The sequence below is a fragment of the Lontra canadensis genome, unplaced genomic scaffold (genome assembly GCF_010015895.1).
Source record: "Lontra canadensis isolate GAN:19392208 unplaced genomic scaffold, GSC_riverotter_1.0 scaffold9, whole genome shotgun sequence".
Classification (NCBI taxonomy): domain Eukaryota; kingdom Metazoa; phylum Chordata; class Mammalia; order Carnivora; family Mustelidae; genus Lontra; species Lontra canadensis.
The window spans coordinates 27,977,273-28,038,220 of record NW_022631003.1 but is presented as its reverse complement, the minus strand read 5'-3'; the positions used below and the strand labels follow the sequence as shown (position 1 = coordinate 28,038,220).

Sequence of the window (60,948 nt, the reverse complement as noted above, 5' to 3'; positions counted from 1 at the left end):
CCATCCAAGGGAAGACAAGGTGGTGTGAACCATAAAACCTACCATTCTAAGTTAAAATTTTTAACAAAAAAGTGGTATGTCCATTTCAAGTTCTACAGTAAGATTCAGAATAAAAAGTCTTCTTCCTCCCTCCTACAACCCCCCCTCCCTAGAGCCAATAATCAAATTTGTTACAAACTACCAGAAAAAAATGATCCAAATAATCATATACACATACATTTGGAAATGTTTCTATAAACAATATTGCACACTCTGCTCTATTCTGTATCTTCCCTTCTGACTTAACCGGTTCCCTGCTGGCAGGCATCTATGCTGCTTCTCCAGATTTTACTATTATACTATACTGATAAAACTAAGGGAATCTCTCAATAAGTGAAACGTAGAGACAAAAGATTAAAGAACTGATCCAAGGAGGTCTAGCTTCTGAACAGTAGGAGTTCCAGATATAGAACTGCAGGGGGCAGATATCAAAGAAATAATTCAAGAAGAGATTGTCCTTCAGCATTAGTTACAATAGCCATGACATGGAAGCAACCCAAGATAGATGAGTGTACAAAGATGTGGTGCATATATACAGGGGACTATTATTCAGCCATAGAAAAGGAATTCAATCTTACAATTTTCAAAAGCATGGATGAACCTAGAAGGCATTATGCTAAATGGAGTTAAGTCACAGAAAGACAAATGCCATATCATTGCACTTATATGTGGAACCAAAAGCAGAAATGTACCCATCTATAGAGAGAACTAATAGTGGTGGCCTGAAGGGAAGGGGTGGAAGGATGAAAGTAGTGAAAGAGTGGGAGGTACAGGCTTCCAGTTGTGGAGTAAGTCATGAGAAAGGTACAACATGGGGAGTATAGTCAATGCTATTTTGACAGCACTATATGGTGACAGATGGCAGCTACACCTGTGGTGAGCACAGCAAAATGGAAAAGTGATTTGCTCTCAACAAATAAAATGGATGAAACGGACATACCTGATGTGCCTGAACATCTGAACGTCATGTTATCTTTGCAGCCCCAGAGCCAGGTACAAACTAGATAAGCCACATATTTAAGAATAAATTAATCATTTATTTGAAGGAATGAAGCCCTTGAAATTAAATGAATAGGGAAAAGTAATGCTTGCAAAATCTTAGAATTAGAGAGCCTCAGGCATCCTGGTATTGATAATGGGTATAGCAGTATTTTATACTCTGGCATTCACCGTCTTGCTCCAATAACAAGTGCGTTGTATTTATCAGTTGCCAACAGCTGCCAAAAGGCTAAAGTCATTAAAGGGGTGATTAAGAATACCCCTGAGATAAATTAGCAAGTCAAGGACCAAGTGTGACAAATCTAAATTTTTCATCAAAATAAAATGTGTGGGGACGCCTGGGTGGCTCAGTTGGTTAAGCAGCTGCCTTCGGCTCAGGTCATGATCCCAGCGTCCTGGGATCGAGTCCCACATCGGGCTCCTTGCTCGGCGGGGAGCCTGCTTCTCCCTCTGCCTCTGTCTGCCTGTGCTCGCTCGCTCTCCCTCTGTCGCTGAAAAATAAATAAAATCTTTAAAAAAAATAAAAAATAAAAAAAAAAAATAAAATGTGTGGCAGGGAAGCAGAGTGGAATTCATATGGAGAAACTTTAATGTCTCTATGCCAACAATTACTCCACCTTATACAATACATAAACTATCATCCTAGTTATCACGAGAATCACAATAGAATATCAGCCATTAAAGATAATTAAAATTTGCAAACAGGAAAGATCATAGGGTAAAAACAGTGATGTGAAAGCAGTGTGAAAATATAGCTCTTATGGAGTTGAGAAAGTTAAAACCATGAGGTGGTTGACAAATCATTGCTACAGGAGTGAGCAAATCTCTCAAAAACATGTCCTGCTTTAAGTATCTGCATTTATGCACTAAATCATTATACAGGCAAAAACTGAGGCTCACAATTGTTGGGGGAGAGACTAAAAAATTGAAAGTGAAAGAAGAAAACTTCAGGGGGAATTTGGTATATAAAGCATTTTTATAAATTAGTTTTTTAAAGTAAGCATTTTGATTGCAGTATTCTGAATATAGGGAAGGGTTGGAGAAGGGCTCTGTTTACTGCAACCAACTTGCTAAGGCAGAAAGTTGTTTTGATCTTGTTTTTAAAGTTATTAACACCTCTTACCCTGTGGTTTTAAATACTCTCAGGGAGTCAGCGTTAAATTATCATAGTTAATATTTCTTGAGCTAGGCATGGGCTCATCAGTTAAACTCTTAAGCCACATTTAACTCTCATGGTGTTAAATGTTAGAATAGTTTTTTCCAGTTTAGTAAGTTATGTAAGTTCTTATTTATGAGATACATAAGCAAACTGTGAAGTGTGACAATGTGTGTCTAGAACGAATACTAAACTCTGGCAGTGCCTACTACACTAATACTACATAAGACAGTATAAACATGCACAGAATTCTGGAAATTTTTGGAATAAAAAAAGTTATATCACCTAACACTTATTAAATGCTTATGTGCCAGACATGTGTTAAGTTTTTCAGGTATATTCTTAGTTGAACTTCACGTTTGCCCTATGAAGTTGCAGAAAAGGTCTATTACAAAAAAAGAGAGAGAGTGAGAGAGAAAGAAAAAATAGAGACGTTAAAGGTAAAATAACTTGCCCAAGATCAATAACCAAGTAGCAAAATCAGGACTCAAACACCACATTACCTGACCAGAGATTTAAGCTTTCTGACAACTGAACGTTCTGCCTCCTCAAATTGAGACTCCACAGAAAGTTAAAGTCTTACTGATGGCAGACCAGTAGTATACCTGTGTATCTCCTATTGTATCTTGTATTATTATACATTTAGTAGGTACTTAAAGATAGCTAACAAGTAACATGTCCAGCTTCAAGGAGAAATATGTTATGTAGCAGCCAATGGGAAACAGGAAATCTTTTGATGAATGACATGTATAACATCAAAGTAAAAAGAACTATTATAGTCTTATTTTAAAATAGAATGAACCCATGAATAAATACCCATTCAAAAGTTATCAGTGATGAATAAAAATGAAATATTTTCCTCTCAAGCTAAATGTTTAATCAAATAAGAACACTGAAGGTGCATGTAACTTTTTTATTGAGGCACAACAAGGCATTATAACTTGCCTGAACTTGAGGCAGTCAGTTTAGTAAGCTGAACGTTAATACAGTTAAGGATTAAGTGCAAACAATATACATTCACAGCTTGACTAGCGAGGCTACATCACAATTTATAAAGTGCCAGATTAGTGCTAATTGTCATTCAGCTTGAAATTTTTCACCTTGGGGAGGAAAACAAAAAAAGTAAGGACCTCCTCCTTCCTCTAAAATGAAACCATCTTCCTAAACCAATCAGTCACAAGGGCAAAGACTACTTCTCCTTTAACCCCACTAATTAGAACACCATCCTTTTACTGTCAATTCTGCACTGACTTTCAATCTTGATAAAGAAGATAGCCTGAAAATGTAGAGTATTTCCAACTACTTCCATAAATTGCTCCCCTGTGCAAACGTAACCATATCTGGTCTCCCTGGAAGAGCTGCAGAATTGCATGATTGCTAGCAGTTTCATGGTCTGGAGCACCATCATTGGCATAGGCAGATACCAAGACCTCTTCATTCTTCATGAGGTTGACATACAGTGGCACATTCACTGCCAGCTTTAGCATGTGAAAAATGAAAACATAAGTGCCATTCACCGGGCAATTAAATCTACCAAGCTGAAGATCAAAAGTTTCTCCCAAGTTGTTCAGAAGAAGATCAAACACAATAGGTTGGTCTAGAGTTCCAGGGGCGAGATTAGAGGTTCTGGCTGCTGAGAAGGCAACTCGCATCTGCTGAGGCAGGGGATAGACGTGTACTGGCAGTATGGTGGCTGCTGGATTTGTCACGGGCACATCCACAGGGGTCATGCTACGGGAGTCTCCTTGTCCAGAGTCACCACTGTTAAAGGTTTCGTTGTCTCTTTCTGGGCTGCTCACCTGAGAAGAATCACTCCACCCTGCTGTTTTATTAGCAACAGTGAGTTTCTCATAATGAAGCAGTTAGCTTTGAACACAATATTTAACATTAGTCGGCTACTGAAACACAGATAAAGATACATTTTATATAGTAAATTCTAAAACAAAAGCAACAAAGTATAGCTACAGTATACTTCTCTAGATTTTTCTAGCAATACGCCTGTATACTATTCTAAAGCCAAAACGGACATAAGATGATCTTATCTAGTAGCCTCATTTTTTTCAAGTCTTTTTTTTTTAAGAAAATGAGCCTCCTGAAAATGTTAGCTACCTTACTAGTTAAAATTAGCAAAGTCTAAAACCCAAGTTTGAGCATTCTTTTTACCTTTTTATGTAATTCTCACTCCATTCTTCTTTCCTCAAACCCACTCCCAAATATCTAATGTATGAGGACTCAAGGAAACTGAGATTACATAAAAGAACCAACTTTTAGAACAGCTGGCCAAAGATATTTTGTTATGGTACTAAGACCCACAATGAATGTTTGTTCCACATTTCCAAGTTAATGTGATATCGTGAAATTTTAATGCTTTAAGTGCCATACAAAAACACAGCTCAGATATAAGGCCAAGGCAGTGTGAGTATCAACTACTTTCTTAAAAGGGTAAGATTCTGCTTTCTTGTGATAATCTTCAGTAGTTCTTAATTTTCTCAGTTATACTGAATCTTTTAATAGTACCGTTACATTTTAAGAAATATTATAATATCCTGCTGTTGAAATTTCAAGTCATGGTATCTTTTTTTTTTTTTTCTTAAGATTTTATTTATTTGACAGAGAGCACACGCACACAAGCTGGGGGGAGTGGGAGGCAGAGGGAGAAGCAGACTCCTCACTGCATAGGGAGCCTGATGCGGGACTCAATCCCAGGACCCCAGAATTTGACCTGAGCCGAAGGCAGATGCTTAACTGAGCCATTCAGGTGCCCAAGTCATGATGTCTTAAATTTTGTTTATTCCTATCCTTCAATGTAGTGACATTAGAGTATCTAGAAGTTCCCATTATTACAAGAGCCATTATCCTGAATCATCCCATGAAACTATCTGAAGTATGCATAGTGAATATGTACCAAAGGCTGAAATATACTACGGTGTCAGGCAAACTGAAAGGAGCACACACACAACTTTTAATTAAAGGGACAACTGATTGCCACAGCCATTCCAGTAGTCTAGAATCTCCCAAAGGTCTTTAGTACTGCACTTACACAAAATGAAAACTTTAAAAGATAAATGGTGAAACAATGCACTTTCAGGAGAAATTCACAGAAGACAAAGATCTAGAGGTATGTTTCGGGTAACCCAGTTAATTATCCTTACCTCTTGAATTTGTCCGAGGACCGCCAGATGTCCCTCCTCGCTTGTAACACTGCTGGAAATTATCCTGAAATGAACACATAATATTTAACCTTGGCACCAAAAATGCAAGATGATAATTAGTTACTTCCCAGTGTTACTGGCTGGTAAAACTATAAGATCAAAAGTCCCCTTAGCCTTTTATCTGGCCTTCCCCAGCAACCACAGTGGCTCAGATGTTTTTAAACACCAAGAAAAACAAACAAAAGCAAGGGCCACAATGGCAATACTTGCTTCATCTGTTAATTCACCTGACCAACCAGGTATGCTAATATTTGCAAAAATGATAAGGCATCTAGGAAACACTACGTAAAAGATACAATGCTAAGTAATGAGGGAAATTCCAAAATATGGCATGGTCTTCTATCCCTTATCTCAAGATAAAAGGAAATAACAAGGCAAGGACAGACTATTTCAATCTTGCCCTATTTATAAATCAAACTGTGAAGACAATTATGAACTATGTTAGGGTTTTTGTTCAGTTTCAATACAGGAGTCAATAAGAATTATATTGCATGAATGTATTATTGCCTGAAAAATAATTTAATATCCTCACACACAAAAAAAAATGTTCAGGAGGCAACATTTCAAACAGCCTCCCAAATATGGTAAAAGTCAGCCTCCATACAATTCATGAAAAGAATATTTAATGGTATGATTAGATTAATACATGCAATAAAAAAATCAAACAAGAAGGTACACAATAAATAGTTAAGTCTCCTACTCCAAACTCCTCATCTTCCCCATAGCAACCACTATTACTGTCTTGTGTTTCCTCAGGAAGAAATTTATGTATAGATTTATTTATTTTTAATGTAAAGCTCTACACCTAACATGGGGCTTGAACTCACGATTCTGCGACAAAAAGTCATGCACACTCTACTGAGCCAGCCAGGTGCTCCAGGAAAGAATTCTACAATATTGGTGTTAAGAACAGCTCCAATGGGATTCCTGGGTGGCTCAGTCAGTTAAGCGTCTGCCTTCAGCTCAGGTCATGGTCCCAGAGTTCTAGGCTTGAGTCCCACACCAGGCTCCTTGCTCAGCAGGGAGACTGCTGCTCTGTTGCTCCCCCATTTGTGTGCACATGTGCTCTCTGACAAATAAATAAAATCTTAAAAAAAAAAAAAAAATCCTTTCGTCTCATTTGAAATAAAAAAAAAAAAAGAAAGAAAAGCTCCATTACTGAAGTCTGTATTAATCAACACATTCCCTTCACATACATGTTATTAGAACTAATATTTGCATGCTTGATATACATCTGGCACTGTGGTGCTAAGCATTTATATGTATTAATTCACTTAATCCTCACAACAGCTTAGAGTAAGATGAGTAACTCACAGATGAGTCTTCCTCTAACAGGTGAAAACTAGAGAGCTCAGAAAGTTTATGCACCATACCCAAGGTCACACAACGAAGGAAGGAATGAAATCAGGGATCATACCTAAGTCATTTAGGTGAGTTTTTGTGTTCTTTGAAGTGTGTTCTTAACCCCCTTTCAATACTGCCTCCGTATAAACATCTACTTACCTATAACTATAAGCTCTTCAAATACTTTATATATTACAACAGAACTCAGTTTGGTACCAAATACATACTTAAAGGTTTGTAAAACTTCAAAACTGAAAATCCTGCAATACAGTCATATCACTATATGACCAATAACAGGGAGAGCCCAAGATCTCCCTTTATTATCAGTCTTTTATTATAGTTGTAAAGAAGATCTGCTGAGTTATTCCAATAAAAATAAACCAAAAAAATTAAACATATCAAAAAGGCCTTTCCTACACCTGGTACCTAGAAAAGTTAAATTGAAAGCAATACAATGAAGTAAAGCTCACAGGATCTGGAGTTAGGAAACTTGGATTCTCATCTCCTTTCTACCACCAGCTTATTGAGTGACCTTAGACAAGTTACTTGTTTCTGAACCCCAGTCTCTCTTGTAAGGTGGAGGAGTAAATGAGTTAATACAAACAACGTGATAAAGTCCTTAAGACCTTCCAAGGGCGCCTGGGTGGCTCAGTGGGTTAAGCCTCTGCCTTCGGCTCAGGTCATGATCTCAGGGTCCTGGGATCGAGTCCCGCATCGGGCTCTCTGCTCAGCAGGGAGCCTGCTTCCCTCTCTCTCTCTGCCTGCCTCTCTGTCTACTTGTGATCTTTCTCTGTCAAATAAATAAATAAATAAAATCTTTAAAAAAAAAAAGACCTTCCAAATTCTGTGTAACAGGCAATTGTCATTCATCCTCTATGGGCTACTGGAAAAGCTTCCAACTCAACTACTCTCCACAGTCCTGACAAGTAGTTCTAAAACAAAGAATGCCTTATACAAAATAATCACCCGCTAAACATCAACAGCTGTACAACAATTCAACTACAACAACTATTCTTACCCTTTGGGAATAAGGTGTTCCAGGATATTCTCTAGCTTGGAACTGTAGCTGGCTATAATTTCCATTGGTAATTGAAGGTGGTCCTCTATAAGTATCAAAACCTAATAAATAAACAACTTAAATAAAATTATGGGCAAAATTATAATGAAGTTTAAAATAGTCTAATTCTATACTGCTTTAGAAGTTAAACTTATCCTATAATACCATAGATTTATTCCTTAAGCAAACTCTGACATTGCTTCCACAATAAAACATATTTATAAAATATCGCTGACTTTAAATAAGCCAACTGCAGAAATTTACTACTGCTTGAATACACGTGAGGTTCAGAAAGTGGGGTAGCTAAGGCCTGTTTAGAGCACTTCTGCTAGTACCAAGCAGTGACAGAACACGTGGAACCACCTCTAAGACTTAGGAGATTATCACTATTATAGTTCAAAGTTTATGTTTGAATCTACAGTATCCTCTGTTAGACAAACAACTAGATAGTGGGCATTGCCTAGTTATGACATATTTTGAACACTCAAGTCAATTAACAAAAGAAAGTACTTAAATATGAAAACCAAAATTCATCACTGGAAAAACAAGATGCTCAACTTTTCACTTCAGTAAGTCACAAGGTCAATCTGCTTTTCATACAAAAAGTTCCTCTGTTGTACAGACAACAGGTATATTAGAAATACTGCATTTTGCAGCAATAGGGAATTCTCTACCACAATATGGAGGGCAACTAAAAAAGGAATAAGATAAAGTAAAAATAGTTAAATACATAAACAAAATAATTCAGTATAATGAAATTTTGTTCAGAGCATACCTTTATAACCACCAGGGGACCGATACGAATTGGTTAGTAATCTCCCACCACGAGTACATCCTCTAACAGATCCCCGGCTATTGACAAATGGTTGAGAGGGTCTGGGAAATACATTCGTCTGTGCTGGGTAAAAGGCAAGGCTACCATTGCTTACTTGAATAGTTCCATCAGGATAACTTGCTGCTTAAAGAAACAGTTTTAGAGTCCGAGAGTTAAATGGTAACAAAGATTTAATATTCTTTATACGTAAAAGTCATTGTATATCAAAACCTTCAATACAATTTTCTCCTTTAAAAAACTACAGTTACTATATATATGTATGTTTACAGAGATCCTGGAAGCTATACATATATATACACTTAGGTAACAGAGTATTATTCAGCCTTACAAGGGAAGGAAATTCTGACACGTGCTACAACATGGATGAACTTGAAGACACTATGCTGAGTCAAACAGGCCACTCACAAAAGGACTAATACTGTATAACTGCACTTACTCTAGGTTAAGCACCTAGACCAATTCATAGAGTAGAATGGAGGTTTCCAGCAGGCTACAGGGAGAGGCACTGGAGAGTTTGGTGTTAAATGGGTAGAGTTTCAGTTGGGGAAGATGACAAAGCCTAGAGAAATGTTGGTGTACAACACCAGCTGTACAACAATCTGGCTGTCACAGCGCTATACACTTAAAGGGTTAAAACGGTAAATTTTGTTATGTATATTCTATCACAATTCAAGAGAAAAAAGGCTAAATATTCCAGACCAAGGAGTAAAAGACAATGAATTTTAATTAATACTGTGACTGAGAAAGCATGTGACAAGTATGCCTATGTAAATCATCTGCCCTATGTTTTCACCAAAGTACAGATGAGAAAAGAACAAGATCATGGGTGTCTAGGTCCAAGGATTTACATTTAGTACCTCTTGCTAGATTAACCAAGTACCCAGAATGCCCAATTCATTTGCTCAGGCTTAAGTTTAGAAAACTCAAAAGGGGTCTGAAATACCAACACTAAAAATCTACAGGTGTTTATTAAATTAGGAAATAACTACAAAGTTGCCTATCCTTTCATGTATTAGACTAGCATGAAATAGCAAAACAGGTTTTCATCTCCAAGCAAACAGTGCAATAAGTACACTAAATTGTATCTTCACCTTGATCAATGCTTTATTTAAGAGGGGCAAAGGGAGGAAAGACCAAACAGCGGTCTGCACTAAAAGATTTAACAGGACGGTTTCAAAACCTTCCTAAGAGCAGCTATATAGTGCCCTATGTACCTCTCCATCACTGTCCATGACAATCAAAGCAATCAGATTTAAAAATGCAAGCATACTTCAAGGTTAAGTCAACCAACTAGGTGCTACCTCTACAAAAGTAAAAATTAAGAGGTGAACTTAACTAAATAGAAGAAAAAGCATTTAAGTGTTTCCCAACACTTGAACATGTGAAGAAATAATGCTTAACTAGTCAAGAAAGAACCCCTCAACTATCACTACTGCCCTGCCTTCCATTCAATTAGCTGTCATCTAAGTCTTCAAAATATCCTATGCAAAGATCTTACCAGTCTCTTGAGAAAGGACAGTTTGTTCTACATGTATAGCTGGCAGTTGGCACTGGGGTGGTGTTTGTGTACTTGCTGTAGTAAAACTTTGATTGTAGCCAGATGAATAAGGGGATTCTTTTATTTCTTGTTCTTTCCGTGGAGGCAGAGGTGCATTAACATTAAATACCTTAAAAGATAAGGGTATGCCGAGTCATTTGCGAAGTTTCATTGAAAATTATTAAGGTTGACAGCTAACAAAACTGCAACCTTCAAAAACTTCTATTTGATGAGCAAAGGACTTGAACTGACATTTCTCCAAAGAGAAATGGTCCATAAGCACATGAAAAGATGCTTAACATCATTAGTCATTAGGGAAATACAAATCAAAACCACAATGAGATATCATGTCATACCCATTAAAATGGGTGTTACCAAAAACAAAACAAACAGAAAATGTAAAATGTAAATGTAACAGAAATGTAAAATGATGAAACCAACTGAAAAAAGAGAATCATGATTCCTCAAAAAGTTAAGCATAGCAATACTGTGTGATCCAGAGATCACACTTCTGACATATACGCAAAAGAATTAAAAGCAGAGACTGAAGTTTTGTATGCTAAGATTAAAACATCTATAGTTTGGTTCTAATCTATAAAGTTTAGATATTTATTACACATAAGCACAAAATATTATTCATAACAGGCAAAAGGTGGAAACAATCCAAGTGTCCATCAATGGCTAAATGGATAATCAAAATGCAGTACAGGGGTGCTTGGGTGGCTCAGTCGCTTAAGCATCCAACTCTTTATCTCAGCTCAGGTCTTGATCTCAGGGTTGTAAGTTCAAGCCTCATACTGGGCTCTAGTGTGTGGAGCCTACTTTAAAAAAAAAAAAAAAAAAAAAAAAAGGAAGAATAACAATAAAAAAAAAATGAAATTCTGATCCATGATACAACACGGAAAACCTTGAGAACATTATGTTAAGTGAAACAAGTTAGACACAAAAAGGACAAATACTGTGATTCCATCTATATGAGTACTTAGAATAGGTGAAAGTCATAGAGGCAAAAAGTAGAAGAGGTTACCAGGAGCTAGAGAGAGGTGGGAATGAAGAGTTACAACTTAATGAGTACAGTTTCTGTTTTGGATGATGGAAACATTTTGGAAATAGTGGAAGTGGCTGTATAACCCTGTGGCTGTACTGAATGTCACTGTATTATACAGTTAAAAATGGTAAAACACTGAATTTTATGTCATGCATATTTTACTATGGCAAAGAAAACACTTCTATTTGGTTTCTAATAAATATAAACTCAAGTACAAAAATTAATCTTCCTTGGGGCACCTGGGTGGCTCAGTGGGTTAAAGCCTCTGTCTTCAGCTCCAGTCATGATCCCAGGGTCCTGGGATCGAGCCCCGCATCTGGCTCTCTACTCAGCGGGGAGCATGCTTCCCTTCCTCTCTCTCTGCCTGCCTCTCTGCCTACTTGTGATCTTTGTCTGTCAAATAAACTAAAAAAAAAAAAAAAATCCAAAAATTAATCTTCCAAATAAAAAATTAATCTTCCACTGCTAGAGTATCTTATAATGCATACTGAGAATGAAAGCTATACAGGGCAAGATTATTTTCTCAAAAATTAAAAATGAATGAAAAAAATCTCCCATCTACTAAATTTCTACTATATGGCAGGCAATGACCTGTCCAGACTCTGGCCATTGTCTATAAAATAGCACTTCCATTACTCTCTAGTCCCCTTACCCTGCTCCATGTTTTCCTATAACACACAGCACTTGATAGTATTATATGTATGAATATTTTTCTCTCAAGCTCTCTACTATGAAATATAAGGTTCTTGAGCACAAAGATCTGTCTCGTTTTCATTGCTAAAACCCAATCCCAGTGATTAAGAACCGTGTCTGATTTCATTACTACCTGTTTGTTGAATGAATGAACAAATAAAGGAACAAATGAGAACCAATTCATACTGGATAGGATTCAAACATGTACAGAAGACACACTGGCATAAGCAAAAAAGGTACTGCGACAAGAACATACAAGGCAAGTACATGAAACTTGCCTGGAAGGTCATACCAGACTTCGAAAGTTACTAAGTGTCAAGCAAAGGACTTTTCAATTGCATTCTGTAATACATCACTGTTTGCTTTTAATTAGGAACAAGGAAAAAGTTAGTAAAACAAATGTGACAATACTGTACAGGGTGGACTGACAGGGTAAGAGGGAAAACAAAAACTGAGAGATCCAAGGGCCAAGGAGGAAGTGATAAGATCAGTGAATTCAGGTGTCTGAATTTATCAATCTATCTCCCTGAATTGTACCTGCTTTCCATAGCCACTCCACTGGCTCCACCCCTCCACCACTCAAAAGTACCCTAAGTGGGGCATTAAAGTATCATCAGATACTTATTGGCTAAGATTTTTTTTCCCCTAAAGAGCTGTTTTATACTATTCTGTTTCACAGAATAAACATATAAACACAGTTGTATTATTACCTTTAAAAAAGGTTTAAACAATTTGTAGAGGAATATGTAATTCTGAATACCAAATTGGAACAATTCTCTAAAAACCAGCAGAAGACCAAGATGAAATCAAAATAAGTTTCAGGAATGACAGAACACCCAAGGATGTGTTCTATATTTCAGGTTTGATGCTATGGAACACCACTAGTGTGATATTAGTAATGGTTAGTATTATTAAGCTGTTCACAGAAAATTATGTTTCTCGGGGCGCCTGGGTGGCGCAGTCAGTTAAAGCATCCAACTCTTGGTCTCCTCTCATGTCTGATCTCAGGCTCATGAGATCAAACCCTGTGTCAGACTCCATGCTCAGTCTGCTTAGGTTTCTCCCTCTTCCCTCCACTTGTGTTCTCTCTCAAATGAATCTTAAAGAAAGAAAGAAAGGGGGGGGGGGGAATTATGTTTCTCAGCCACACAATTCATTTAATTAATATGGATCTTCAGCTTTGCCTGCGACTCATTTTCTGAGAGGGAAAAATATTCTGAAAAAATACCCATTAAAAATTCTCAAAGCTTTGGATTTAATACTCTTCCACTACAAATAATATTTGCATTGGACAAAAGTAAATTATCAACCCAAGTAAGAGTAATATAAAGGCCAAGTTCTTCACATACTGAGTACCCAGTAATGGATGTAAGAGAAACAATGCCTTTTTTAACAGGAATAATGAACTGCAGTCAACATTCACGTTTCATACTCACTGTCTGCATGGCTTGAAAGGGCGCTGTGTTAATGGTTACTGAACTACTACTTGCTGGAGGTGACTGGAAGCCCTGTTCAGAGCCCTTTGACATGGGAGGATTTGGAGAAGCTATTGAAGACGGTTGCTTGCTTGGGGGCACTGCTGCCTAGGGAGAAGAAATGCAGCATCAGCCAATTACCTGCCACATAACAAGCAGTTAACTTACACTAAACCCCAGACTGGCATAAGTCAGCAAATTCTATAGGATGACATTTGGACACAGGAATGCAGAAGAATAGCTTTGCTTACAATTTCAAATCCCAACTGCTGAGGATGCACACTAGCATTTGCTTTCCACAGCTTGCTGACTAGGTGAATGAGTCTTACTATTAATCAGTCTAACAAATGAGGTGCTCAACTTTTTATGACTACTTAGTCCTTTCCAAACCCTGAAATGGTATTTTCCAGCTAAGAATTGAATATTATTTCAAATCTATAGAAGAATTAAGAAAAATCTTAGGTTAGTTGCTTAGTCAGTGTTAATTTTTCTTGATTTTCAAGTCTTGTTCCTGGATCTCTAAGTCAGCTGCCTAAAAAAGAAAACCAAACCTGATCTAACTTAAATAATCCTTGCCTATAGTAATAAGCAAGTCCTTGATATAACAGATTACAAATCCAAAGGCTTAAAAAGATTACCAAAAACCAATCCCAATCAGATTATGAAGCAGAGAGCTGTGACTCACTTGGTCACACTCTCCTCTTAACATGAGGAACCAAGTAATTTTAATTTAGACCAAGTCTGCACCATAAAACTTAATGTGTATCTGTATTTTCTTATATTCTATAATGAGCACATTCTCTTGTGTAATGGTTAACCAAAAATAGTAAAACCTAAGAGTTGCTAAATTAATCCAAAAAATCATGGTCTTGCTGTATCTACTTCAAGGTTTTGTTCAAACTTAGCAAAAACTATCACTTTAGAATTGAAAGCACAAACTTGATGTAGGTGTTAGGAGTGCTGACCACCCCCCTACCACAGTCAAATCTGCATAGAACTTTTGACTCCCCAAAAACTTAACTATTAATAGCCTACAGTGACAGGCAGCCTTACCAGTAACATAAAAAGTCTATTAATACTTATTTTGTAAGTTGTATGTATTATATACTGTGTTCTTACAATAAGGTAACCTAGAGAAAAATATCAAGAAAATCATAAGGCCCATCAATTGATGAATGGGTAAAGAAAATGTGTTATGTAGTTATGTGTGCGTACACACACACACAATGAAATACTATTCAGCCATAAAAAAGGAATGAAATCTTGCTATTTTTAACAACATGGATGTAGCTAGAGAGTGTAATGCCAAGCAAAATAAGTTGACCAGAGAAGACAAATGCCATGTGATTTCACTCACATGTGGAATTTAAGAAACAAAACAAATGGGAAAGGGTGGAGGGAAAAAAGAGCAATAAACCGTAAACAGACTCTTAATCGTAGAGAACAAACTGATGGTTACCAGAGGGGAGGGAGTGGGGAGATGGGGTGAGTGAGTGATGGGTATTTAGGAGGGTACTTACTATCATAAGTACCAGGTGATTTAAGGAAGTGCTGAATCACTAAATTGTACACTGCATGTTAACTAACTGGAATTAAAAACTTTAAAAAAAGAAAATCATAAGGAAAATACATTTCCAATACTATACTGTATTCATAAAAAAAAACAAAAAACCACACACCATGTTATAAGTGGACTTGCGCAGTCCAAACCCATGTTGTTAAAGGGTCAACTGTACTGTCAAAATGCTCTTAAGAAAATTACCCAAAAAGAGAATATAACTCTTTCCAACTGAGGCAGTGCTAACACTAACGCTAGAAACTTACTGAGTTACAATAGATTTTTCCACTAAGGATTCCTTCGATATAAATACAGTGAGAAACTTGAACTTATCCTACCTAGAACTTTTCACCTTTTTTGACATCAGCAATTCAGACATATTTTTTTAATCTGATAAGGCAATCACTATTAAGTCTATTTATATGGCAAAGTCACAACAAAGTTACCTGTATAAGCTCCAAAACCACAACATCTACAGAAAGCAATACATGAGTAAAGTATAAATGTTAAATCATTCAACTGACTGTGCTTCAATGCATAAGGTAAGCTGGTTCTGCTATTCTTTATGACAGAAAAAGAAATTAAATAATTGGTCTCTTATTACCTCAGGAGTCTCTGAGGTCATAAATTCTGTTTCAGATCCCGAAGAAGCCTGATCGGTAGCAACCAAGCAAGCATTTGAGCTACAAGTAACTGAAGAAGCAGCAGCCTAGACACAGGAAAATATAGTAAGACATTATAAAACACATGTTTTGTTCACTTCTTACTTCTTGGGCCTTAGGCTTCCTGTTACTCTTACCAAGCACTCACTAGTGCCAAATACTATACCAAACACTTTATACATACTAACATACTGAATCCTAACGATAACCCTGTGAGGTTGAAACAACTATCCCTATTTTATTGACAAAAAGGAAGAGGCAAAGAAAGGTTAGGTAATTTACCCAAGATCACACAAAAATTAACTATTAGAGCTAAGAGTTAAACCCAAGAAGTTAGCTAAATTGCCTTTCCAGGGCTGGTCACCAAAGCTACACAACTAATCCCATCCTCACTGGTCAAGATTCTTGGCCCTGGAAACCTGGGCCAGATTTTCCATCTGGCACTCAACAGCAGTTCACCAGAAACAGCTCAGCGTACATGCAACACTCCAGGCACAGCTCTGCCAGGGATCTTACTAACTAGGTTTCACTCAGTGCTCCCAATGTCTTAAAGAGATAGGTAGAAGTACAAATAGAAAGGATACATAAATCACAGTGGCATCAAAATTCTAACAAAAAATTAAAGCTAATAATATTTATGAAACAAAAATTAAAGCTAATATTTATAAAACAAAAATTGAGAGCACAGCAGAACTAAGGTTTTGACAACTATCACCAATAAAAACCTGAAGTGAGGGGCGCCTGGGTGGCTCAGTGGGTTAAAGCCTCTGCCTTTGGCTAGGTCATGATCCCAGGGTCCTGGGATCGAGCCCCATATCAGGCTCTCTGCTCAGCAGGGAGCCTACTTCCTCTTCTCTCTCTGCCTGCCTCTCTGCCTACTTATGATCTCTGTCAAATAAATAAATAAAAATCTTAAAAAAAAAAACTGAAGTGGCTAGAAAAGAATTCTGTGGCACAAAGATATTAGAACATAACACAGAGAGATCTATAAAAATCTAGCAATTGCATAGTCTGAAGTATCAATGAATCTACTCCTTTTATCTAAATGCTCTGAGATGTGACTCTCCGAAGCCCAAGTAACATAATGGGTACACTGGAAACTAATGAATGACTATTAAATATCTGGAGTTATGTATCAGTGACCTTCTAGAGGTGGTCACCAGAAAAGCCACTTCCTGGGAAGGAAATGGAGACCAACTTTAAAAAGGTCTTAAGAAAAATCATTTTTAAATCCTTTGGAACACTTTATATACCTAAATAGGAATAATTTAGATCTGACCAAAATATCAGAATTATTATGAGGCTATAGTGTTTCTAAAATTAGGTCTTTCTTCTGGCCCTCTCATTAAAGTAACAAGAATTGGGCCTGGCTGTTGTGGGGACATAACTCTCTCTTGCCCGAGAGAGTTGTTAAGGCAACTCAAGGCACTTGATACTTAAGCTGTTCAATTTTAGTTAAAAGATTCACTTAACAACAAAATAGAGACACATTCTTCACATCAGTATTATTCAGAAGTTATGGTAGTTCTTGCTTACAAATTATTGTTAAGCAGACCAGCTGAAGGTAGTTTTAGGTATTAGTGAGTAAACGTGAGCTGGAGACCAGTGGTTCCCAAAAAAATGGATGTGCAGATTCACCTAGGAAGCCTATTACCAATACAGATGACTAGATAACACCCCTGGAAATTCTGATCTGACAGGTCTAAGGTGATATCCAGAAACAGAAGTGATCAAGGGCTTCTGATGCAGCCACCCAGAGACCTGCCCCTGAGAACTGCTGAACAAGACCAGTGGCTTTTCAAAAAAATTTAACTTGTCAAATGAAAGCTTCGTGTAGAACCTAACAGCTAAAACAAGATAAAATGGAACATTTAAAGCAATCAGTGGGGTGAGGGACCCAACTCAACAAATGCATTTTGAAAGCTGAGCCACACCTTATCAAACTAAATATAAACCACTGTAAACAAATGGTATTTACTCAGAAGTTTTTGGACAGGAAGGCAACAACTGTTGAGCCATCTGGTCAAAATATTTAACCTGTCAGAGCTGTTACCGTTAATAAAATTGCCATAAGGTTTTCAGACGGATCATGAGAGTTTGTTTGGTTTTCTTTCTTTCTTTTTTTTTTTTTAAGTAATAAGCAGAAAAGCAGCAAACCTCAAACTTACTAATGATGGAAATGCAATGTGGCATCAGGGATCTCAAAGATCTGGTCCCTCAGGTTAACTCATATGTATGGAGGGAGGTGGGAGATTAGCTAACCATGGGTTAATCAAAATGAGTAACTTTCTTTAGACCCTTTACAAGCTGCTATACCAAGTGACTTAGGGAGCTCAACGGCAAAGAAAGATTCCCAAACAAAGAACCTCTGTATTCTTCAGACTTGCTTTTTCCCTACTAGAATCAGCTAGCCTTTTCTTTTCTAACAGATATCTTCTTCCCCATGGTTGTTAGGTAACCTTTCGAGGACTAGTTGTACTTAATCTAAAAAACTAGATGACCCTAGAACATTATTTTTAATAATTTAGTAAAGTATATTAGAAATCAGTAAGTCTAGGGGCGCCTGGGTGGCTCAGTGGGTTAAAGCCTCTGCCTTCAGCTCAGGTCATGATCCCAGGATGCTGGGATCGAGCCCCGCATCAGGCTCTCTGCTCAGCAGGGAGCCTGCTTCCCCTTCCCTCTCTGCCTGCCTCTCTGCCTACTTGTGATCTCTGTCGAATACATAAATAAAAAATCTAAAAAAAGAAAAAAGAAATCAGCAAGTCTAATCATTCTTACCCAACCAAGAGTTTCTTCCCTGAATAGCCAAAAAAAGATTACTTTAGAGAAGTTACCTGTAACGGCTCTTGAAGAAAATCACTTTGACTGGATAGATTTTGTTCTGTAGATGCTGCGAAGAGTGAAATCAACAGTAAACAACTGAGAAGAAAAGTTTATGCAATCAACTGAGTGGAAACTAAAGTTATCACTTTACCAAAAAAGCACTGATGGAAGAACCAGATCCCAAATTCACCATGAATCTTCTATTAGAGCTTTAAAAAGTCAGAGGATCAGTGATAAACAGAATACTAGTCCCTTCTATAATATATAATGATGCTTTAAGGTTAGAGGGGCAAAAGCGGCATTCCAAGTCTCCCAAAAGAACTATTACTCTAAAAAATAACTAGTAATAGTAATCTGGAAGATAAAATCTGAGCTATCATGAATAGTAATCAATTACTTACAGTCAAGCTCCAAGTTTCAAAATAAGTCTTAGCTGAGTCATAGGTCTTTCCAGAATTTTTTCTCTTTGATCATGTATATTAATATAATTTTTAATTATACCGTTTTGGTTTAGTTTCTTCTTGTTAATGTCCATCACTATTGTTAATTACTCTCTACTCTCCTTACTTCACCCATGAATTACTATACCAATCTTCTAGTTGGTATCTTCTCCTCACTACAAACTGTACTATGGCTTTAATTACCTCATTCCTCCCCTGAGATAAATGAGTGTAGAGCAAGAAGTCTAAAGTTTGTACAACAGATCAGATTCAATTCTAAGCTGCATCATTAGTTATTGTGTTAATCAGTGTACCAAATGTGAGGTAATTTCACTCATAATAAGGACTGAAAAGTTTCCACACTAGATTTACGGAGTGGAAAGGACTCCAGTCACTTCAAAAAAACATATATTGCAAAAACAACCATTGCACATCTCCATTCAAACATCTGGAGACTTTCCCTAAAATGCAAACAGAGGGACACCTGGGTTCCAGAGTCCTGGAATCAAGTCCCGCATCAGGCTCCTTGATCAGCAGGGAGCCTGCTTCCCCCTCTGCCTCCCTCTCCCCCCTGTTCATGTTCTCTCTCTCTTACAAATAAATACATCTTTAAAAAAAAAAAAAAAGTATTCTAAAAAGTAAATAAATAAAATGAAATGTAAACAGATCAGATGAGTATACTAATGTCTTAATGGTAATTTACCCTTACATAACTGATGACATATAGATACACTTAGAATAAATTAGCAAACAGACATAGTCTAACACTTATAAAATTATTTGTAAAAGAAAACAACTATTAAACCTATGCATGTTTATTCTGAGTATTAAGGATGAGTACATACCTACGGGGCTACCTGGAGTAGTTGAAGGCGGCTGTGACGATGGAATTGCACTTGAAGGTTTGTCAAAATCCAGAATAGATTCCTAAAGACAAGATTTTAAAGCATAACTAGAAACAATTATTCATTTAAAAGCTTATACCAAGGGGCGCCTGGGTGGCTCAGTGGGTTAAAGCCTCTGCCCTCAGCTCGGGTCATGATCCCAGGGTCTTGGGATCAAGCCCCGAATCGGGCTCTCTACTTAGCTGGGAGCCTGCTTCCTCCTCTCTTTCTCTCTCTGCCTGCTTGTGACCTCTGTCTGCCAAATAAATTTAAAAAAAAAAAAAAAAAAAAAAGCTAATACCATTAAATTATTCATGATGTCATCCATAGCTATTAGCTATAAAGAATCTAGCTAGTAACTATCACAAAATGGTAATAACTTAGTCTTCATTAAGAGGAAAAAGAGAGTTAAAATCTAAAGTAACTGTCAAACCTTAAAATTATGTCAAGTAATTCTAAGGCTTACCTTGTGGGGGGCGGGGGGGGGGGGGGGTAAACCCTCACTATCAAATAAATAAATAAAATCTTTAAAAAAAAAAAAACAAAAAAACCAAACAAAAAAAACCCCCACTTGACTTGAGTTCTTAAACATAAGCATTAATCCTATAACCTCACTTTTATTATGTCCAACCAATGAGGGTTTAATTATCTTATCTCAACCTCTAAACTAGCTCATGTGGTTATTAAACCTTTCCTAATGAGAAACCATTCTCTTCTCCCATCTGCCTATCTTGGTTCTCCTAGAAAGGTTTCCAACATTTTGAATACTTAAGCTACACTTGTAGTAATCACTTTAGTTTTTTCCTTTATCTTCACATAACCTAAGTAAGTAAGGAATTCTCTCATTTTACAAGTAGAGGGTTACAGGCTAAATACTTTGCCACAGATTTTACAACTAGTAAATAGCGGAACTGAGATTAAACACAGGTCTACCTCCAGAATTCAGGATCTTTTTACTACACAAAAATATCTTATTTGTCTACTTCTTCCCTCAGTAATTACCATACTATCCTGAAATTCTGTAAGACTCAGTACAACACAATTTAGCACCTAACTACTGCCATAGCACTACCATCTTCTACAACTGGAATAACAACTTCTTGAAGGCGATAAATGTCTTAGGATTTTCTACACACAACAGCACCTTCCAGATACCAAGCAGAGTAGGTCCTCACAGTCTGAGTGGAAATTACCAATGATCTACAGCAGAAATTATTTAAGCACTTATACTTTTTAAATGTTTAATTCATTACTCACAACAAATTTAGGAATAAGAACTCGTTTTTCAAAAGACACTGAAACAGTGAAGTAGCCTTCCTGAACTGTTTAAGCTAGGAAGCAGCAGAGCCAGGATTCACCCATATTCTGAACACCAAAATCTATGCTTTTAACAATTTCATTGTAATGCTTGAGATCAGAAACTAGTAGCCCCAGGAATATCATTCAAGATTCATTTAAGAATGACTCATACTTGCATAAAGTTACAAGTTCCTTGAATCTGGGTCATCAGATCCTGCAGTTTTTCTTTCCTCAATACTGGATCCTTTGGAAGGGTCGAGGAAGAACCTACAGGCTGATGCATAGGCTTAGGCACCTACAAAATAAATCCATAATGTGTAAGAGTGAAATTCACATCCAACATACTAATTCAGTAAACTCAGCTAGCTATTGCTGCATCTTAATGAAATCAAGACACATAGCAAAATCCATTTATCGGATTTATCTTAGATGAAGAATTTCCACATAAATGCATTTTCTAAATAATTTAACCCAACTTTAAACACTTTTTCCTCTTCAGAACACCTTTAATGGCAATATTTCTAAAACACCCTTTTTTTAAAGGGAAGACCGAAAATAACAGAACTTCCTTGCCAAAATTTTTTCATTGTAGATAATCAGCTTATGTCCTTTTAAGATGCCACTAAGAAGACATATAACTGATTCTTTCCCAGAGGAAAAAATTACTACCTTGTTAAATATACACCCCATTGTTAAACATCTGATTTCAGAAACATTAAGGTGTAAAAATATATACATATACATCCTAAAATTGAGGAAATACGCTATTACATTTTGTTACCAAGTAAATATACTTTGGGGGGCTACTTATGTTTATAAAAAGGCTAGTCTTTACACTAAATCACTTACAATGCTGTATACCCTGAATTAGACCTAATGCTTATATAGTTAACTTCTTACAGCTGCCAGTGTGCCTCCCCCTACCAGACCAGCTCTTCACCTTCTAATTCACCAGGAAGTCACACAGCTAAGCCTGTCCAAATCGTCATAAGAGTTAAGAGACCCTAAGTGAAGAGATCCTCTTAGGAGGAAAGTACAAGCTTTAGTGATTCATTTCACATTATCTATCTAGTCTCTTAACTTGGAACTCTATTTTTCCCTTGACTGTACTTATTCATGTTCTAGACAGCTGAGATTGCAAGACAGAGAGACAGTATACTGTACAGAAAAGTGTCCTCTCAGTCACTGAAAGGCCCTGCAACTTCAATATAATGCCATCTGTACCATTAAAAGCAAATTAAATGAGTTTCGGCCTTTCCAGCAAAGCACTGATTTTAAACATTATTCAACAAATAGCATAATATTCAGGTATGGTAAAGGCTCAGCACTGTAATACCTAATGGAATTTTAAATTAGGGTTTTTATTTTAATTTTTTTAAAGATTTTATTTATTTATTTGACAGAGAGAGAGAGAGAGATCACAAGTAGGCGGAGAGGCAGGCAGAGAGAGGGGGAAAACGGGCTCCCCGCTGAGCACAGAGCCCAATGCAGGGCTCAATTCCAGGACCCTGAAATCATGACCTGAGCCAAAGGCAGAGGCTTAATCCTCTGAGCCACCCAGGCGCCCCTATATTAGGTTTTTTATAACAGCTTTACTAAAATACTAAATTGGTTACTAAAATAAGTTTCTCAAAATAGTTATCATATCACAATTACTGTTGTGTGATATCTAGTTAATGAAACAAGACTATCAATCTTCTACAGGGTCAGAAACAAATTAAAATTGATACTAGCATTTGAAGAAAAGGAAGAAAGGCAAGCAAAAGGAGACAACACTAAAATTCTCTTGCCATAAGGTAGGGACAATTTATTTATAAAATTCAATGCTTTGATTTCTCCACATAAATGTTTTTCCTACTGTTAGAGGACCAAAGATTTATCAGAAAGCCTCTGGGTAAAACGACATGGAAGTGCAGGGAACATTATGAGAAAGAGACCAGAGACACAAAACACTGGGAAGATGAGAAGTTCATATTTCTTAGCAAGAAAGCTTGAAACAACTTTACATTTCAATAGGAGTAAAGACCTTGTAACTTAATAAACTAAATAGCAGTGCATCCAAGGATTATTCATTATAAGTCTTACCTTCCTGAAATGGGTTATTTATCATTAATAGAATAAGGTCTTATATTTGAACTAAATCTCATACTCCAAAATCTAGTTACAGAATACTAAAATCTATAGTTTCCATCTCCAGAAAATTCTCATTTCAAAACAGAAACAAAACTAATTCAGATCCTACCCCACCTTCTGGAATATCTGCAACCACAAAACCACCAAAGAATACAGACTAATCTGAATGATTACAAATGAGTGAAAGAGAAACAAGAAAATACAGAAAAGTTTAACTTCTGTCAGAAGAAGTCATCTGTGTGCCAGGAGGAAGATAATGAGTGAAATATAGTATTAAAAAAAAAAAAAAAAAAAAGCCCCTCATCCTAGGACATGTTTTTATTTTTCTGACTTGTTTGTATTATGATCTTGTCCAAACCATCCACTATTTTTATGTCATACCATGTCATTAAAATTATGGCATTAAACAGTATGTTCTAACTGTGGAAATTTCATCTCAGGTTAGGCTCAAAACACAAACTAGGTCTACTTCCAATTTTCTAGGGAAAACAAACTACGCATTAAAGAATTAAGTGAAATAATTTATATATTTAACATGGGTCTCATAGATTTTTTTTAAGAGGACTAAAAAAGTATTACAAGTTTTTATTTATGCCTACATTGACCAAAGCAGACTGATGAGAACAAACTCACATCTTTGGGTTCTGTATTAAACTTCCTGGGCAGGAGCTGGTCATTTGGTATGAGGCTTGCTGAAGCTACCCCCCAGGACTTTGGAGAAATCTGTGATTGCGGTGTTAAGGGGTGTTTTTGACTCTCAACATTGTTTTCCCAGGATTTTGGAGTCTCTGGCTGCCTTGAATCCTGGTCTTCACACACGGTAGTGGTCCATGACTTGGTGACGTCCTGGTCATTCTGCACAGAAGGTGTCCAAGACTTTGGAGATTGCTTCTTTGGATCCTGTTCTTTCTGCAGCTGAACTGGCCAAGGCTTTGGTGTCTCCTGCTTCTTCTGTTCTTCTTGAATATATCCTGTTTTGGATTTAGGAGCTTCTTGCTTCCATTGGCTAGGAGCTGGCTTGGGTTTGGAGACATCCTGCTTCTTCTGCTCTTCCTGCAGAGTGGACCTGAGTTTTGGATCTTGTTTCCTCTGTTCTAAGGAAACTGCAGGCTTTGATACCTCCTGGTGCTTAACAGAAGGCTCCCAGGATTTGAAGGATTCCTGTTTCTTTTCCTGACCATCTGGTTCAGTAAGCATATCCCAACATTTGGGGAGATTTGGTTTTCTAGCATAATCTGCTTCCCAGGATTGCTCTTCATCTTGTTTGCTTGAATAATCTACTTCTGTCATGTAGTGTCTGTTAAGAAACTAGCAGAGAAAAAAACGTGCTTGAGTCACAAAATTTGTAAAAGACCTTGAGGGGAACACTGAATTCTGTTAGTATTCCTATGTCCATTGGTCTGAGTCACTATGCTAATGGGAAATTTCCGTCCCTATCATACTTGAAAAGACCATCCTACTTTTTTGTCCATTCCTTTTCTCTCAATTAACAGAAATACCACCTTCAGTACTTCAAAAGTAGCAATCTGTACCTGACTCACCTAAAACTAGTAAGAACTATACATCACAGTGCCAAGTTTGCTTGATTCAGGCTCTTTTACCAAGGTTGTTCTGCCTCTGCCAACCTTAGACCACTCTACCCACCGGACTCCCTAAAATGTTAAGGCAGAGGATAGTTCAATTATACACATTTACACTATTTAACCTTAAGTGTTACGTTTCCTGAATTACCAGCCTTTTATTTCTATTACATCTCAATTGTACTTTGACTCTGACTCTTCCATTCTTTTCAGCTTCCAAAAATTTTAATGTCACTTCAGAAAGAGAACAAATATTCAATTACCAATGTGAGTAAATTCTGACAAATGCAAAATCCTACCCATCTTTAAATTCTAACACAAGGGCCAAGCACAGCAGCTAACACTTGAGCAGTTATTGTGCACCAGGCCAAATTCTAAGCAATTTAGAACTGAACTCCTTTAATCCTCGCAGTAACATGAGGCAGGCATTATCAGTATCCTCATTGTACATATGAGGACAACAGACACAGCTGGGCTTAACATCGTACCCAAAGTCACTAAGCTAAGTAAACTGCAAGCTGGTATTCAAGCTTAAGAAACCTAGTGTCAGAGCCTCAGCTCCTAAACACACTATACAAAAGTCTCAAAAACCAAAATCAGCAAATTACCTTTCAGAAACTTACCTCCTGGGGTTGTATCTCTGGCTGTGCAAGTTCCATAAGAGACTCTGGAAAGATAATACTCCCTTGAGTACTAAATAAACCAAATGTTTTTAGGCTGATTACAACTATAGTCATTCAAGTGACATATTTCAGAAGAGTAAGAGGAAAAGGATAGTACAATGAAATATATTCACAGCAGGAGTAATCCCCACTCTTGCTTGTTGGTCAAAAGCATGTGGTCTGAAGCTAGCTGAAGCTAGTAACTCTCCTTAAAGGCCACTTTTCTAAAGTCAAGTTCCAGCTATAAACTGATTTTTGATTGAAAGTAAGACTATAAAAAAAGAAAGAAAGGAAGAAAGGAAGAAAGGAAGAAAGAAAGGAAGAAAGGAAGAAAGGAAGAAAGGAAGGAAGAAAGAAAGAAAGAAAGAAAGGAAGGAAGGAAGGAAATAAGGCTATCATTTCTTATGCACAAATACAACTCCTTTCAAGATGAGACTATAGCTCCAAGCCATGGGGTAAAAATTAGGCATCTCAGCTTGAAATACAGGCCTTAAAAGGCCTCTTATAGGCCCTTAAAGGCCTCCTAAAAGCCAGTTTAAGGATAGAAGGTGGTAAGGGAATAGAGACACTAAAGCATCAGACTTAGTGTTAAGAACTAAGAGAAAATAAACATGAGAAATAACGTGAACCATGCTAGTAGAGGCTACTGGAAACCTGCCCTGGACTACCTACACAGAATTGGAATTTTCTAAATAAATTGAGTCCCAACAAACAAGAACAAAAGTGACACTGATTCAAAGTATCTCTTCCCCCCAGAAAAGTGGAATTTTGAAAAGTTTATCCCCTTTACTGACTTTGGCACTATTTTTCCAAATATGTTAACTTTATTTCTGTTCTCATTCTACTACCATTCTGGATTCTACTATGAGCATTTTACACAATTTTAAATTGAATTATCTTACTAACAGTTTAATAAAAAAGTCCATTCAAATTCCATAAAGGCCTCATTTGAACAGTATATTCTCTTATAACAAAGAATAACCTTATGTTTCTGCTAAGGTTCAATCTGTAAATATGATAATAAAGCCTACAGACATATTCTAAACCTAAGTTTATCCTGCTGTAAGTAGGTATTTCCATGCATATAGAAATTGACAAATCAAAATAAGGCAATCTTTTCACAATGATTTGACTCATTTTGTGTTAAGTATTAAAAATGCAACCACTTTAAAGAATTTCTGAGATCACAACAAACCTGACTCTTTGACAGATTCAGTTTTCAATAACTGTTTTTTCTTCTCTGATTTTATTAGCATTTCTTCCTCCAATGATACTTCTTTTTCCTTAGCATTTTTTGGGACTGGGATACTCTCAAAATAGCCTGAGTTCAGCAATTTAGACAGCAGATCTTTCATGTGTTTGTCTAAGAAAGAGGATTAAGACTTAGTTATCACATAACCTAACAGTTCATGAAAATTATTTGGACAGAAATCCTAATATAATTTTATCCTAGTTACAGTATGCCATAATATCCTACATTGGGGGAATTCAAAGAACTGGTCAGTACCATGAAGAGTAAATACGCAGTACATCTTTGTTTTATGCTGAACCAAAATAAATTTTAAAGATCAGAATTTCAAAGTTCAGCAAGTCACTTAAGTTTCTCTGGGCCTCCATTTCCACCATTTGAAATGGGTTCAGTCATTTTAAGTGTACAGTTTTAACAGATACAACATAGAACGTTACTCCCACCAGAACCAGGATATAAAACATTTTCATCAATTCAAAAGTTCCCTCATGCCCCTTTTATATCAATCCCCTCCACCCACACCCTGGGGAACCACAGACCTGCTATCATTCTAGTTATATCCTTTCTAGAATTCCATATAAATGGAATCATACACTATGTACTCATTTTTTGGTCTGGCTTCTTTCACTCAGCATAATTATGGAGATTCACATCCATGTTGTTGCATGTATCAACATTTCATTCCTTTATTACTGAGCACATTCTACTGTATGGACATACCACATTTTGTTTATCAATTATCAACTGATGTACATCTAGGCTGTATTCAGTCTGGCCCTATCATTAATAAAGCTGATACGAACATTCATGTACAAGTACTTATGTGAATGTACGTTTACAATTCTCTTGGGTACTAGGAGTGTAATTGCTTGGTCACATAGTAAGCATTTTATAAGAAACCACCAAACTATGTCCCCCAAAGTTATTCATATCATTTTGCATTGTAACCAAGAAAAAAACTTCTATGATTTAAACTTGGAAGGACTTGACTCAGCTCAGGTCATGATCCCAGCTGGAATGGAGCCTAGCATAGGGCTCTCTGCACAGCAGGAAGCCAGTTTCTCCCTCCCCACTCTCCCTGCTTGTGTTCCCTCTCTCTCTGTCTGTCAAATAAATAAAATCTTTAAAAAAACAAACAAACAAACCAACCTATGTACTTCATGTCTATTTGTACTTGGTCATTTGGCCAAAGTCTATTCGGAAGTCAAAAGGACTCTCTCTCTAGATCATTTCCAGATCGATAGACAACAATGTTTCAATATACCATGTACCCATACCATTCATATTTTCTTAGATCTGGTAGATAAGCCTTACCATTAACAATGTGTGGATTTAAGATTCCTAAATAGAAAAGGTACTACCATGCAGAGAACTGAACCCCAAAATGGTTAAGCCAGTATGAGTCCTTAGCTCTTGTTCCCAAATCATAGTGACTTGCCACTTCAAAGCTCTACTTAGATTCCATTCTAGTGAGTGTAATTACACAATAGCTGCTTTTAAGAGAACTAAACAGAGATCATTCTCCAAATGAAGGAAGTATTGTCTGACATGTAAATTCTAATGGATTGACAGTTTCAGCCCTCAATATCAAAACAAACAACAAAACAGCCCTAAACTTCGAAACAAAGTCTAGTATTTACTGCATAAGTCCAGAGAAGAGAAAACTCACATGTCGTTCCTACCACTGCTTTCTCACTACCTTCCAAAAGGTCCCAAAAGTACAAGGATGACTGCTCCATCTGGTCTTCAACACTGACAAGGAAAAACAGCAGAAGCACAAAGTAGCTTTAAAGATACAAACATACATACATATATATATATGTATGTATGTATATATGTGTATATATATGTATATATGTATATATATGTATATACATATACATATCTGTCAAATAAAATCTTAAAAAAAAAATAAAGACACCATATATACATACATATATATGGAGCAATACAATTTATACAGTATAGCTCATCAACAGTCAAGATATTCAATGTTAATTTTGTCTTTTTACTCTCTCAAAATGAAAAAGTTTAAATTTTATAGAAGATGACTAAATACCCAGTGAGGGATTTCAGATGTAAACATTTTCCCTTAAAACAAAATATTTTACCAAATAGAACTATTAAGGAATAGACAAAGCAGAGTTTAAGGCTGTCAGTGCAGTGTCATTAATTATCAACCATACATCCTAGATGAAAGAACAGTGGAATGGCAATACTAAGAGCTACATTTGACTTTAAAGACAGCAGTTTAGGGGTGCCTTGGTGGCTCAGTGGGTTAAAGCCTCTGTTTTGGGCTCCGGTCATGATCTCAGGGTCCTAGGATAGAGCCCTGCATCAGGCTCTCTGCTCAGCAGGGAGCCTGCTTCCCCCTCTCCATACTTGTGGTCTCTGTCAAATAAGTAAATAAAATCTTAAAAAAAAAAAAAAAAAAAGACAGCAGTTTATTTTCCAAATTATATTTCACTTACACATATTAAAGTAAGCCACACTCCCTAAATCCATTAAAGTGAAGAGAAGAAAACAACCAAATAAAGATGATAGACTAGACGATCAGAATGGAAATAAAAATATATATATATGGCTATATATAGGTTAAAATTAAGTTTTATTGAGTTTTTTTCCCCCGATACAGGACTGATTTCCAAAAACAACTGAAATCTGACTGTGCTTTCGCATGGCCAAGAGACACGACACGGAAAGGACCTGTATCTAACAAAGCAGAAGCACAGAGATCTATTCATTAGCTGATTTCCTCCATCAAACCAAAAACAGCAAATGGATAACTATAGAAGGAAAAATTGGGTAGCCTCAATTTGCTGACTTTGTCTCTTAAATTATCAGATTTGTTGCTCACAGCAACAAATTTTTTTTTTATTCACAGCATAAGACAACCACCAAATAATTCTCACTTTGAAAGTTTAATGATACTGGCCAAGTTAAATTCCATTTACCTCCACTTAAGTACAGCAGTAGTAAGAAGGCAGACTCTCAGGTAATACAAGAGCCGAGATAATTACAAAAAAAAAAAAAAAAAAACTTTAAGTATAACACATAATCAGTCTTATAATTAATACTTGTACAGAGGCAAACTTGTATCATTTTTTAAATCAAAGTTACAATTGAAAAAGCATGTTAGTGAGATCATTCAAACTGACTTTCCTTCTAGCCTATCAATATCAACCCTGTCACAGTCTGGCCTGGCCAATGTTTCCCAGGGTAAATGAAATGAATATTTTCTTAATTTCTCTCTTTCGATCTCTCTATACATATATACTATAATACAAATGTAATTATCTGTACGCATATATATATATATATAAATACTATAAATATAAAAAATTTGAAAATAGGCTAAAATATTGTATGTTTTCTTTTAGGAAAATATTTTCATTAGCTTACCTCAGACTTTCATTTCTTTCAGGGCAGGTCAGTTTTGAAAATTTAATGAGGTAGTCAAGTTCTTTTAAAGGCAAATACACTGCACCATTCAAGCCCCCTTTGAAATCCTTCTGTACATGTTCCTGTGTCAGGTTCTGTAATACATACTGAACTTGAAGTATAGTACGAAGTTTTTTCTTCTCAGCCTCAAGCTTTAGCATGTGCTCCCTTCTCTGGGCCTTCTTCTGAGCTTTAAGTAGCTGTTAAAACAAATGCTCATTAAAGTTGACAACTCTCTACCACCCCATATTAGCAGTTCACAGTCCACAAAAGTCTAATTCCAAAGGGTTGAGATCAGATGATAAATGTCATACACACACACACACACACACACACACACATACACACAGTGAAACTGACAGGTTCATTTAACCCCTTTCCTTTTCAGTTGAGGAAGGGACAGAGTATTAAGGTGGTATGCCTCAGGTAACCAGAGCTGAGAATGTCCAAACACCTCCAAACTCCAGGTTGTATTTAGTACCTCTGACACCACCATGATAAGAAACAAAGTACTTATCACTGATACGCACAATAATCCCAAAATTTAACTTTTCCCTATTTATGTATATCGAACCTTTTATAGGCCTAGGATTTTAAGAAAATGCTTTGGTTTTCAATTCCTTATGCTTTGGCTAGTTACCTTCAGATTGTTGAAGATTGACCATTTCAGTTGAAATATTTTCCTAGAATGAGAAATTTAAAAACACCCAAAACTTGAAAACCAAACAGAAATAAAATGTCTTACAAGCTCAACGCTAAAACATCCACACCAAATAGTTTTTAGGTTAAACTGAGGTATTTTCATAATAGTTCATCAGTCTGGATGGAGCTGTATTTTTCATTATTTAGCTAACCAAACATATACGGTCAGTTAGCAGATCATAAATTTTCCATCAAATATGTACGCAGACTGAGCAGCACTGAGTCTATACTCTAAAGCTCAGAACCATAATCCCTTAAAGTCTGATATAACACATGGGCCCCAGAAGTCACTTCCCATTTATAAACTACCAATTAATAAAAAGTATCATCTATTTCCAGTAAGAAACCTAGAAAGTCTTTTCTCCCCATTTGTTCCTCTAATTGTAGTATTTCCATCATACTGGATATTTTTCCAAGTTATGAAGATTAAGAGAACAAACAAAAATCTAAAAGAACATTTTGCCTATATGCAGATTAAAGTACTTTGATATATCATCATATTTAAAACTCTACAGAAGACATGTTCATAAATCCTAACAGATTAAGATGGGAGGAAACATCCAGGGAAAGATTCATTATGGCATTATTAATTCCTTTCTAGGGGGTATGAAAGTCACTTAATAAATTTAACTTGTGCTACTACCAAGGACAAGAGACAGTAAGTGAAGGTAAAATTCTGAGAATGAGAAATGGACTGGTTGGGGTTATGTGGGCTAGGATATTTTCAGGATGGCAAAGGCTCAGAAACGCTTTTTCCAAGACCTCAATGTGGACTTAACCCAATAACATTTACCACAACTACAGGATTCCCAATTTCTGCTTGAGAGGAGGAAAGAGAATAGAGGTGGCAATTCTAGTTCTCCAAGACAGTGGGATTCTTCTGGGACAATTTCATGATGGTACAAGGAAAAGCAACTGACACAGAGGGCATCTTCAAGTTTATATCCTATGATTACCTCAGAACTCTTCTTAGCCATTCCCTAGGCTGTAGTAAATGTTTTTACAGGCTCAGGATACCCTGAACTTACCCTATCAAAGTACCTATTACATTAAATGGTTACCTTTTATTTAGATGTATCTCCATTACATTTCAGATCTGTGATGACAGGGACTATATCTCTGTTGTTTACCAATATGTATCAATAGTGCACAGAAGAGAGCCTGACAGATGACAGGACCTCAAATATTTATTGAATCAATCAAGTGCCAAGAAAGTATGTTGTTTCCTACACCATAATCAGTAAACTATGGACAACAGACTATTTCTCCTTATTTCTATAGAAACTAAGAAATCAGGATACATTTTCTTCTCTTCTTTCAGCTGAGGACTGATTTGCAAAGAAGGAAGAGGACATGAAATAAACCACTATAAACATATCATATGGAATAATAAAATTTATCTTCTGATTCCTCTTAGAATGATAAATCTCCACCAATGGACAGAGCTCATGTCATGAAGACAGATACAGCTGGGAAGAAAAGAAAGGCTTCCAAATTTAGTTTGAAGGGATAGAAAATGTTATACACTGCAAAACTGACTCCCCTAAAAAGAGATAGGACAAAAGAAAAACTCTAGTAAAAGGAAAGTCCAAAAATTACTATGCTGGAAGGTAACTGGCAAGCAGCTTTAAGGCATGTTCCAATGTACTTTAACACCTCACCTAAAGTGAAAGTAAACCCACAGTATAAATGAGAAAAAAAAAATAACCTAATGGTTATCAATATAATATGGTGAACTGGTAACTACCTCTAGACAAGAGCAGTGGAAGAACATGTATATAGAAAGATACTATATCCTAATATAAAGAACACGGTACTTAGGAGCAAAAAATAGGGCCCTATACTCACTCTATCATTAACTGGCAATATGATTTTTTCCTTTTGTTCTAAGCATCACATTTCTTATCTATAAAATGGCACTATAATGTATCTATTTCCTAGGTTGCTAAAAAAATCAAGTGAACTTACATTAAGTACCTGGTAAATGGGAAGTGTTTTTAAAAAATTTTAAATCTAAAAATTTAAAAAACCACCATACTTTGAAAAAATAAACACCTAAATAAAAAACTAAAATTATCAAATAACTTCAAGTAAAGAGAGGTAATAGAAAATTTTAAGTATTACAAAAGTAAACTTCCAAACATCCAACCAGAGGAAAGAGATCAAATATTTACTTATAGTGAAGTGGGTCAAAACTAAATAAACCTAACATGGGAGGGGTAATCATACATGTATAAGAAAAAACTTGATTTAAAAGTAGTATCTAGGGGCGCCTGAGTGGCTCAGTGGGTTAAAACCTCTGCCTTTGGCTCAGGTCATGGTCTCAGGGTCCTGGGATCAAGTCCCACATCGGGCTCTCTGCTCAGCGGGGAGCCTGCTTCTCTATCAATCTGTCTAATCTCTATCAAATAAATAAATAAAAATCTTTAAAAAAATAAAAATAAAAATAAAAGTAGTATCTAAAATAGCCTACAAATATTTAAGTAACTGTGGAATTCACAGAAAGTACTAAAATAAAGTGATAAATGAGTAAACCTGAATTAAAATACACTATGGTTGGCACCATTGTATCACCTTAGACTTTTTTAAATTTATTTTTTATTTTTTTATCTTTTTTTTTTTTAAAGATTTTATTTGAGAGAGAGAGAATGAGATCGAGAGAGAGAGCACGAGAATGGGAGGGTCAAAAGGAGAAGCAGACTCCCTGCTGAACAGAGAGCCTGATGCGGGACTGGATCCCAGGACTCCAGGATCATGACCTGAGCCAAAGGCAGTCACTTAATCAAGTGAGCCATGTAGGCGCCCATTAGACTTTTTTTTAAACTAGGGTCCTCCCCCAATGTGGGGCTTGAACTCACCACCCTATGATCAAGTCAGAGGCTCTTTTCAACTGAGCCACCTATGTGCCCCAAACTTAAACTTGCATTAACAGAATTATCCAGAAAACAGAACGTAATGGCTCTGTATCCGGCTACTTCACATTTACACACTACCTTCTGAAAGTTAAGTCAAACTTCCAGAGAAAGCAAGGATATTACAAGGATTGAGATGGTAGATGTCTTCAGCCTAGAAATTATTATGTTAGCTTTTTTTATTTTGGAGGTTTTTTGATGCCAGAGGATAAAAAAGAGAATTTTAGTTCACCACACAAGAAGAAAATATCCAGGGGCACCCAGGTGGCTCTGTCAGTTAAGCATCTGACTTCCGCTCAGGTCATGACCTCAGGGTCCTGGGATCCAGCCCTGCATTAAGCTCTGCACTCTTCCAGGAATCTGCTTATTTCTCTCCCTGCTCGTATTGTCTCTCTCTCTCAAAATAAATACAATAGCCTACAAATATTTAAGTAACTGTGGAATTCAGAGGAAGTACTATCTTAGGAAGTATGCTCCCCACCCCAGAAATGAATTTACAAAAAAGAATTTCCTTAATTGTGAAAACATGATCTCTAAAGGGCCTTTTAATACAATTCTAAAGCAGCTTAGAATAGTTCATTAATGAATGCTTAAGTTTTCATATTAATTACTTCATATTAATTACTAACTAAATCCGTCAGAGATAAAAATTTCAACTGCCAACACAAAGAATATAACAAGCTATGAAACCAGACTCAACTCTAACAACAATCACAAATCTTCCTGGTAATAAATATCATGGTCTCAAGAAAAAGTTTACCAATTGTGTTTCCTAATATGTTAAATAATGCTAAACTTATAAGCCTATGCTACATAAATTTATAAACCTATATTCTAAAATCTCTTCCATAGAACTGACTGGGTGGCTCAGTTGGCTAACTCCTGACTTCAGCTCAGGTCATGATCTCAAGCCTGTTTATATTATCTCTCTTCCTCTGCCCCTCCCTCTCCCTCTTACCTTTCTAAAAAATAAATGAATAAAAATTAAAAAGTACTGCTTAAAAAAAATAAATAAAATCTTGCTCATAAATGTATTCATTAAATAGCTGTTATTACCCTTCTCAATGGCTGCCATAACACCACAGTGAATACACATTTAGAGAATACTTTATTCATGGTATCTCATATTCAGATACCATTTGTGTTTTCTTGAGATTCCAGAAATCTGGAAACAGTAATTCTTCATTAGCTATTGTCAATCCCAATAAAATATCAGCAGGAATTAGATGGATGATAACTGAACATCATTAATGGACACTAATATTTTCCTCAAGATCAATAAAGTGGTTTCAGAAAAAGCAAAGAAAACATACTCACATCTTGGCTCAGTCCAGAAAAGGTTTTCTGAAGTTCCTTGGCAAATTCTAAGTTATGTAGTACTTCTTCATATTTTTCTACAGCTTCCTACCAAATAGGATAAGAAAACATCAATTCTGTTAACTTCTAAGTACCAATATGTCAGAATCTAAGTGTTCCTATAAAAATAATAGAGAAGACTTAAAACTTTATGAACTAGCCATTTACTATACATACTCAAAAAGCAGGAAGGAGATAGAGCATTTAATAGAAGTTATATAAAGTTAAATTTAAAAATTCAGTTTTTAGGGGTGCCTAATGTGGCTCCATCAGTTAAGTGTCTGACTCTTGGTTTTGGCTTAGGTCATGGCCTCAGGGTTGTCAGACTGAGCCCCTGCTTGAGATTCTCTCTCCCTCTCTGCCCCTCACCCCCTCCGAATAAAGAATCTAAAAATTAAATATAAAAATTCAATTTTTAAAAAGATTTTATCCATTTATTTGACACAGAGAGAGAAAGCACAAGCAGGTGGAACATGCAGAGGGACAGGGAGAAACAGGTTCCCTGCTGAGCAGAGATCGTTGACATGGGGCTTGACCCTAGGACCCTGGAATCACAACCTGAGCCAAAGGCAGAAGCTTAACTGACCGAGCTACCCAGGTGCCCTAAAAATCCAATTTTTATACTAGAAATCTGAGCTATAACAACAGAGCTGAAGCTGAGTTCCTATCTATAAGGTATAAAGTCACAGAGACCTGTTGTTCTTAGGAGCAATAAGCCAACAGAATTCCTGTCAATATTGATTCACTACTCAAATACAGTACACAAGAAGCATTAGTGAGGATCACACAGATGAATAAGCAACTTCAAAAAATCGGAGGCGCCTGGGTGGCTCAGTCAGTTGATCATCCAATTCTCAGTTTTGGCTCAGGTCATGATTTCATGGGTCATGGGATTAAGCCCCATGTTGGGCTCCATGCTCTGCAGGGAATCTGCTTGAAGATTCTCTTCCTCTACCCGTTGCCAAATGCAGGCACTCTCCCTCTCAAATAGTTTCCCAAGGAAAAAAAAAGAAATTTATACTATGGTAGAAAAGATTTGTAAACAATTACCTGTAACAGACAAAACTAAGTACTGTAACAGAAATATTGTAAATTTAAGGGTTTTTTTAAGACCTCATAGATGAACAAAAAAAGATTTCACTGGTGAACAAAGTTGGTAATTAGAAAAAGTGTAGATTTTTTAACGGGACTTTAACTGAAATCTATATGGAAGAACAATAATATGAAACAGAAGAGATAGGGAAATTGTCTAGCCACATAAAAGATATTTTAAGGGCGCCTGGGTGGCTCAGTCATTAAGTGTCTGGCTTTGGCTCAGGTCATGGTCCCAGGGTCCTGGGACTGAGTTCCACATTGGGCTCCCTGCTCAGCAGGAAGCCTTCTCCCCCTCTCCTCCCCTACTTGTGTTCCCTCTCTCGCAGTGTCTCTGTCAAATAAATAAATAAAATCTTTTAAAAAAAAATTTTTAAGTCTTCATAAATACAGTATTCCACTTATAGCTATCTACCCAAAGAAATGAAAACATTTGTCCACATAAAGACTTACATGCAAATTTGTATAGCAGCATATTCCTGATGGCCCCAAATAAAAACAATCCAAATATCCAGCAACTGGTAAACGGATAAACAAAATGTGGTATGACCATTCAAAGGAACACTCGTCAGCAATAAGAAGAAACTAATTACTGATACATGCTATACCAAAGGTGAACCTCAAAAACAATGCTAAGTCAAAGAAACCATGTGGGAAAGACTATCTTATAGAAAGATCCAGAAAAGAAACTTAGAGTTAGAAAGCATGTAAGGACACAAAAAGGAACTTGGAGGGTTACAAAAGTGTTTGAAAACTGGACTGTCATGAAGTTGCATACTCTACAAATTTACTAGAAATCATTCACATACACAATTAAAATGGGTTAATTTTATGTACGTGATACTTCAAAAACCTGTTTTAACATAGTCTGATAATACTAAATCTTTTAAGATTTTATTTATTTATTTGACAGAGAGAGGGAGCATGAGCAGAGGGGAGGAACAAGGGGAGAGGGAGAAGCAGACTTCCCACTGAGCAGGGAGCCCCCGCCCCCCACCCCAGGGCTCCATCCCAGGGCCCCATCCCAGGGCCCTGGGATCATGACCCAAGCCAAACGCAGATGCTTAACCAAATGAATCACCCAGGTGCCCTGATCTTTACAAAGATACAGAACAGTAAGAACTCCTATGATACTACCAGTATTAGCATAAATTAGTAAGATCATTTTGGAAGAATATGGCATTTTTATGTTATGAAGTTAACTACGGGCATACCCTGCAGTCCATGATAGGTATATAACCTGAAAAAACCTTGCCCTTGTGTCTCAGTAACAAGTGTTAAGATTGCTCAAAGTAGAAGATGGTCTACTTACAAAAGTACTACTGAGTAAAGCAATTTAATTACTTTCATCAATATAAAAATCCTAAACTTAATGAATGAAAAAGGCAAACTGCAGAACATATAATAAGGTAACATTTATTAAAAGATACAAGAGGGTGCCTGGGTGGCTCAGTCATTAGGCGTCTGCCTTCCACTCAGGTCATGTCCCAAGGTCCTGGGATCGAGTCCCACATCAGGCTCCTTACTCAGCGGGAAGCCCGCTTCTCCCTCTCCCACTCCCCCTGCTCGTGTCCCCTCTCTCGCTGTCTCTGTGTCAAGTAAATCAACTCTTTAAAAAATAAATAAGTAAATAAAAGATAGAAGAGAGCAATTCTGACAGATTTCAGGGCAACAAACAAGTGCTATTAAAATAAACCAAGGAGGGGTGCCTGGGTGGTTCAGTGGGTTAAGCCTCTGCCTTTGACTCAGGTCATGATCTCAGGGTCCTGGGATTGAGCCCCGCATCCAGCTCTTTGCTCAGCGGGGAGCCTGCTTCTCTCTCTCTGCCTACTTGTGATCTTTCTCTGTCAAATAAATAAATAAAATCTTTAAAAATAAATAAATAAACCAAGGAAATGGTGGTAGAGAGTTTAGAGTCAGGCTACAGCAAAGATAAAGGACTGGAAGGAGCCTCAGTGGTGCTGGTAACGTACTGCTGGAGTTGAGTGGTGGATTCTGATGCCTGCTTTATGGTGCAATATAACCTACATGCAGCACTTTGTTGGGATCATGTTTCATAATAAAAACAATGAAGAAGCGTTTCAACTACTGAGCCAAGAATGCACAGACAACACAATCAGTATACATCCCTCAGAGGTATGTTAAAACCAAAAGGGAATACACTCCCCGCACCCACCCCCCGCCGCAATATTTATCCCAAATGGTATTAACTTTGATTCAAGAAAAGAAGCATCACATAAAACTATCTCAACTTTCCATTATCCAATGTGGATCCATCCTTTCTTCCTCCCTTTCCTTGTTTACTGGAGGAGATATCCTTCTACCTGTGCCCTGGATCCTTTTCACTTATGCTTTCATAAGAAATCTTACTCGGTGATTCCCATTTAAAAATCTTTGAGTTTTTCCCTCTCAGCTGATGCTTAAACCAGCATTTTAAAAAGTTCAAGTCTCCCAGCTTAAATTAGAAAAATAAAAAGTGCCTTTTTGGCAACCACCTCCTTCCAGTCCCAGAAAAATTTCAAAAATGTCTACACAGTCCATTTCCTCTTCAGCCCTAATCAACCTGGACTCTGTTTCCACCATTCTACCAGAATTGTCTTGGCCGAAATCAGCAATGCCAATACCACCTTTCAAACCCCACTCATCTTTTATAGCTCTCGTTTTGTTGGTTTACTTCTCAGAAGACTTCAAGATGAAGGCATCCTCTGGCTTTACAAACATCTGTTTTTAATAACACTACACTTCCATTCTTCTCCCATTTCTCCAGCTATTTACCAGTAATTTTTCTATTACCTTCTCTCACCTGTTTTTAGCATTTATGAAATAAACAGGACCTACATCAGAGAGATGTTGGGCAACTCAAATGATTTCATAATTTATAAATCACTCAAAATGATGCCTGACCCCTAAGGTAAGTTCACTAGAAATATTTTTAGCTTTTATTATTCAAACATCAAGTATCAATAATCCTAGGCTCTTTTCCTTTCTATATTCCCACCCAAGACAGTCTCATCTTTCCTCATGGTTTTAATTAGCAGCTATACAGATGACAAATCTGTAGACTAAACTCTGTGCTCCAGGGCACCTGGGTGGCTCAGTTGTTAAGTGTCTGCCTTCGGCTCAGGTCATGAGCCCAGGGTCCTGGGGATCCAGCCCTGCTCACCGGGAAGCCTGCTTTTCCCTCTCCCACTCCCCCTGCTTGAGTTCCCTCTCTCACAGTGTCTCTGTCATAAATAAATAAAATCTTAAAAAAAAAAAAATCCTCTGTGCTTCAGACCTGTATCTTAAACATCAACCCTTAATGTTTCACAGGCACATTAAAATCAACCGTCCAAAATTGAGCTCTTTATCCTAGCCTCCCAGTGTTTCTAGGCCAGTGTTCTTCTCCCCCAGTGTTTCCAGGCTCAACAAATGGTTTTTGCCATCCACCCAAGTGTTCAAGCCAGAAACCCGGAAACCATTCTTGGCTCTTCCCTCTACTCCTGCATCCTGTCACCAAGCTATGTTAATTCTACCTCTCAAATCCAGCTACTTTACTCAAACCCCTCTGCTGCTGCCTTGGTACCAGCAAGATACCTATAGCCTCAGACCCAGACTATAGTCAACCTTTATCTGGTCTCTTTACACCCACACTTACCAACTCTAAACCATTACTCATGCTACAAAGTTATTTTCTTTAATTATAAATCTGTAGTCCTGCTCTGCTTAAAACCTATCCATATCATTTCTGATAGCCTTAAGAAAAAGCACAGTCTTTAAATGGCGAACAAAGATGTGCATGTGGCTTCCCCCCTCTAACTACATTACTCTATCCATATCGCCTTTCTTTCCAGCTTCCTAGAAAGGCTCTTTGTAAGAACATTCTCTTCCTACTCAGGCCCTCAACACACGCTGACGTCCGCCTAGCCTGCTCTTCCTCCTTTCCCATTTTAATTTGCTAAGTCCTATTCACTTTTTAGGTATTAACTAAAGCACTTCTTGCTCAAGGAAGCTGTCCTCAATTCTCCAAACTAGGTTAGATTCCTCATTATAATCCATTATCACTCGGTACTTCACCCTAACATCCATCACATTTGAATTTACTTATTCCCCACCTCTCTTTTCTAGCACACTATATCCATGAAGTCAAGGATCACATTTGCGCCTTAGGTTATATCCCTCACACTAAGCACAGAACCTCCCAGCAAAATACTTAATGTATTATTGCTGAAATAATAAAATGAAGTTCAGAACATGATTATAGCCTGAAATATGCTGAAGATTCTAAACAGAATTTTTAAAATTTTGAACAGAATTATATTCTGAGACTTTGGTTTCCAAACCAAAAAAAGAGAAGGACACTAGTGGGAATAGGACTGGTGAACAGAAAAGGAAGGTCTCAAGACAAGGATATTAATTAGGAAGGCTACATAACATTCGGGTAATGTGCCTGGACTAGGCCAGTTGCTGTGGGACTACAAAGCAGAAGACATTCCATATTATTTAATGAGTTTTGCATTATGCAGTAAATTTAACACAGGGTCAGAGTTTAGCAACTAGAGATGAGTACCAAACCCTAATTCTTTAAAAATAAAAACTTCAATGAAGCTGAAAGTGCCCCTTGCTATTTGCTCACTCACTCACTTGAATCTCACTTCTCCATTTCAAATCCAGGCTGAAACAAAATGGACATTAAAGTTGTTAAGTAGGTCTCTAAAAAACCTCATTAAGACAATCTTCTCAGGGCGCCTGCGTGGCTCTGCCTTTGGCTCGGGTCATGGTCTCAGGGTCCTGGGATCAAGCCCTGCATTGGGCTCTTTGCTCTGCAGGGAGCCTGCTCCCCACCCCACCCCACCCCACCCCACCCCCTGCCTGCCTCTCTGCCTACTTGTGATCTCTTGTCTGTCAAATGAATAAATAAAATCTTATTAAAAAAAAAAAAAAAAAGACAATCTTCTTACTAGGTGCCTGGGTGGCTCAGTCAGTTAAACCCAGACCTTCAGCTCAGGTCATGATCCAATGGTCAGGGATTGAGACCCACAGGCAGCTCCTTGCTCAGCAGGGAGTCAGCTTCTGCCCCTCCCCCCTGCTCAAGCACTGCTGCCCACGCCAGCTCCCTCTCCTGGTCTTAAATAAATAAAATCTTAAAAACACAATCTTCTCAATGTTTCAAAGGAAAAATCTAGGTTTATGCTAAAAATCTGAATGAAATCTTTTTAGTCTTTAGCTTAGTCTTGACAGGTTACTTCAAAGTTACTACCAAAAAACGTTATAACAGCCAGGCAGATCACAGACAGCTTTATTTACAATATTAAAAACATACATTGGGTTAAAGAAGAAATACAAATTGAAATTAAAAATTTCTAGCCTATAATACTGAAAATACAGTATCCAACTTATAGCTGAAGCAATGCTTGAAGGAAAATTCCCAGCCTTAAATGCAGGCCAATGGGGGAAAAAGGGAAACAAAGGAATTAAGCACTCAATTCAAAGTTAGAAAATGAAGCAAATAAACCAAAAAAAAGCAGAAAGATAAAAGGAGAAGAGAAAAACTAAACCCAGACTCCAGCTTTAAAAAAACAACAAAAAACTAGCTAACTTAAAACAGAACCACACAGGGGCGCCTGGGTGGCTCAGAGGGTTGAGCCTCTGCCTTTGGCTCAGGTGATGATCTCAGGGTTCTGGGATCGAGTCCTGCGTCGGGCTCTCTGCTCGGCGGAGAGCCTGCTTCCCCCCCTTCTCTCTCTGCCTGCCTCTCTGCCTATTTGTGATCTCTCTCTGTCAAATAAATAAATAAAATCTTAAAAAAAAAAAAAAGCCAGAACCACACAAAACTAGAAATAAACAAAAAGTACCATAGACTTATACCAAAAATTACTTTGCCCCAAACTGTGCAAAAAAATTTTTTAAACTGGATGAAATAAGTGATTTCCAAAGAAAAGTTTTGAGAAGTTGACTCCAAAAAAAAAAAAAAAAACATATCAATTTTAAAAAAAAAAAAAAAAAGTGAATATAAAAAAAAAGTTTTGAAAAATTTACCCCAAAAAAAAAAAAAAAAAGCTTATCAATTTCAAAAAAAAAAAGAGAGAGAGAGAATTAGAGAATATTTTCAAATATCTCCCACCCAGAAAAAGAACCAGACTCAGAGTTTCAAAGAACAATTCAATCCTTAAAGACAACTTATCATGGAAACACTGACATGGTATTAAAAAAGGAAACAGCGGATGAACAGCCGGAGCAGGGCAGACTTTTAGAGCAGTGAAACTATTTTACATAATATTGTAACGGTGGATACAGGCCATCATACATTTGTCAAAAATCCACAGAATGTACAAAACTATGAGCTAAACCCTAACGCAAACTATGGACTTGAGATGTGTCAATTTAAGTTCAATTACAACATACGTTACTACTCTCGTATGGAATGTTGATGGCAGAGGAGGCAGTGCACATATGGGATCAACGGCTGTAACTCCAACTTTCTGTTCAGGGTTGCTTAACTACTCAAAAAATAGTCTATTAAAAAAAAGGAAAGGGCAAGAATAAAGTCCCCAAAAGCATCTATAGCTAAGCCAAATTGTATAGAAAATGGGGGAAGAGCAGGAGGCAAGGACTGCTTGCTTATCGAGACAAAGTCTGGACAGATACATAATCTACTAGGGATCATTACAATAGTTCCCCCTTATCCACCGGGGATGTGTTCCAAGACCCCAACAGATGCCTGAAACCAGACAGTACTGAACCTTATATATTTTATTTTATTTCATTTTATTTTATTTATTTAATTAATTGACAGAGAGATCAGAAGTAGGCAGAGAGGCAGGTGGGGGTGGGTAGCAGGCTCCCTGCTGAGCAGAGCCCGATGAGCCACCCAGGCCCTCCAGTATTGAACCTCACATATACTTTTTCTTTCCCTATACATACATTCCTACAATGAAATTTATAAATCAGGCACAGTAAAAATTAACAATAAAATAGAACAATTATAACAATATACAGTAACAAGGGATGCCTGGGTGGCTCAGTCAGTTAAGCAACTGCCTTCAGCTCAGATCATGATCCTGGAGTCCCAGGATAAAGTCCCACATCTGGCTCTGTGCTCAGTGGTGAGTCTACTTCTCCCTCCACCCTTCCCCCCTACTCATGCTTGCACACACACTCACAAGTAAATAGAATCTTCTAAAAAATAGATAAAAAATATTTCCTGATTTCTGAACTATGTGAATTATTACCAACTTTAAAACTTAGTTAATAAAGGAATTTGTGATCAATTAAATAAGATCAAGATATCCACTAATCTATTTGACAAAATTGGGAATTGGGAACCTTATCTAAGGGATATGATCATAACTCTGAGCCCAATACTTCATGTTCATCCTTTTGCACGTGCTGATGCATATACCGTTTGCTGCCCATCGTGAAACCCTGGAGCCAAACCACAAGCTCCTGGACTGGCCCCTAGACATCTTCTAACTGCCACACAGCTCACTGCCCCATTTCAGCGGGAAGCAGCCAGAGGGGTCATGGTCCCATTCCCTAACACACAGTGAAGGTTACTATTTCAGGGAGAGGATCAATGAGGGACAGGTGAGGCTAGGTAGGGAGAGATATAGAGGGGGCTATGTGATCAGGCTCACTGAAACCCCAAAATATGGAGGTGTGGAGAAACCAGAGGTAAGGGGACAAATGTGACCACCCTGCCCTAGGTGTGTGGGTGGGTGTCTTTATGATAATCACCTGTAACCAACAAAGAATTACCAGCCCCTAAAAAGGAAGTAAGCCATTCAAGGTGTTACCAATAGAGGTGTTAAAAGGCTTTAAGTTCCTGGGTTAGCTTTCCATATAGAAGACCAATCCTAAAGGCACACATTTGACAACCCTGTTGGGACCCCTCTCACTTAGAACTTTTTCTCTATTTTCACTTAATAAACTTCTATCACTTTACTCACACACACACACACACACACAAATGAAACAAAAACTTAGAACTTTTTAATTAAATACTACACTGCTAATGGCAGTTTTTCTGAGGAGTCAGATTACAAATTTTTTTTCTTCCCGTTTATCCACATTTTCTAAATTTCTACCTCAAATATACATTGCTTATATGATATTAGTTCTCAAAAGTACTGCAAACTGTATGCTTAATTATCTCTAAAAACCTAACATTCAATCATTTTATATTTAGTAAATCTAGACATAATAAGTATTTTACATGTCTACTTTACGCTCTAAACTATCCTAAGTACTAGGAAAACAGCAACAGACAGAATCTCTACGTTAATGGACCTATATTTTCAGAGAAAGAGAAACAAAATAAACTTTACAGTTGGTGAGAGAAGCAAGGCAGGGCGCCTGGGTGGCTCAGTCAGGTAAGCATCTGACTACTGATTTTGAGTCAGGTCATGATCTCAAGGTCATGGGATGGAGCCCCGAGTAGGCTCTATACTCAGTGCAGGGTCTGCTTGAGTCTCTCTCCCCCTTTCCCTCTGTCCCTCCCCCGACTCTAACACTCATTTTCTCTCTCTCAAATAAACAATCTTAAAAAAACAAAGTGCTAATGAGTCTGAATGGGGGAACGGAGGTATTGTGCTATCAGGACAAACCTTACTGAGATGACCTTCAAACAAAAAGGTGAAGGAGGTGAAAACTGAGCCATTTAGACATCTGGGGAAAAAGCACTAGGAACAGCATGTGCAAAAGCCCTGAAGCAGAAGCGTGCCTGGATGTTTGAGGAACAGTAAGAAGGCCAGTGTAGCTGGAATGAAAGTTAGTAAGGGATGGAAGCACAACAAAGACAATAAAGACGTGAAAGGAAATAGGGAGCATCTTTCATAGGACTTTGTTGGCCACAGTAAGGACATTTTGCCACCATGATGGGAACCAGTGGCGACCTGAACAGAGGAATGTCCAACTGACTTGCATCTGAATAGATTACTGAAGTTACCATGTTGAGAACAGACTTGGAGAAAGAGCAGAAATAGAAAAACCTGTGAGGAAGCTATTACAGTAATGTAGATGAAAGATGATGTGGCTTGGACCGGATGGCAGAAGTGAAATTTGAGAAATGGCCGGTTTCTGGATTTACCTTGAAGGTAGAACTGACCTTGCTAATAGGCTAGATGTGTAGTATCAGGAGAAAGATGAGAAATTCCCCAAGGTTTTTGGCCAACTCCATCCTTCTAGTTTCTCAAGCCATTAACTGACATCACTAAGAGGAGGAACAGGTCAGGGTGAAGTCAGGAGATGCCAAATAGGCAACTGAACATAGGAATCTGAGGACTTATCTATTGGCAGTGTAAATGTGGCAGTTATCAGCACTCAACTCGAGAATTCAAAGTGAATACTATAGGGACACCTGGGTGGCTCAGTCGGTTAAGCAGCTGCCTTCAGCGCAGGTCATGATCCCCGGGTCCTGGGATTGAGACCCACATCAGGCTCCCTGATCAGCTTCTCCCTCTGACAGCCTCTCCCCACTGCCCGTGCCTGTCTGCTCCCTCTCTCTCATTCTGACCCAAAAAAAAAAAAAAAAACCCTTAAAAAAAGTATTATAAAAAAACCAAAGTGACTACTAGAGAAGCAACATGTAGCTATGAAGACAGTAATCAAAGACTGAGATCAGAGTTTGCCTGACTGGAAGTCAGAAATATAGCTTATCCTTGACATAAAGAGCTACCAAAGAGAACCACCTACTTCCCTAACCCTAACCCTCTATTTCCCAAAAATCACATACTACTCTAACAGAACACTTCCTTCAAGGATATTTACATAAAGAAGAGTATTATCACTTTAAAAATTATTGAACACACCATGACTACTTGAAAACAAAGCTATGTTGAAATGCTGGATGTCCAGCTAAGTCCTCTCACCAGCTATGTGAGCACATCATTCTCAGAGCTCACACAATTCAAATCTGTGCCTCAGTGAAATTATAATTTACTACATTACAAAAATTCTAGGCCAGTGAAGAGGAGTCAAGATGGCAAGGGAAAAGACCTTCAATGCCAGTATCCGTGATACACAACCAAAAATTTTAATTAAAAAAGATGAAGACAACAGATCTACAAACTAGATCAAATAATTTTGTCCCTTCTTAGCCAAGAGATATGACCAGGCAAACATCAATTAAACACTTTTTTAAAATTCCATATTGCACAAACTTTCATAACATTAGATAAACTTGCAGTTACCAGGTATACCATAAACAATATTTTTAAAAGTTGCAAATATTTTATAATAAGGTTTAAAAAAGAAAAAGGCCAGATATCAGATAAACATGCCTCCTGAGAGGTGACATAGCAATCTAGAAAAGTAGGGAGAAAACACAAAAGGGCTTAAGGGGAAGCAAAAGGAGAAAACCTATGCAAGCTAGAATAAATATTCTTTCACATTTTACAGCAGAAAGATGACCCCTTTAGAATAAATCAGTAAACAGTGGAAAATTAGTCTTCCCTCCAACTTCTCCTTCAGTCCACACTAGCAAAAGTTTAAATCCATAGGCTAACTCTTAGTGATGGTCTACATTTTCACTCTTAAATTAACAACCCACACCCCCATTTGTACCACACCCCCATTCTGTTAGTACAAAATAAGTCTGTAAGATCTCATAAAGACAGTCTTTTGAAAAATCCAGTTGATTTTCTTCACTGGTCTTATCAAATATTTGGTCTCACCAAACTCATTTAAAGTTTTATTAAAAAAAAAAAAACAAAAACAAAAAACAAAACCAGCAAGTGTGACTGAAGGATCATAAACCACTTACCAACTGGTCTGGATTAAGTTGCTCCCCATTTTTCAGGCGATCCTTATAGTCTTCCAGTTTGAGCTACAAAAGAGAAACATGTATCTATTATAGTCTGATATAAAACTCTGAAGAATGAAATAACAGACTGCTTCTTATGAAAACAAAGTTCTTGAAGTAAGCTATTAATCTGTAAGAATATAGTTTACTATATGTAAGGCAAGCAGCAATTGTAGGTAAGGTTCGTCACAGAAAATGTACTACACACAATCAACATTGATCTGGAATTAGAAAGGTTAAGCAATAATAAAACTCTTTTCTCTTCATGGCCCCTATTTATGATCAGACAACTTAACACAGAGGACTTAACTAGTCAATCCTATGCCCCTAACCCAGTGGTGCTCAATCAGGGACAATTTTAACCTTCAGGGATCTACAGAAATGTCTAGAGATTATTTTTGGTCCTCACTACTTGGAGGATGGACAGGAGGTGGAGAGTGCTACTGGCACCTTGTGGGTAGAAGTCAGGGATGCTGCTAATCATCCTACAATCCAGAGGATAGCCCCTCCCCCAACCAACAAAATTATCTGGCACAAAATGTCAATGGCATTTAGGCTGAGAAATTCTGCTCCAACCTCATGCTTGAAGTATTAGTTACTTGTTGAATTATGTAGCATTTGTCTAATAGAAAACTTTTTTTTTTTTAAGATTTTATTTACTTATTTGACAGACAGAGATCACAAGGTGGGGGAAGAGAAGCAGGCTCCCCACTGAGCAGAGAGCCCAATGCAGGGCTCAATCCCAGGACCCTGGGATCATGACCTGAGCCCAAGGCAGAGGCTTTAACCCACTGCACCACCACCCAGGCACCCCTCCAATAGCAAACTTCTTAATGGAGTACAGAAATGTAAAAGGTATTTTCTCTAGCATTGTAATAGCCTTAATTCAAAGCTCTTTTTCATATTAAATTTGATTATTTCAGTATACCACAAATGGCATTTATTGTCCCATAATAATGACAGGACCCACTTATGGTATTCTAAAAGCAATATTTAGGCTCCTCCCATACTGGCTTTACAGCTTTAAAGTACTTTCCCACAAGCTTGAAATGAAAGCATTAGTACTGACCAGATAAGTATTCAAAATTAATAAGAAGTACTGCAGTTAAGCTAGAGAGTATGAATTAGTATTCACATAGTTTCTCTGCCCCTGGGGAGGAAGACATTAATGAGTCTCCATCAACACATCCTGCTTTGAATAGATCCTGCTTTGACTAGTTTCCCATGGTGGCAGGGAATTTGTGCTGACCCACGCAAGCTCACCTTATCACACTTGCAATCAGCTGCGTAACTGCAAGCATTCAAAAGACAACTGGTGAGAGCTAGGGCTACAGAGAAACTATTAGTAATTGGCCTTCTTCACTATCTTCACTACCTTGGGGTGGGGGAAGGAAGAGAAACAGTCAACTAGACTTAATCTCTTCATACTCCATTATAGCAACTTTCCTAAGGTTGAACTAGGTCATAGAATAAAAATATGTAAGAGTTCCCAGGTCCACATAGTCACTCACTCACCTTACTATCATAAGCAAAAGAGAATCATGACACAACAAAGCAACGTGCAGTACTGTTTCACAGGCTACATGACTCAGGAAACAAGCAATGAGTTGGATTCTTTACATCAGCATTTGCTTTAACGGTAGACTGATTACAAGGAGTCTCTTTATAAGACTTTCTACGTTTCACCTACCAATCTTGAAGGATCACCTAGCAACACAAAAACTAGTGCTAAAACATTTTCTGGCACTACCATCACTGAAGCTTCCAAAGACTGCAGCAGCTATACTGCAATATCAACTGCTGCAGAAAGTCATAGGGAAAACAAGCTAAAAAAAAAAAAAAAAAAATCAGGCTATTAGTTATCTATGAAAAGAAACATTAATACTACACTCAAAGAATTAATCTGACATCAAGTTGCTAGCTCTTCAAGTATTTCAACAGCAGCATACATCATAATTTTACTATGAAGAATATCTGTATTTAGTTATGCTGAAAAGTCAAACAGAAAATGCTTAATATACCTAATATTTAACCTGCTTTTATGTTTTCAGCCAGCTAAATCCCAAGCTTAGTTATCTTTTATGAAAGAGTATCTATGAGCCCTGACAGAAAGCAAAACGTCAGTTCCCTGACCCTTATTAAAGATGGTACATATACGGGGATGGGAGGTGGAGAAAGTTACCTTCTTTTTCTCGATGTTTCTAATTTTGTGTTTAAGGCATATGAGTCCATTATCAATATATGTCTCATATGCTTGGGAAGGAGAGGCAGCAGAACTGAGAGCAGACTGCAAGGGGCTCATGGCCCGCTGGCTTTCCCCATGCTGACTGTGGTTCACTTGAGGCTTGGCTGACTTCATATTCCCCTCTCTTCCCTCCTCTGAACGGCCTGAAGGTGACTGGTAACCAAAAGGAGATGAAGAGAGTTGCACCATTGAAACAGATGAAGCTGAAGAAAGGAGGAAAAAAGTCAGATATAAAAGTAAATTCAGAGTAGAGGAATACACAGAAGCTTTAACTTCCCTGTGAAGTCTAGACCCAATCCCTCAAAATTCTTTTCTACACAAGTGAGCTCAAAACGCAGTTATGCATTAGGTACTGTGTCTCCATTTCACTACTTTTCAGGCGATTAGGCCAAGCACTAACGCCTTTATGTAGGCAAAATCTACAATACAGAGGATGTTTCCAGAAACTCAACTTTCCACAGATGGAGAACTGCTAATCAAGCAATGGCTTCAGAGCTCCTCTTTTCTCGTAAGGGCAATCCACATCCTGAATAATTTCTATGGTCAAATGATGACACACAAAAAATAAGTTCTCCCTATTAGAACCCTAAGGCAGCCTTTCAAATCTCTTTACATTATCCCTCAGCACTAGCCCCAAGCCCAATCAGAACGCCGTTTAAGAGAACATCCCGAACACACAATTCTTTTAAGGCCTCATTCACTAACTCAAGAGTGGCTTCTTGAACAAGACCCCTAACTTCCTTTCACTTGTTCTGGGGCCTACAAGGCAAGTCCGTCACCACTGGACTTTTGTAGCGAGTTACTTGCAAAGGCCCCGGGTTGGTTTTCCGTTCCGTTTAGACTAAGCCATAACCATTCACACAACACCAGTGTAAAGGCTCCTCCTCGAGAGCCGTACACCGCCCTGGTCAGTGGTCCTCACACCCCCTCCACCCCCGCGCATCCCCTTCCGGAGCACCCCCAAACCAAGGGCGTAACAGGCCCCATGCAGGCCGGCGCTGGTCCTCAGTCCCCGCAGAGGCCGGCGTGACAGTCGCCTCTACGGAGCGCCACTTCAGCGCCCCGAGGGCACCGACCCCCGCCCTTCCCTCAGCCTCCCGGACGCCAAGGAACCAGGCTAGGGCCGCTTCTGCAGGTGCCTCTGGGGAGGTCGACCTGGAAGAAAACGCACTGGCCACCAGCCCTCGGCGGCCCCGCCCCGAGGATGCCGAGCCGCCCTTCCACCTCACCGCCGCCGCGGTCACCCAGCTCTGCCCACCCTGGCCGGGGAGGGGGCGGGGGTGCCGCCTCCCCACGCCGAGTCGACCCAGGCCGCCGCAGCTCGGCTTCACCTCCGCAGGCCGCCGAGGCCGCTGCCGCTGCCGCAGCCCGGGCCCGCCTTCGAAAGCCGGCGGGAGCCAGGAGAGCTGCGGAGGTGGACCGGCGCCACCCCGCACTTGCGTCTCCTCCTCCCGCCTCCTCCCTCTCCCCTCCCTGTCCTCGCTGGCGGCGTCTGCGGCGCCCGGAGCTCTGCCAACCCAGCCGCTCTCGCCCAGGCCCGCCCTTTCCGCCGCGCAGGGCTTATATAGGCGCGCCCCGCCCCCATCCCCCGCACGCGCATCCTCGGGCCGCCCCGGCACCGCCTCCTTCCGGTGCCCCAGTCCCCGCCGCCGCCGCGGGTTTCTCTCAGCCGGGGAGGTCGTTTGTTCTAGCCCCGGCTGCGGCGGGAACTCCGTCGCGAGAGGGCGCGTTCTCCCCGCGATTGCGCAGATTGCGGGGGGGCCCCCGGTGGGCCCGGTGTGTCGCCGAGAGCCAAGCGGCCGTAAACCCAGCAGCCCTGCCCGACCTTGCTGATTGCATGCGGTAACTAGTGGATGTGCGACCTTGCACAGGTGATTTCGATCTTCGGAAAAGGGCAGCGCGCCCTTCGTGGAATTGCCAGTGAAACGAGCTTGAGCCTCTGGGGGTTTAGGTGCGCATTCTTGAAATGCTGGCGTGCCTTTGCCCTCCCAGATTCCGTCCTTCGCAGTAGAATGGGGGAAAAAATCACTGTTTCTTCAGAAAGGACTCAGCCTGTGAGAGCAGAATGCCCCGAATCAGCACTGCTGTAAGAACGGAGTGAGACTCCGCGCAGCCCTCGATATATAAGATTATGTTTATTTAGGCTATGTCATTTGCTGCTTTGGATCTTTTGGCGCTCAGAGAAAAGTGATAAAAATCCCGGTAAGGTTGCATAAAGTTAACGGAAAAGCTGGAAATACACGGGCGTTTCTCATACCAAACAAATAAGGGGGGGACCACCCAGCAACATCTGGGCCCCAAATTGTGTCCCTCTGTTATACCACATAGAATTTATTTAGGTCCTGTCCCTGAGGCTCTGATAAAATTTTTTGAGACCAGCAAGAAAAGAAGAGAGAAACATCAAAAATATAATCAAGGAAACAGTGGTCCAGTTTAAAAAGTGTCAGCCAAGCCCACACAAAAATTACTGTGATTTTTAACATTTCTTGATACAGTATTTTGCCACTAACTATACTATCTGTGTTCTCCTCACTCCCTCCTGAAGTAATGTACCTGAATGTTGCATTTTTGGCTTTGAATCTCTGAATCCCATATGTGACCTTGAGGGTAAAACAAATATTAAACTGTCCATTTGTTTCATTGTCTAACTAGAGAGAACAGAAGCTGCTGAACATGAAAGGAAACAAAAAACTGGACATGGTTATAAAAAAGATGTGAAGGACACACTTTTGGATCAATGAGAAGGCACAAAGTTACAGCACAGGTTATGACTGTTGTAGCCTGAACTAATAACTAAGAATGGTATTTCAGTCATATTAATCATGATATACTTGTCTTCTAATTGACCAGGGAAAAACTATTTCTTGCATCGTATAGATGTGGCCATATGTCCTAAATATTCCATTAAATGGAACAATTTGGAGTAAATCTGTATGGATTTATTTCCCAAAATGGATTCAGAAAATGAATTGTGAAAGAACGCAAAAACAGAACTAATTAAATTTCAAGTCCAGTAAGGTACAGCTTAGCATACCATTTGCAGGAGATTGTAACTCAGTAGAAGTAGATAATGTTGCAGTGATGTCTTCAGAAAAAAAGAAAAAAGTAATTCAGAAAAAAAAGCTTTCCTGCTAGAGAAAAATCTTTTAAGCCAGTAAATCTGGCTTATTTCAGAACGACATGCCCAAAGCAAAAATTTATCCCCTGTTTTTCTCTCCCCCATTCCATGTTTTCTACAGCGCCTTGATTTGTGTTGCCAGCTCTGAGGCAGTGTTTGTGAAAAGTCATGTCCAAGCTTAGCAAAGAAATACTACATTTAAAATATGATTTTTTTTAAAGTGTCATTTCCAATCCATAGGGAAAGAACAAAACATTTATTCATTCAACAAATATTTATCATTATATGTTACATCTCAATAAACCCGAGGGAGACAAATATTTATTGTGCATCTGCTATGTGCTGGGTGATAGGGATCTGATGGTGAGTGAGACAGGCGTAGCCCCTGCTCTCTTTGGAGCTGAGTGGGGAATTCAGTAAAAGCTGCAGGAATGGGGTGCCTGAATGGCTCAGTTGTTAAGCCTCTGCCTTGGGTTTGGGTCATGATCCCAGAGTCCTGGGATAGAGTCCCAGCTCCCTGTTCAGCGGGAAGCCTCCCTCTCCTACTCCCGCTGCTTGTGTTCTCTCTCTCACTGTGTCTCTATCAAATAAGTAAATTATATCTTAAAAAAAAAAAAAAACTGCAGGAATAAAATAGCAAAAACAACCAAGTCAATAAAATAGAAAAACAAAAATACTAAAGACTTATAATGGATGGTTTGTTTGATTTCTATAAAAACAGCTGCATTTTACAACCCTTGAAAATGTGAAGGGGTTAAATATGCATTATCTGGCAAATGTATGGTTCCTGCAGGGCTGGTTATCCTGTAATCACTTAAAATTAATGTAGCTTCATGTTACTGAAACTAGAAAGATTAATTCACCAAAGGATGCTGAAGCTGGAAGCATATGAGTGGAGATACAAGAAATGATCTTAAAATTTTTTTGTTATGGGTGATGGAAATCCGCGTCTCGAGGTGGCTCTACAAAGTGTTAATGTGGAAAAAAAAAAAAGAGAGAGAGAGAGAGACCAAGAAAAATAACAAGAAGGCTGGGAAAGACAGAGATTCCCAGGAAACATTTAACCAAGTAAAACTGTTTAAAATATTGCACTTTCACATGCTTTCAGTTTCATAAGGTGTCTTTTCAAATATCTGAGAAGAGAAACAGGAAAGTAAAGGACTGGCCAATATAGACTTCAGGCAGAAAAAAAGTTGCCATAATAGTTTCAGGCATTTTTGAGAGAATTCCTTTAGCTTCTAAAGTTAATATTCATGTGGGCTTATTTTTTCATAAAATTATAAAACCACATTCCCAGTGGTTTAGCTTATACTGTTTTTCTGGTATTGGAATTAATGTGCTAATAATGCTTCACCTTTTAAGCCCTTTGAAATAAAAATTCTTGGGGCACCTGGCTGGCACAGTTGGAGGAACATGCAACTCTTGATCCTGGGGTCATGAGTTTGATTCCCGCGTTGAGTGCGGAGATTATGAAAAAAATAAACTTTATATATACGTATGAATAAAAATTCTTGGGAGAGAAAAGATCAGTGTAGAACTTGTGAATGTGTGTGTAGTCAATGATATCAGTCTCATAAATAAATAATTTCTGTCCAACTTCCAAATATTGTAAAGTGTCTACAACACAGACTTTGGAGCCACACAAAACTGGTTTCATTTCAACCTCTACCCCTTAACTTGAGTGATCTTGGGCAAGTTACTCAAATTCTCTGGGCCTCAGATCCTTGAGCTATAAGACATACCTGCTTAACAGTGTTTTTAAAGACTTTATTTAACTTATGAACAAACATATCTTGGGGAGGGCAGGCTGGCTGAGTCCTTGAAGCATGCGACTTGATCTTGGGGTTGTGGGTTTAAGCCTCACGTTGGGTATAGAGATTACTTAAAAATAAAAAATCTTTTTTTAAAAAAAGAAAAAGAAAACCGTATCTCTTCGTAAGGGACCATGAAAACATACCCTTCACTGGGGTATTTTCATTTGCTGCTTTTCTGACAGTGCAGAGCCCCACATTTCTCCTGGTAGCCTGAGGAGAGCTAGAGAATTTTAGGACTGTGAAATCCCTCCCTTATCTTGAAGATAAGACCAATAAAGCTTCTGGACTTCTGGGAGTTTTCCAGGACCTAAAGAATCTAGGTCTCTGCCTACTAGTGCAATGGGCATCCCAAGTTTTTCACCCTTTTTCCTTGCTACTTCCATAGAAAATACAGAAGTAGGCAATTAAATACACTGGCAGAATTGAAGCTGAAAGGAATAAACAATTCAGTATTACTACTTCTTCAAAGGAATTCAGTCAGTAAGACTTAACTAAAACAGTCTTCTCTTTTGACCCCATAGTCCTTATTTTAGGAACCTCATTATGGAAATAAGCAGAGATGTAGCCAATAGTTTATTTATTAAAATGTTAATTATAGCATTTTTTAGTGATGAAAAATGATAACCTAGGCATTCAGTGATGGAGTAATAGCTAAATAAGATGACTCTGATGTATGAATTATAATTCCAGCAATACAAATAACCTTTTTAAAGAATATTCAACAACATGGTATTATGTGAAGTTTTTTTTTTTTTAAAGGCAGGATAATAACATGACATAAAACGTTATTTAGTACAGGGACCCTTGGGTGGCTCAGTCTGCCTTCAGCTCAGGTCATGGTCCCAGGGTCCTAGGATCAAGTCCTGCACTGGGCTCCTTGCTCATCGAGGACCCTGCCTCTCCCTCTGCCTGCTACTCCCCCTGCTTGTGCATTCTCTCTCTCTCTGTCAAATAAAAAAAAACTTAAAAAAAAAAAAAAAAAAAAGTACAATTGTGATTTTGTAAAATGCTTAATTTTTAAATATGCATAGAAAAGGCTAGAAGATATTTTCCTGTTGTTTATAGCATGTTTATTCTAGATATCAAATGGGACAAAAATTTCTCTCCAAAGGTAACCACTATTAATTTTTGCTTATCTTCCAGATTTATTTCCAAGCAAATACCTGTATAATTTTATTTACAAAACGGAAACGAACTAAACATATAGAAATTCTATTTTCACTTAAAATATAGTAACTACTTTTCTATTAAAACAAATTTTATCTTTTTATTTTTTAATGTAAATTCTACACCCAACATGGGGCTTGAACTCAAGACCCGAAGATCAGGGTCACCTGGGTGGCTCAGTAGGTTGAGTGTTTGCTTTCGGCCCCAGTTGTGATTCCGGGGTCCTGGGATGGAGCCTGGAATCCAGCCCTGAGTTGAGTTCCCTGCTCAAGGGAGAACGGACTTCTCCCTCTGCTGCTCCCCCTGCTGGTGCTTTCTCCCTCTCCCTCCTTCCCTCTCTCAAATAAATAAAAATCTTTCAAAAAAATTTTTAAAAGGGTGCCTGGGTGGCTCAGTCCTTAAACCTCTGCCTTTGGCTCAGGTCATGATCCCAGGGTCCTGGGATCAAGTCCTAGGCAGGGAGCCTGCTTCTCCTTCTGCCCCTCCCCCTGCTTGTATTCTGTATCTCTCTGACAAATAAACAAATAAAATCTTCAAAAAATAAAAATAAAAATAGGGGTGCCTGGGTGGCTCAGTGGGTTAAAGCCTCTGCCTTCGGCTCAGGTCATGATCCCAGGGTCCTGGGATCGAGCCCCACATCAGGCTCTCGGCTCGGCAGGGAGCCTGCCTCTCTCTCTCTCTCTCTCTCTCTCTGCCTGCCTCTGCCTACTTATGATTTCTGTCTGTCAAATAAATAAAATCTTTTTTAAAAATGAAAATAATAAATTTTTTTTTAAAAGACCAAGATCAGAGGATCACCTTGGGATGAACATTTCAACATATGAATTTGGGAGGAGGGGCACAAACATTCAGTCCATTGCACCCTCTTTACAGATGTGCTAAATGAATGAATGAATCTAGAGTGGACATCAAAAGAAAAAAAGAAAAGAAAGAAAGAAGAGGGAAAAAGGAGAGGTGTACATAAACCACTATTTACTTAGCTAGAGACTCTGCCAATATGCTGCAAGCTGTTTTAGAGTAGACGTGGCCACTCATTATCTGTTCCTGTAGCCATAGAAGCTTCACTGAAGAAAGATGGATAGAGGAGGAGTCAAGATGGTGGAGAAGTAGCAGGCTGAGACTACTTCAGGTTGCGGGAGATCAGCTAGATAGCTTATCTAACGATTGCAAACACCTACAAATCCAACGGGAGAGCGAAGAGAAGAAGAACAGCAATTCTAGAAACAGAAAATCAACCACTTGCTGAAAGGTAGGACTGGCGGAGAAGTGAATCCAAAGCGACGGGAAGATAGACCGCGGGGGGAGGGGCCGGCTCCCGGCAAGCGGCGGAGCAACGGAGCACAAAATCGGGACTTTTAAAAGTCTGTTCCGCTGAGGGACATCGCTCCAGAGGCTTAACTGGGGTGAAGCCCACGTGGGGTCAGCGTGGCCTCAGGTCCCGCAGGGTCACAGAAGGATCGGGGGTGTCTGAGTGTCGCAGAGCTTACAGGTATTAGAACGGGGAAGCCGGCTACAGAGACAGAGCCGAGGAGTGAGCTCTAAACTCAGGTTTACCTTGAACCGGTCTCAGGCTCGGTCAGCTTGGAGCGCGGCCGGAGGCCAGGGTGAAGGGAGCAATTGGGCGCTGTTCTCTGAGGGCGCACTGAGGAGTGGGGCCCCGGACTCTCGGCTCCTCCGGGCCGGAGACTGGGCAGCCGCCATCTTCGTTCCCGTCCTCTGGACTCTACGGAAAGCGCACAGGGAACAAAAGCTCCCGAAAGCAAACCCGAGCGGATTACTCAGCCCGGACCCTGGTAAGGGCGGTGCAACTCCGCCTGGGGCAAAGACACTTGAGAATCACTACAACAGGCCCCTCCCCCAGAAGATCAACAAAAAACCCAGCCAGGACCAAGTTCACCTACCAAGGAGTGCAGTTTCAATACCAAGGAGAGCAGCGGAATTCCAGAGGAGGAGAAAGCAAAGCACGGAACTCATGGCTTTCTCCCCATGATTCTTTAGCCTTGCAGTTAATTTAATTTTTTTTTCTTTTTCAATTTTTTTTCTCTTCTTCTGCTAAATTTTTTTAACTTTTACCCTTTTCTTTTTTAATGTTTTTTAACTAGTTCATCTAATATATATATATATATTTTTTTTCCTTTTTATATTTTTTCATTATTGGTTTTCTTTTTTTATTTGTTTCTTTTTTCTTTTTCTTTTTTTTTCTTTTCTTTTTTTCTTTCTGAACCTCTTTATATCCCCTTCCCCACCCCTCACGATTTGGGATCTCTTCTGATTTGGCTAAAGCATATTTTCCTGGGGTTGTTGCCACCCTTTTAGTATTTTACTTGTTCCTTCATATACTCTTATCTGGACAAAATGACAAGGAGGAAAAATTCACCACAAAAAAAAGAACAAGAGGTAGTACCAAAGGCTAGGGACCTAATCAATACAGACATTGGTAATATGTCAGATCTAGAGTTCAGAATGACAATTCTCAAGGTTCTAGCCGGGCTCGAAAAAGGCATGGAAGATATTAGAGAAACCCTCTCGGGAGATATAAAAGCCCTTTCTGGAGAAATAAAAGAACTAAAATCTAATCAAGTTGAAATAAAAAAAGCTATTAATGAGGTGCAATCAAAAATGGAGGCTCTCACTGCTAGGATAAATGAGGCAGAAGAAAGAATTAGCGATATAGAAGACCAAATGACAGAAAATAAAGAAGCTGAGCAAAAGAGGGACAAACAGCTACTGGACCACGAGGGCAGAATTCGAGAGATAAGTGACACCATAAGACGAAACAACATTAGAATAATTGGGATTCCAGAAGAAGAAGAAAGAGAGAGGGGAGCAGAAGGTATATTGGAGAGAATTATTGGAGAGAATTTCCCCAATATGGAAAAGGGAACAAGCATCAAAATCCAGGAGGTTCAGAGAACCCCCCTCAAAATCAATAAGAATAGGTCCACACCCCGTCACCTAATAGTCAAATTTACAAGTCTTAGTGACAAAGAGAAAATCCTGAAAGCAGCCCGGGAGAAGAAGTCTGTAACATACAATGGTAAAAATATTAGATTGGCAGCAGACTTATCCACAGAGACCTGGCAGGCCAGAAAGAGCTGGCATGATATATTCAGAGTACTAAACGAGAAAAACATGCAGCCAAGAATACTATATCCAGCTAGGCTATCATTGAAAATAGAAGGAGAGATTAAAAGCTTCCAGGACAAACAAAAACTGAAAGAATTTGCAAACACCAAACCAGCTCTACAGGAAATATTGAAAGGGGTCCTCTAAGCAAAGAGAGAGCCTAAAAGTAGTAGATCAGAAAGGAACAGAAACAATATACAATAACAGTCACCTTACAGGCAATACAATGGCACTAAATTCATATCTCTCAATAGTTACCCTGAATGTAAATGGGCTAAATGACCCAATCAAAAGACACAGGGTATCAGAATGGATAAAAAAACAAAACCCATCTATATGTTGCCTACAAGAAACTCATTTGAAACCCGAAGACACCTTCAGATTTAAAGTGAGGGGGTGGAAAAGAATTTGCCATGCTAATGGACATCAGAAGAAAGCAGGAGTGGCAATCCTTATATCAGATCACTTAGATTTTAAACCAAAGACTATAATAAGAGATGAAGATGGACACTATATCATACTCAAAGGATCTGTCCAACAAGAAGATCTAACAATTGTAAATATCTATGCCCCTAACGTGGGAGCAGCCAACTATATAAACCAATTAATAACAAAATCAAAGAAACACATCGACAATCATACAATAATAGTAGGGGACTTTAACACTCCCCTCACTGAAATGGACAGATCATCCAAGCAAAAGATCAACAAGGAAATAAAGGCCTTAAATGACACACTGGACCAGATGGATATCACAGATATATTCAGAACATTTCATCCCAAAGCAACAGAATACACATTCTTCTCTAGTGCCCATGGAACATTCTCCAGAATAGATCACATCCTCGGTCCTAAATCAGGTCTCAACCGGTATCAAAAGATTGGGATCATTCCCTGCATATTTTCAGACCACAATGCTCTGAAGCTAGAACTCAATCACAAGAGGAAATTTGGAAAGAACCCAAATACATGGAGACTAAACAGCATCCTTCTAAAGAATGAATGGGTCAACCAGGAAATTAAAGAAGAATTGAAAAAATTCATGGAAACAAATGATAATGAAAACACAACGGTTCAAAATCTGTGGGACACAACAAAGGCAGTCCTGAGAGGAAAATATATAGCGGTACAAGCCTTTCTCAAGAAACAAGAAAGGTCTCAGGTACACAACCTAACCCTACACTTAAAGGAGCTGGAGAAAGAACAAGAAAGAAAGCCTAAACGCAGCAGGAGAAGAGAAATCATAAAGATCAGAGCAGAAATCAATGAAATAGAAACCAAAAAAACAATAGAACAAATCAATGAAACTAGGAGCTGGTTCCTTGAAAGAATTAATAAGATTGATAAACCCCTGGCCAGACTTATCAAAAAGAAAAGAGAAAGGACCCAAATCAATAAAATCATGAATGAAAGAGGAGAGATCACAACTAACACCAAAGAAATACAGACAATCATAAGAACATATTATGAGCAACTCTATGCCAACCAATTTGACAATCTGGAAGAAATGGATGCATTCCTAGAGACATATAAATTACCACAACTGAACCAGGAAGAAATAGAAAGCCTGAACAGACCCATAACCAGTAAAGAGATTGAAACAGTCATCAAAAATCTCCAAACAAACAAAAGCCCAGGGCCAGACGGCTTCCCGGGGGAATTCTACCAAACATTTAAGGAAGAACTAATTCCTATTCTCCTGAAACTGTTCCAAAAAATAGAAATGGAAGGAAAACTTCCAAACTCATTTTATGAGGCCAGCATCACCTTGATCCCAAAACCAGACAAGGATCCCATCAAAAAAGAGAACTACAGACCAATATCCTTGATGAACACAGATGCAAAAATTCTCACCAAAATACTAGCCAATAGGATTCAACAGTACATTAAAAGGATTATTCACCATGACCAAGTGGGATTTATTCCAGGGCTGCAAGGTTGGTTCAACATCCGCAAATCAATCAATGTGATACAACACATTAATAAAAGAAAGAACAAGAACCATATGATACTCTCCATACATGCTGAAAAAGCATTTGACAAAGTACAGCATCCCTTCCTGATCAAAACTCTTCAAAGTGTAGGGATAGAGGGCACATACCTCAATATTATCAAAGCCATCTATGAAAAACCCATCGCAAATATCATTCTCAATGGAGAAAAACTGAAAGCATTTCCACTAAGGTCAGGAACACAGCAGGGATGTCCGTTATCACCACTGCTATTCAACATAGTACTAGAAGTCCTAGCCTCAGCAATCAGACAACAAAAAGAAATTAAAGGCATCCAAATCAGCAAAGAAGAAGTCAAACTATCACTCTTCGCAGATGATATGATACTATATGTGGAAAACCCAAAAGACTCCACTCCAAAACTGCTAGAACTGGTACAGGAATTCAGTAACGTGTCAGGATATAAAATCAATGCACAGAAATCAGTTGCATTTCTCTACACCAACAACAAGACAGAAGAAAGAGAAATTAAGGAGTCCATCCCATTTACAATTGCAC

The 60,948-nt window shown here is 38.4% G+C and overlaps 1 protein-coding gene across 16 annotated transcripts; it reads right to left on the bottom strand.

Moving 5' to 3' along the window:
• Window positions 1-3,093: 3,093 nt before the first annotated feature.
• CAPRIN2 (caprin family member 2) lies at window positions 3,094-50,739 on the bottom strand. 16 transcript variants are annotated; one of them, XM_032855149.1, is made up of 19 exons: window positions 50,472-50,739; window positions 49,151-49,416; window positions 46,930-46,992; window positions 35,058-35,144; window positions 30,088-30,326; window positions 28,355-28,437; window positions 26,632-26,799; window positions 25,398-25,441; window positions 23,828-24,502; window positions 21,234-21,356; window positions 19,724-19,805; window positions 18,450-18,505; window positions 15,558-15,662; window positions 13,357-13,503; window positions 10,141-10,309; window positions 8,583-8,765; window positions 7,769-7,869; window positions 5,347-5,410; window positions 3,094-4,016 (listed from the first exon to the last, which is right to left on the bottom strand). In XM_032855149.1, exons 2-19 carry the CDS (start codon window positions 49,400-49,402, stop codon window positions 3,448-3,450), a joined length of 3,210 nt encoding a protein of 1,069 aa, XP_032711040.1. In that variant the 5' UTR covers window positions 49,403-49,416; window positions 50,472-50,739; the 3' UTR covers window positions 3,094-3,447. The 16 variants fall into 16 exon arrangements, with proteins under 16 accessions (XP_032711040.1, XP_032711041.1, XP_032711032.1 ...); XM_032855150.1 differs by having other exon boundaries at window positions 50,545-50,739; XM_032855141.1 differs by having other exon boundaries at window positions 8,583-8,762; window positions 50,545-50,656.
• Between the last annotated feature and the right edge of the window lie 10,209 nt (window positions 50,740-60,948).

Coding starts and splice junctions, on each gene's coding strand:
- CAPRIN2 (XM_032855149.1), bottom strand. CDS start 49,402: ATGGTGCAACTCTCTTCATCTCCTTTTGGTTACCAGTCACCTTCAGGC. Junction 21,357..23,827: donor TTAATACAGAACCCAAAGAT/GTGAGTTTGTTC, acceptor TTTATTTTGTAG/GTGCCTAAGCCTATGCATCA. Junction 7,870..8,582: donor GTCCCCTGGTGGTTATAAAG/GTATGCTCTGAA, acceptor TTTATTTATTAG/GTTTTGATACTTATAGAGGA.